At 47.6% G+C, this 60,948-nt stretch overlaps 2 protein-coding genes across 2 annotated transcripts; one reads left to right on the top strand and one right to left on the bottom strand.

The window, feature by feature from the left end:
* Window positions 1-3,332: 3,332 nt before the first annotated feature.
* Window positions 3,333-26,292, top strand: ITM2C (integral membrane protein 2C; the record flags this gene model as incomplete). Its single annotated transcript, XM_082003405.1, has 6 exons — window positions 3,333-3,779; window positions 18,217-18,354; window positions 20,233-20,421; window positions 20,734-20,844; window positions 24,738-24,888; window positions 26,201-26,292. Exons 1-6 carry the CDS (start codon window positions 3,672-3,674, stop codon window positions 26,290-26,292), a joined length of 789 nt encoding a protein of 262 aa, XP_081859531.1. The 5' UTR covers window positions 3,333-3,671.
* An 18,077-nt stretch (window positions 26,293-44,369) lies between these two features.
* LOC309407803 (G-protein coupled receptor 55-like) lies at window positions 44,370-45,284 on the bottom strand (the record flags this gene model as incomplete). The annotated part of the gene is made up of 1 exon (XM_082003447.1): window positions 44,370-45,284. The coding sequence occupies exon 1, from the start codon at window positions 45,276-45,278 to the stop codon at window positions 44,370-44,372; it is 909 nt and encodes a 302-aa protein (XP_081859573.1). The 5' UTR covers window positions 45,279-45,284.
* Between the last annotated feature and the right edge of the window lie 15,664 nt (window positions 45,285-60,948).

Raw genomic sequence — 60,948 nt, 5'->3', positions numbered from 1 at the left:
TTTTAACTTCTTTTTTAGCCCAGTCTGTCTCTTGCTTTCTACCTAGCTAATCAGTGTGGCATACGAAGGGAAAATAAAAGTATACTTTCAGCACATTACTGAGTTCTGCTCATTTTTACAGCATGCTGTCTAGTACAAGCCCTTATTGGAACTGCAGTGGAAAAGCAGAATGATTTAAGGACTCTAAAATTCATATTTTCTTACAGCCTGATATAGTGAGGGACTATTGATACACCAGGCAGACCTCTGAAATAGATGCAGCTCAGTAAACGACAAACACATTTAGGTTGGCTCAGAATATATAAAGGCAGTTATCTTGTGCTCTGTCTTTAACATTTTTTTTTACTACATAAAGTGGTACTTCTTTGAAAGGTGAAAAGTGGCAAGGTAGCGGACAGTTTCTCTAATAACGGTTTATAAAGTTCCCACCAATCCATTACTTGAGAAGTGCTATCATGCTGCTATGCTTAATGAAAGATCAGTCAAGTAAATTGTTCCTGGGATTCAACTTAATTACGTGTAAGAGATGGAAACTTGGTTATCAAAGACTAATAAAATATCAGGTGGCTTTAATGAAGTCAGTAAACTGAAGTCTGCCTGCTTAATAATAGAAAAGACAGTAGATTTGAGCAAGATGTTTTATAAGCAGTGTGTCACTTTTCCACTGCAAGGCAAGAGACACTTTTTTTTTAAGCTGTGTTAGCAAGAAATGTTAAGTTCATTGTCAGAGTTTATCCTCTAAGCCTCAGACTGAAGGGCCAATAGCTGGAGGAAATTTCTTTTTGAAAAATTCTTTTAGTCTGAAACTCAGCATATGGTGGCTAGGGTGATTTTTCTTAATGCTTGCAAAGCCATTTATCCAGGTATGTAATTGAAATTGGGAGATGCCTTGGAATGACATGGCTGTGACTGATACTACATTTTGAAATGTTAAATAAGTAAAGATGCTTAAAGTTTTAGAGCTTTAATGTTGACCCATTTTATAATCATTTGGATGTTTTCCTATAAATTTTTAAAATACCTGTTTTAGGTTCATTGTTACGCTGAGAGTAACTTGCCTTCCTTGCCAGTCGTACAGCAAGAGTATTCCAGTTGCATTCACAAATACTGCAAATTGGTATATTGTTTGAGGCACTTGTGCATATTTCCATTAAAAAAAAAAAATTGAAAAGAGCATTTTTTAAAAGTGCACGTTAACTTTAACAGCATCTTGCAGGGTTCCTGACCTCATGGGGAGCAGCTTTTGCTCCGGAGGTGCTTTTGGGAGCCAGTTCGTGTTTCAGAGAGTGACGTTGAAGCCGTGCCTGGGCAGGAGTGGCAGAGCCCGTGGCCAGGGAGGGCAGTGGGCTGTCAGGTGGGACTTCCTGGCGGAGAATAGCCAGGCTGGTCCAAGCAGGCCGCTTCGGAGCCGCGAACAGGGGCTGCCCTGACATACACGTGCCCGGGTCCGTCTTGCACATTTGATCGATACTACTTTCCACTTAAAACAGGAGGCTGGGTAGTTGTACTCCAGAGGAGACCCAGGTTGAGTCAGTATTTGACAGGCCAACACCTGACTTGCATAGAAAGGGCAGAGCCACTGTCACCGCTGCCTGGCTTGGCGTGGTGTGATGCTGCCTTTCGGTCTGTTTGCCTCTGCGAAAATCTGCAGACAGCTCTGTCAGGAGCTCTGGTAAACATCAGGAGTCTTGTGTTTATTTCTCTTGGTATCTTTCACAAATGACCTAAATATTGGAAGAGGATCCTTTGCTCTCCTGACTGCAGGCTTGTCCCACCAGTCCCGCAGACTGACTGATTGGCGGTGGGGGCTGGAGGCATGTTTGCTGCAAATGGAAAGAACAAAACCCAATTTTCTACAGCTTCCGCCTTTAAACTAAAGATTTTTGTGTTGAGCTTTCGCTCCCATTTATCAGACGTATTGAGAGATTTCATACTGCTTTTCCCCAGCTGGCATCCCAGCTTTAGATTTATTCTCTGTGATGAGAGCTGCCCAGTGGACCATTGGGCTGGAGACAAAGGAGGTAACACAGCGTTTCTCGTACAGAGAGCTGCCTGCAAGGAACAGTGTAGTCAAACGACCTAAAAAAAAAAAAAAAAGCAGGGCCAAATCAGTGCCCGAGAGTGATGAAGGGGGTAGAAGGCAGGATAACCTGGTGGATTGAGTAGACTGGGGCACAGGGATTTCTGCCCCTGTTCTGGATGCTTCCTTGCTCTAAAGGCCCATGTAATTTAGGATAAACATTATGAGTACTTAGCAATTGCTGTATAGCTTATGTCACAGAAGATCCTCATGCTGTCTTTTCGTTTGCATCTTGAGTGTGAGATGTTTGGATCTGGCTGTAAGCGCTCTTGATGCCAGAATCTCAGGACCATCTTGTCTCAGTTTGAGCTTGTAAAATTAGGGGCTGTTTTAGAAATGCTGCCCCTTATGTGATATAAAACTTGCAATCCCGATGGCACTTTTACCCAGCCGGGAGGGCTGAGCAGGTTTAAATAGCGGACAAGGGCAAGTCAGCACTATGAGCAATTGTTGTTGTGAGTCAACGTTGAATCCCTGCCAAAGATGCCTTCTGCAAATAAAATTTAGCACTGATTTATCAATGGGTTGCTTCATAACATGATGTAAAGCACTCAGTACATAATGAATCCTTCTGGATGGAAAAAAAAATGCTCATAACAACTATATTATAAATAAATACTATGTTTAAGTGGACCAAATCAATGTAAGGGTGTTGCTGTGTTTCTCCACAGTTTGCTACTTTCCTTACTACCCACAGCTGGCAGAGGTGGTTTTTTTTCTATTTTGTTACCTTAACAAAACTGTCAAGATGTGTTCTTTACTCCTGCTGTGCAAGTGCTTTGGTGAATCCTGCGTACAGGTAATGCCCCGTTGTTCCTGCCGTATCCGCAGCCCCTCGCAGGCAGCTCTGCGCCTGCTGCTCCCCAGCCAGCATCCCCTGGCACAAGACCAGAATTAGTGGTACAAAAGCAGCCCCCCCCAAATTCTCTTCTGCAGGCCATGCTCTGCTTTTGTCAGGAAGGGCCTTTCCTAGACTGTTGTCCCCATGATGAAGGCAGTCCATCTGTTCTGCTGCCCAGCGCCGATCCTGGGGCAGAGACCACCTGAACACACTCTGTTCCTCCACGGATTCTGGTCTCGGGCCTTGAAATGGACGGCAGCTGGGTTGTCCCCAGAGCAGCCTCCGCTCTCTGCGCATCTGCTCCAGGCTGCTGCGTCTTCACGCTTGGTGGGTTGGTTTTTTTTGTTGTTGTTGTTTTTTCCCCCCGTTTTCTGAGCCGATGTCAGCAGTGCCACTTGCGGTACTGGATGTAGCACCACGCCCCGCCAGGGTTTCCCAGGGGCTGGCGCTGCGCCCTCCTTAGCCTAAACCTGTGGAAGGGCTCGGCAGCCCCTGAAGCAGGCCCTGGGGGGGCGGGGGGGCCCGGTTTACCTCCCGAGTCTCTGCCGGGCCCCGCAGCCCGCCGCCGCTGCCCCGGGCGCAGCCCCGCTGCTCGCACCCCCCCGCCCCGCGTTTGCCTTCGCAGCGCTCGGCGGCGGGCGGGGGAAGAGGGGCGGCGGAGCGCCCCGGGGGTCTGCCGGGGGCGGGGGCGGCGGCGGCCCCTCCCCGGGGCGGTGCCGGCGGCGGCGCGGGCGGTGGCGGCGCGGGGCGATGGTGAAGATCGGCGTCCAGCAGCCGCCGGCGGCCCTCAAGGCGGAGAAGGAGAAGGCGGCGGGGGGCGATGGGGCGGCGGGCGCCGTGCTGCTGCCCCCGGGCGCCGTGAGTGCGGGGCGGGGGCGGGCGGGCGCCGGGCGCCCAATATATTTGCGCCGGGTTTGGGTTTTTTCCCCCCCGTTTCTGCGAAGTTAGAGCTGAGCTGAAAGGGTGTGCGCGGGGCTGGGTGTCTGCCTGGAGCTCGCCCCCGTTGGGAGAGGCGCCCCGGGAGAAGTGGAAGTGTCCGGCTTTATGGCTGTTAGCTCATGTTGGAGAGGGTGCAGAGGCATCTGAGGTTCGGAGAAGTAGGGAAGGGATGGGCCTGGCTAGCTGCGCCATTACGGGAGCGGCCATCCTTGGGCACTGAAGTTTATGGCCAGCGCGGACAAGTGGCATCACAACTCGTCCCTTTGGTCCAGGTGGTTTTGTCTGGGGGAATGTAATTTGGGATTGATCATTCATGGGTGGATTTCAAATTCTAACATCTCTGAAGGCTTAGGGTTGGCATGGAGAAGAGGCGAGGGGAACAAAACGTCTGGTGCTGGAGCAAGATGATGAGAAGCAAGGGGATAACAGCACACGCAGCTCTCTAAGACACTTTGCAGTTTTCAAGATGGGAGCTGACATGCTGAAGTTGAATTGCTCTGCTGGCTTCAGGTGATGGCTATCAGAGGGGAGCGAGCGCTCGTGCCTGCGGAGCTTGGGATCCTGCCAGGCGCGAGGTGAATGAGGGCGTTGGGGCATCCCTACCAGAGGCAGAGCATGGCTGGGGCCCGGGGGTAGAGTTATGTCGAGTCCCGTCCAGGCTGCGTGAGCCACGGGCAGGCACTGGCAGGCAGTGCCGGTACATGTACCGGTGGTGTGGCTGCCCCTCTTGAGGAGGGGAAGGTGAAATGGGTGCTTGTGTTTGGTCGGGAGCAGAGTGTTTCTGAAGTCTCTTGTGCTAGAAAAGCCCCAGCTTGCAAGCTCATCTGTGAGGGTGGACCTGCTGGGGTAAATACTGCACTGCGTAGTGGGAGGGTGTTGTCCGGGGAGGTGGACCTGACCTACAGCATCAAGTCCGCCTTGTTACAGCGCTTCTGTCTTAGAGCAGGAGACTTCAATGACATTTCTGTATTCTTCGTAAATGCCTCAGACTGTGCGTGCAGTGTAATCACTTATCGAACCCTAATATCTTAAAGAACTGTGGGGGTGCTGTGGTTTCACTCTGTTCCTGCAGTAGTGCCGACCACCCCTCCTCACGTGCCTTACCAAGCGAGTGGGAATTACCTGCCCTGGAGAGCTGCTCTGCAGCAGGGGCTTCAGGAGATTGCTCCGTTCTGCAGAGAGTTTGGGGAGTCGCTTGCATCGTAATGATCTCTCACATCGCGCACGGGCGCGCTTGCAGCTCTCGGCTGTGCTGTCAGCGTCTGAATGTGCTCGGTCTGTCCTGATTGCATCTATTCATCTGATGCCTAGGAGCTGTAGAAACCTGTAATGGGGGGATGTGGCCAACTGTGATTTCTCGGTGACTTCCAGACTTCGTCTTTCCTAATTAGGAGCAAAAGAAGGTGGTAGGTTTCTTCCCACCTTTAATGTCCAACCCTGAAAGTTGGCGATTGCACTGGACTTCCAGCTCATGCTGCCATTAAACCAGCTTTCCGCAGCTGGGAAGTCTGTGATTCTGCCGATGCTGCGCGAGCTTTGGCAGGATCTGCCTCCTTCTCAGCAGCACTGTGAGAAAAGGAGTTTAAAAAAATAATAAAACGACAACTGAAAGTAACAGAAGCGTATTTCCATTGTTAGTGCTGCCAGATCCCAGCAATCAAAATTATTCCGATTCAGCTCATGCCAGATGAATGAAATTGGCTTAGGGAGCAAATAATAAATTTTGGATTCTTTATGTTGCCTTGGGCCTTTCCCTGTCTCCTGGGGAGCATGATGTCGTTCTTTTAAGTCCATGTGAACTACAAAGGAACTTAAAAACATGAATTTAGAACAAGGATTCTTCAGCAGTTTCTCAGTTCCAGCAGACAGACATGTAAGAAAATCAGCATAAGACCCATGACAGAAGGGCAGGAGCAGGTTGTGGTGAGTTAGTGCAGCATGAGGCTGTCCAGGAGCCAGCACATCCACTGACAAAAAGGTGGCCTTTTCCTGATGCTGTTTTTCAGGGTATCCATGACACTGGATTCTTTGGGGTAGTTTGTACTTAGCTGGACCAAGGGGGTGTGCTGCTTTGTAAAACACCCAACCTGTGGGGTTGGTCTTTTAGTAGCCAAGCTTTCTTGCCATGCTGTCTCTCCTGCTGCCAATAATTCCTGTCTGTGTGTGTCTTTCTCTAGCTGCCTTGCAGCAAAATGGCATTGGTGACATGCAAACAAGATGCTCTGCATTCCTTTCCTCTTTGATCCTCACAACTTCAATCCCAATGATAGGAGCCAGAGCTGGGAAATGATTCAGCGGCAGCTTCCGCAGCCTGTGAATTTTGGCAGGTGCTCTGTGAGTGCAAAGATGTGGCAGGCAGGAAGATGTCTGATGCTAATGTGTCCTGAAAAGTAGTTGGTGAGGAGTCCTGACAGCAAGCTCGCATGTGCTGAGCCTTGTTTTCCCCCTGTGCAGCTTAGTGTGAATCAGAAAGAATATGCCATTTGAACTCTGTCAGAAAAATCTGCAGAATTTTGAGGCAGTTGCAACATTTTAAGGGCTTACAAAAGAAACAATCTTCTTGTCATTAGTAGGAGCTGGGAGGATGTAGCAGCTTTGAGCAGAAGGCAGTTTGAGGTTATGCAGTCAGTAAAATAATTTGTTGTGATCATTGGAAAATATTTTTCCAGATACAAAATAGTATTCAGTGAGTTTTAATTGGACTCCAGATTTACTGTCTGAAATGTAAATAAATACATACGCTGTGTCTTTAACTGCTCCTTGTGTTTGTGATGGACGTTGAAATCCACAGGGACTGAGTAAAACTGATGGCTGGAGCTCTCCAGTCAAAATTTGGTCTGGGTTTTGTTTTTTGTCTGATTCCTTGTAAACCCTTCTAATACCTGCAGCTCGTTATTCTGCAGAGGCAGCGCAAGAGCCAGAGGAGAAGGGGTTTCATTAACAACTCCTGCTTGACGAGGGGTAAATGACAAGAACGGGACGGAAGAGGCACCTTTCATACCCCTCGCTCTGTACGTAGTGGAGAATGGCTGCTCAGCTGCCCGGGCCAAGGGCTGTGCCAGACGCTCCTCCCTGCTGGCCAGGGGTGAATCGTGCCTTGCGGCAAACCCTGCAGCGCAGGGTGTCCATGGGGAGCCGGATGGTTTGCAGACATGTGTGCGCTGGGGGTTGCTTTCACAGAACCCTTTGGGGAGAGGAAGCAGAAAGCAAACCTTCTTGTCCTGCCTTTGGGAAAGACGGTGCTGAGACAGCACGTGTGATCGTGTTTGTCTTTGGCTTGCTGGAAGGATGAACGTCGAGGGGAGGACGGTGTCTGCTTAAGCCGTGACTGCCAGGCCTGGCTGGTGGGAGAGGAGGACTTCATGGGCGAAGCAGAAGGACTGGGAGAGCTCTCTCCATGCCGCAGGCCTGTCAAGCCCCCTGAAACCCTTGGGGAGCGTGTTGCCTGAGGGGGCGGCTGCCTCCCTGGTGCCGGGGAAACTGTCTTTCCTGTCACTGCCCCTGCGAAACCCCCCAGCGAGGAGCAGGACCACTGTGGATGCAGAGCTCTTAGCAGACAGGTAGTGCCTTGCTGCTGGGGCTGCTGCTGTGCCCCCGCTCCCCTGCGTCTTCCTGTGCTCAGGTGGGCACGGTGAGCTGTGACTGCTCTGCATCTGCCCGAGCAAGCCCAAGAGGACATGTGCTTCATGGGAGGTGGCTGCAGATCAGCAGGACAGGCGGCAATGCCGCTTCAGGCCTTCCTGGACGTACCAGAGCATCGTGAGCAGTGACGCTCCAGAGCTGGGCTCCGGCATGTGGGGCAGGTGGAGGAGCAGTGGCTCTTGCTGGCCGTGGAGGCATCTCTGTAAATGCCCCCACGGCATTTACAGCAATCCCTGTAAAGCGGTGTCATGCCAGCTTGGTGGAAGCTGCTGTGCCAATGCAATGCTGGGTTTTGTGAGCGACTTCCTTGCAGGATGCTGTGAGGTGGAAGACAGATGGCGAGGGAAGGCGATGTGAGGAAAATTCTGTTAAACAGGATTTTTCACAAAGCAAGCTGTAAATCCGGAGAAAGGGAGAAGAACTAGCTGGCAGCAGTGTGGATTGATTATGCTCATTGATGTGCTTGTGGGCTTGAGTCCAGGCTTGATGCCCCTGAGCTGCGGGTATTTTCACCATGTTGAGGTCTTGATTTAGGGATCTAAACATGGTAGATGCTAATTTGAAGAAGCTGCCTCCTGTAACAGAAGGTTATTCCTGGCCTTTGCCCAACCCTCCCATATCCATGTGGGCTGAAGTGATGTCTTCTTTTTGTGTCCTGTATGGAGTCATCAGCTTAAAAAGAAGCATTGTCACTGGTTCTCAGTTCTCCGTGGTTTGGAGATGCCTCGGAAGCAGAGGAAGAGGGCCGAATTGGAAAAAACATCTCCAGACCCTTAAAGGATCCTCTCTAGTGAAATACTAGACTTGAGTACCTTACCAGACTCTGGACATGAACATTTGATATTCCAGCTGAGAATGACAAAGGATCTGGCTAAAGCTGGCAGGAGGATTAGAGAGGGAATGACTATTTCTAGCAGAAATGTTATAGATGCGACTGAATTTGGAAACACAGTGCTTTATTTCACCAAAGACATGTAGACTGAAGAGCTGGAGATGGAGAAACTTGAAATGTCCATGTAGAGGTGTGCATTCTCCCAAAGCTGGAGGAGAGCCAAAGTCAACACAGCTTTGCACATAGGTGCTCTTTACATGGGAAGAATCTATTGCATTTACCCGCTTTGGGCACAGCAATTTCTTTGGCAAAACACAGAAAACCAAGAAATAACTTTAAAAAGAAACAATTTTAAAGGGTACAGGTGAACCAAATGTAAGTGTGAGGCGGAAGCTTTGCTGCTTACGCTGCATGTGTTAATACACCCGTGGGACAGGAGCCCTCCTTGCTCTGCTGTGAGAAGCCCTGTGCGGTGCAGCGATGAGCAGAACGCTGGCTGTCGCCCTGTCGCTGCGCCGTGCTGCTCGCGTGGCTGTTCGGGGAGGGGTGGCCTGGCAGGTGCCGCGTACGGCTGCTCAGGGGAGGGGAGCTCCCGCGCAGCAGAGCGCTGCTTCCAGGTCTGGAGAGGTGGAGGATGAGTTGCCCTTGTGCGGTTTTGCAATTCCTGCTTTTGCGCTACCAGATCTTTGCTCATTAGTGGGTTTACAGGAGATGGAAAAGGCATTTTCATTTCTGGATGGGTATTTTCTTCCCAGGTGATGTGTGGGAACCTAGGCATGTTTTGTATTGTTTTTTTTTTTTTAAGGCCAGTGTTACTGTTTGAGGGAGGACAATGTGAGGGGTTTTGATTTTTTTTAATTCATCCCTCTGCACTAGCTTTGCAGAGTTGTCTTCCTTGCTGCCATGCCATACTGTTGAAGTCAGTTTGAACAATAAAGCTGAGAAGGGTAAATTTGCCTCCTCTCCATTGCTGTTGCTAAACTAGTCACTGTTTCTTTGTGGTGGATTTTCGAGTGTAGCACTGACTGTCAGGGTTTTCCTAAGCGGCTGCTGGGAGTAGAGATAATTGCTGTTAGTGTTCTGAAAGAGAGCAGTGACTTCATTTTATGGTGTGACCCTATAAGTCCTGATTTTCAGGGAAGAGGCAAGTGTTATAACCTGAAATTTGGTTCTTTCTTAAGATGCTTCAGCTTGAATTCCGGGAAGTGCTGGACCCTGACCCCTCTGCTCGGAGCAAATAGTATGGGTTTACAGCTCTAATGCCTCCTCCCATCTGCAGAGCCAGCAGAAGGCAGTATCTTGGCTGTTCCAGCTCCTAAGCGTCTTGGGCATGGCAGTGTTTCCTTTCTGACAGCTTTTTGGGAATCAGTCGCCTCTAGTGGAAGAGTGAGGTGGGACAGCGATGGCTTCTTTGGCCACAACCAGATCAAGCAGTGCCAGGCTTGCCTTTGGTGACTTCCAAAATGGCCAATTTGCTCTTGACCATCTCCATGTGCCTGACTGTAGCAGCTCAGAGGTGGGTGCTGTAGTTTTAAATTGTACATGTGGTTGGACCCCAGAACTATCTGGACATGGAGCTTCCTGGGGGGAAACAGTGGTTAGAGCCCAGTGGCGGTGTTCAGGTGAGTCCTCTGCCCAACTGTTGCTCTGCTCTGGTGCTTCATTAGGATCCAAAGCCATCACTGGTGGTGAACAGCTTCAGGGGAAAGAGTGTGAAACCTTTCGATGTGTGTGGAGGTCTTTAACCTGTCGTGTTTTTTGCTTTCAGATGTGTTGAGACAGTACCCAATCCTGCATACCTTTTGCAAAATCAGTCGCTATCTCTCTTGGCTTGTGCTCAGGACTCCCTGGGCCTATCGCACAGGTTGGTAGGTGTGTTTGTTTTATATCGGAGCAATTGTACAATTTTAGTTTGGGAAAAGGTGAGTGTGTGGCTGTTGGAAGGGAAGTCTGTCCAGCTCCTCCCCAAGCGTGCGGTCCCACTGTCCTGCCGCAGGACAGCTCGTCGTTTTGGTGGACAGCCAGGCTTGTGGCTTGCTTCTTCCCAAGCCACGCATGAAGGTGGAAGCAAGCAGACTGGTTTTGTGGGCAGCTGGTAACAGCTTCGCTGCAGCTGGGAGGAGAAGGAGGACTCGGCTACACCAAGAACAAGCTGAAAGCTGTTGATATTTCCTTGCCTCAGCTTCTCAATGTTCTTGAATATTTTTAGCATTGGCCAAAGGTCTTTTAAGGAGTCCGGTGTCTGCCCACCACATATGTCTTTACCTTTGAATCAAGTCTCTCTCTAACTTTGTCAACGCCTTGATTTAAGAGCTTGCCCTATTCCCAGAGCAGCTGCTGTGCTTCACTCTTGCTTGAGCTGCCTTTTGTCTTTAGTTGTTCTAGGTAGGTTTTGAGACCCAATGCCAAAGCTTAACCTTCGTTCTTCTCCTGAGGAAAATTCCCATCCTTTTAATGCCACCTCCCACTTCAGGGTTGCAAAAAAAAACAAACACCCCTGGCCTTCACTTGACTGTGCTTGCTCCTTCCCTCTCCCAGGTGTGGTCTGCCCAGGTGCTCCAGAGCCTTTTAGCTGTGGTGGTGGAGCCGCCCCGGGGCAGGGACTGATTTTTTTCCCCAGGATCACAGTGAGTGGCTGCAGCTCCTGTTGATTTCTGGAAGTTGGGCCGTGTTTATCAGACTCTGTATTTTGGCGGTCAGGCTGTTAAATACCCAGGTTGGGACATTTTTTTGCCTCTTTATTACAGCGGTTTATTTTCTCTCTCTTGGCCTGTCCGTTCAGTGTGACGCTCTGGGCTTTAGCGATGTGCCTGGTAAGAACAGTCTTATTTTTACAAAGGGCTTTGTTGGCTCTGCTAGTGCTCTGGATGGTTTTACTCCTGGGAAAGAGAAGAAGGAGGCTGGAAAAACTCCAGCTGGAAGTTGTTGTGCCTCTGCCAAAAAATAAAATAAAAAAATATATGGAAACTCATTCCTCACCCCTGTGCAAAGAGGGAGGAGAAACAGCCCCTTAGTTCCAGAAGGGAATGGAAAAAAGAGGAAAAAGGGGGTGTTTATATCTCTCTTGCTGATGAGGGAGAAGGAGAATATGAGCACTGAGCGCATAGGAGCTCCTACATGCTAAGGCTGTATTTTTAACATCCTGCTGTCTTTGTCGTGTAGCAACAAAGCTGGGGGTTTTAATTAGCCAGTGGTTGTTTTTGATATTCTAATTTCCAGTGCTGTGAAGTGACTCCTGAGGCAGGTGGCTTTGTTGCTAGTCATGTGCTGTGGTGTCGTTTAAAGATGTGATTAGATTCATTTATTGCAACCTTTTTGCCTTCGGCTGTGATAGTCTCTTAATTACAGGGCTTTTTTTTTTTTTTTTGCTTCCAGGCATCTTTGAGTCCAAAAGCCATCGGTTGTGTTCTCTGTGGAAATGCTGCTGCGTGCCCTGCACAAGCGCTGCTCGAGTACTGCGTGCAGAGAGTTTGGTTGCCTTGGAAACTGTGTGCCATATATATACACGTGTGTGTGTATCTCTCTTCCCCCTCGTCATGCATGCACACATTATTTTCTTTTCTGACCTAAAACGCTAGAAATGCTCTTCAGCCTGGGAAGACTCTGCTTCCAGGTAACAGGCTCGTTCAGCGGCCCCTCATTGCTAGAGCTGAGAGCTGACCCCTGCGACTCGCCGCCGGGGCGGTGGCCCTGGCACTGTTGTCTGCTTGGGATCACCTGGTATTTCTCCTCCTTTCACTCCCTCTCCTCCCTCCAGGCATAGCTGCTCTTGAGGACAGGACTATTTTTTTGTTCATCTGGCAGAGGAGCTTTTTTTGGAGCGTGGGAGATGCTCTGGCGGGTGCAAGGATGAACTGCTTTGGCTGCGACGGTTTATCTCTCTCCGTTCCTCTCCTCCTCCTTGTCTTCCTCCGTCTGCCTTTGCCCTGTGCGTAGTCTCTCATGTTCCTTCTCCAGAACTGTAGCTTGGCGAGTGCTCCAGTCTCGAACCCTGGCTGGCCACCCCTGCTTGCTGTGGCTGTCCCTGGGGGCTCTTCACCACCGAGCTGTCCTGGGTCTGAATGCCGAAATACGGGAGTGGTAGTCTTTGGGAGGCAGGTCTGCATCTCCTTGCCCTACAATTTATCCTGCAAACTTTCCGGAGCTTTTTATCATACAGAGCAGCAGCAGTAAGTGCCAGCAGTGCCCAGCACCTGGAGGCAGTAGGGATGCTGGCTGTGGGGTGGATGGATGAGAGGGCTTTGCTTTGCATGCAGGAAGATCAGGCTGCGTCGGTGTGGACATGGGAGTCGGTTTCCTGAGAAGTGACACACAAAGCTGAGCCTGGCACGTCAGAGGAGAGGTCAGTCCGTACCAGCTTACACCCGCTGCAGCAGCACTACAATTTTCCAGCAGTCACCTGTGGGGTTCCTTCCATCTGAAGTCAATGGAGGTGCCGCTATTGCGAGTCCTTACATTTTGTAAAGCATTAACTGATTTTGACTGTGAATATGGGACTTGATGTGCTGGAAGTAGAGACTTCAAACTAATTTTTTTCCTTTCCTGTAGTCCACATTGGCCTCTGGTTACCAAAAATGAGTAAACGGCGAGATCAATTAGATTTTCTCATGTGGGTTTCTTAGGTTTCGAGCATGCGTCCTTTGAGGAAGCCATGGCTGCCTGTGGCAGTGTCTGTAGTTACGTCAGTACCTCTACGTTGAGCCTTCAGGCTGCTGCTCCCTTGAAACAAGCAACCTGCCGAAGAGGGATGACATATTTTGCTGCCTTTCAGACAGCACTCCTCTCCAAACCGTGTCCCTTTGAGTATTTACGCTGCATCGCATTTCTCTCCTTACTTGTCAGTCGTCAAAATCACATCTACTATTTTTAGCCACCCCAAGCCTCTTTGCCTGTTGGGGGTGTATATTTAGACACTTGCCAAGCTGTGTCCCTTGTTTGTCAGGGCCTGCTACACCTAAAATGAAAGACTGCAAACCTCTCTGTTTCAGAAGTGCAGGAAAAATGGTTTGTGGAGAACTCAGAGCTGTTTCCAAAGCTGAAAAAGCAGGAAAAGGGCATGAGCTGAGCCCACCTCTGCTGAGGCGGTGTGCGACTCAGGAGGGACCAAGGCATGACACGACACCTTTAATTTCCTCAATTGTGTCCTCTTCAGCAAGACACTGGTGGTGAAGGAGTGATAGAATCAAATACCTATTTTTCATAACCCTACACTGTATTCATGAGAGGCAACACCACCTCACTGGGTATGGTTATTGCTAGCAGCTCTTGCTGGTGTTGTGTGTCCGAAGGCTCAGTGCCGTGAAGCCAGGAGAGTTTGCTCAGCAGTAGGTGCCCTTGGCAGTGCCTGGCAGGCGTTGATGGTTTCCCTGCTCTGTGTTACTCTGGCTTTTGGACTCGATTTCCATGCTGTGGACCGGACATCGCACCTGGAAAGCACAGCCAGGCTTCTGTCCCCTTGTAGGAGAGACGTTCCTTAGCCGTTCAGTAACGAATAGGGCTAACAGGACACCAGCCATTTTCATCATGTCCTCAGCAAGACCTGAAATTCTGACAAAAATCCGCAAAGACTGAATTAGGACTTGTTCCCCCCTCAGGCTAATTTCAAGCCTCCTCTACCAAATGGTCTGTATCATAACTTCATCCTCTCCCATCTGGGTATCTGCCACCTGTGCTCTGTTCTGTGCCATCCCCATGACCAGGCAGGGCACTGAAGCAGAGTGAAGAGCCTGTTTTATCCAAGGAAAGGAATTCCTTTTTATATTCCAGCACCCTGTCTGCTGCTGGCTGCTGGGTTGAGTGTCTGCGAAGCAATTGCTCCTGCAAACTGGAGCCGAGTCAGCATGTCTGGTTAGGCAGGCTTGCGTGCTGGAGCTGCTTCTGTCTCTCGCCCCGTGGGATAAGTATTAGCAGGACAATGCCTGGCAGAAAATCAAGATGCGCAGGCGCTCTCCTTGAGGGCGGGATGCTTTCCCCCGTCGCCCATGCGAGGAAGAGCGAGTTGTGCCTTCCCCTCGAGTTGCGCAGGGGAAGGAGCTCTGCCCGTGACCTCTTCCAGTTTTCCCGTTGGAAAGGGAGCCGGCCTGGCCCTTTACGTAGGGTCAGCAAAGCGGCGGCTTCCGCTGCCTGTGCTGGAGCATGTGGTGGTGCCAAGAAATGCGGAGCAAAGAAAGGATCGTTGCATGGAGTGGCAGGGTTTTCCTGCCCTGAAATCGCGGTGGGACACTCTGCAGAGCTGTGGATCTGCCTGTGTATCCTCCTGGCGTGCACATCTGTAGTGCCTGGACTGTGGACGTTGTGTCCTTCTTCCACTACTGTTGCTTTTCCACCTGTTTGTTCATGGAAAAACAAATTATTTTTTGTCCTCTGCACAGCCCAGAGAGGGGAGGAAGGGCCTTATGTTGATTTTTGTGTAAAATACGCCCATCTGTTGGAATTCTGTGTTTAAAATGATGAAAAAAGAAAAGGAAAGCTCATTTGCTGCAGTGAAATACCTGTCCCTTCCTCTGTCCAGGGATGGTTTTGACCCCAAGCTTTCCCATTTCTCTTGGCCAAGAAAACCCAAATAGTCGTTTGAGGCAGAAAATTAGTAGGATGGCTTGATGCAAGAAGAGTGTCTGGTTAATGAATTCTTGTGGAATATTGTTAAACATCTGGTGAATGTACGGCATTTCTGTGTGTTAATATTTTGATTTTTGTCCTCAGTGGAAACGCATGTCTTGAAGGTGTCATCTGCTCTTCAGGAGAACCCTGCTGCCAAGTTTAATTCTTTTCCCCACCACCGAAATTCATGGAGGACCGGCAATGCTGACAGATCCGCAAAGTCTGCTATGCGGCGTGAGCGCGGCGCATGATTTGGTTTGCCGGTTCGTCCTGGGCATCTTTCTGGTGGGGATCGCTTTCCTGCAGCTTGCTGCTGGGACCACCTGGTTCTCTTAAGATAAGATTAACTTAAGGGAAAGCTGCTCCCTGGGGAGCCAGGTGTTCCTATGGCAAGAACAGAAGGAAATCAGCTGCGATGGATTTCCCGTGTTTTTTAAAATACTCCCATTAGAAGTGCAAGGAGTGGTGGTCCTGTGGGAAGGAGGTATATTGTGGCATGAGCAGGGCAGCAGCCTGTGGAAGAAGTTTCTCAGGTTTTTCCAACCTGGTGGATTTGTTATCCTGAGTGAAATGCTGTTAAAGCTGTTGTGCACTGCTCCATCCACAGGCTGTCAGCGCTGGGAACGCCTCCAGCCTGAAGCCGAGGTGCTGACTGACGTGTAGTTACTTTGAAATTGTAATTCATTTGTAGAGACAAAGGCTGGTGGCCTTTTAATCTGCTGGGCTGGGGGATGGAGATGCATATTTTAGTGAAGGTTAGTGCAGGTGATTTTTTTAATGCAATATTTTGCAGGACTGTGGTTAATTGTTCCCCTTGGCCTGCCTGGCAGCATTTTTAACCTCATTGCATTAATTGCCGCTCCATCAGAATGGTTGCTGTTGAGTTTTTCTTTCCTTTCTTAGAATTTGAGGGTTTCTTTTCATTTTTCCTGGCGTTTGGTAACTTTGTCCAGGGCAAAGCTCTGCTTCCCTTGTCCCACCTCCTCCCAAAATGCAAAATGCAGGCATTTTTCCCAAAGCCAGGAATGCTTTGTAGGGAGCTGAACTCATCTCCTTTGGCAGTGAGAGGTGGGATGTCTCACTGTGTCTTTGGCTGTGCAAAGAGCACAGAGCTGCTCTAGCAAATAGTAAACCAGCAAGGGCTTGTTTGCCCCTCCCTACCATTCTTTAATCAGTTTTTCTTTTTGGTGGGAGTATTTTTTTTTTTTCCTCCCTGAGTTGCTGTGTCCTTCTGAACCCTCTCCTCAAGCTCTCCATGGAGTTAGCACTTGCAGCTCACCAAGGAGGCGAGCAATGTATTATCCATCACGGGAATCTGGCACCTTTTGGATGTAATTCACTTGCAGAGTTAAACATTTTCTTAGCCATGCTTCAGTGTCAGTAGCAGGAGATCTTTTTGCTCCTCTTCACCTCCACTGTCTGTTCTTTCTCTGATGACAAGTATCTCGGGAAATCTGTTTTTGTGAAACACTTGACATTCAGCATGACTGTGGTGTCCAAGCAGTTCATGTCAGAGAGCCTTTAAACTTCTTCTAGTAATGGGATTTTTTTTTTTCCTTTTTTCTTTTCTTTGTGGCTTGTCAGTTGCTGCCCCTCGGCTGCAGAAAGAGAGGAAGGGAAAGATTGGAAGTGAACTTAAAATGTGGTATTTTTCAGTTTGCTCATCCCTTTCTTTGCTGGAGGAGCAGCGACAAACTGATTACACTGATCCTTCAGTGTAGGGAGCTGGCGGTGAATAGAGGTGTTGCAGGTCTTCAACAGCTGGGATGAAGGAGAAATAAATACAGATTAATTTCTCCTGGAGGTGTACTGGAATTGTAGCTCTCCCAAAGCAATTTGGTCTTTGCAATTATCAGTCTGAATGTGGCTAGAAAAAAAAGTCGATAGCTGGAGCAGTCTGCGTTGGCTGGGAGGGGAGCAGGTAGCAGAGGGGTTGCAGGATGCTGGCTCTGCCCCTGTTCTGCACCACGATGGAGCTCAGGCGCTGGGGAGGTGGGGGCATCCCTGCGGGGCGCGACCTGATGCCTCCGAGCCTGGGACCGAACTGCTGCTCTCCTGAGGGCGGCTCCATGGCAGGGAAAGGGCAGAAAAGTGTTTGCTGCTGGCTCCGCCGGGCAGAGCTGGTCTCATGCCGCTGGAGGGTGGCAGGGACCCAGGAGCATCTCCCCTCGGTGCTCCAGCACCTGCACTGCCCCGCAGGTTTTAGCAATGTTACCTTGGAGAAACATCTCTTCCTTTAAAAAGTGATGCATCTTAGAAATGAGAGGCTGCTGTTGGCTTTTAAATCTGTTCCTCCAGTTCCAACCTGTCGCTGGCTAGCCATGGAGAGTGCCTTTCTAATCAAACACCCCAGATCACGTACTGTGCAGAGGGAGTTGATCTGCAGCAGCCCTGCCTGGCGCCTCTCCCCTGCCTGCCTGCTCGGCTGAGGGCAGCTTTCAGCTCTTCTGTGCGGAAACTGGGGCATCTCTGAACTGCCTTCTTTCATCTGCTTCTGAAAGGCCTTACATCCTCCTGCTTGAGATTTTGGAGGGTTATTTTTGGTGGTAAAACCAAGAGCATCGTAGGCTGGGATGTGTGGTCCCCAGGAGGTAACCCTGCCTTTGCACTGCCCTCCTTTTCGAGTGCTGTAATGAGGTGAGCTGGCTACTGTCTATATAGATAGGGCAGCACTCTAAAAATGGTTTTCTTTTGATGCTCTGACCATATTCCTGGAAGGCGCACAGGAATCTGCTTGAAAATGAAGTTGAGATCAACACAGCTGTTTGGGTAGGTTCACCCTGGCAGGGGTGAGAGAGGTACCTCTCTGGGAACAGTAATCTACATCTCAAAAATTTCCCCTGAAAAATCCTGCAAGAGTGGCAGCATTTCAACAAAGAATTTTGGGTATAAATACATAAATGCTGTTACGTTCAGTAGCCAAGAACTTTTTTCTCTTTTGGTCAATCCTTATCACCCACTGAAACAAAGCTTGACTTTGTTCTGAGCAGTTGGTGGGAAGCAGAGTATACATGCATGTGTGTATGTTCACACATGCACACACACTTTTTTTTTAAATATATATGGAAATATATATATATGGGGAGGTGGGAGAGCAAAATGCACAAGAGTTGTTTTACTCTTGCCAGAATGCTGTCAAGATGTGAAGTCACTTTGCAGGACGGTGCCTGCCTTCCTCAGTCACGCATCACAAACGCATGCGCGGCCTTCGCATAAAATATGGTTTATTTTTCTGATCCTTTGCAGCGGCAGCTGACCGATGCTCTTGTTTTCATCTTGCAGGAGGAGTCATCTCCCACGGTGCAGGGCCGGAGGTCATCGCTCAGCGGGGTGTGCTACCTGACCATGGGTCTCCTCGTACTGCTCCTGGGCTTGGTCTTTGCATCGATGTATGTGTACAGATACTTCTTCATCACCCAGGTAGGGGTGAGTCGGGGAGGACTGCTGGCTTTGCAGCTGGAGCAGCCAGACAAGCTGCTTCAACCTTTGAAAGAGGTGATGCTGTTACTTATTGCTTTGTGCTGCAGTAACTCAGGAGCCAGTCCTCTGGGCACTGCAGACGAGGCATATCTTAAGCGGTAGGCTCAGGCTCACCTCCATCCTGACTGCCAGGAAGGGCCTTCCAGAAACCCTGCTCTTCCTCTCCCTTGTGGCTTTGTTTTGCTTTTCTTTTTTTTTATCTCCATGAAAATATCCTGCCAGTTCTACCTTTGAAACCCAGCGTTGCTGCTGTCAGGGGTAAGGCAGTCTGAAAGCATGGCTTGTTGTGAGGGGAGAGCAAGCCCTGGGGAGAGCAGGGAGGTACAGGCCAGGAAACAGCTTTTTGCGGTAGGTTTTTTAGGCAAAATTCTGTACGTGTAACAGAAATAGGTGCTGCTATTAATAAAGCAAATGAAGAAGTGAAAAGTAAGTGGGAGATGGTACGGAAGGTGAACCCTCGACCTCCATTAAATTCAGCGCTTTTCTTCCACGTAGTCTTTGCAAAGCCTGGCCTAGTGGAGGCACTGGGCTAGCAGCCTTGTGGTGGGTCAGAGCATAGGGAATGAGACAGGGCAGAGCTGCTTTTTAAGGAGGAAACTGCTCAGCTCTGTGGCTTGCTGAGTGTTTAGCCAAGAAACCCCAGGGCAGCGATTTGCACTGAAGTCCTCATTCTGCTGCGGAGCAGCTATTAGTGAATGACTTCTCCCAGGACCACCGGCTGCCTTTGTCTCTGCAGCCAGCACTTATCCACTCAGCAATATAGTCTTTTTATACACTCTCTTGCTCCTTAAATTTTCTTGCTGTCAAACTAATTTGCAATCTTTGTTTTAAGATATGTCAGGGTTTTATTACCCATGCTCATTTATACCTGATCTGGAAACGCTGTGACAGCCGTAGGCCTGCTCAACCCTCCCACACACTGCTATGTTAGTGTGATGGCGCCCTGTTGCAGGTCTTTTGGTGTAGACATTTCCTTATGAGAAGCCTCCAGGCACTGAGGGAAGGCTGTCGACCAGGTTATGGACAGCGTTCAGTCCATCACTCAGTAATACACCCTTGGCGCATGCTGAATGGCACTGGGAAATGCCAGCCAGTCCATTTGGGGCCGCTTGTTGTCACCCCAACTGCCTGTGATCTCCAATGACAGCTCATACTCAATGGCACAGCAAAGCCTCTTCAACACAGTCAGAGATGCTTTGGAGACCAAGGCAATGGGGCAGTTATGTCTCTGTCTCCAACGGCTGCAGTCTGTCCCTGTGATCCTCGTGCTCAAAACTGGATTGCTCGCCCTGCGTTAGCTCTCGTGCCCATACCTTGTGCTTCTGCAGTCCTGGTGAGCAGCAGCTCCTGTTTTGCAGTGAGGCGAAGCTGCTTGGTTTTGCTGCGTTTGCCATACCCAAGCTACTAGTGCCTTCAGAAATGATGCTGTGCTCACCTCAAGCTTATCTGCCTTATGTAGAAAAATGGAAGCCATGTGTATGGAGGGATGTGAACAGCCTGGCAGTGAAATTTAAGAGCCTACAGGCAGGAAGTCTGCCTTTCTGAATTACTCCTCATGAAATCCCGCGGAGAATCCTTTGTTCCCTTTGGACCTGGCTAGCAGGAAAGGAGGCATAGTCATTTTACAAGGGTGTTTTGCGCTATCTTCATCAAGAACATTTTCTGGTAAAAAGACTGACCTTGAAATACCTTCAGGCATCTGTTTGAAAAGAGTGTTTTTACGCAGTATGGTTACATTTCTTCCCGCGTTTGCTGTAGCTGTTAATGGGGTGTGGGGTGTATGAGTGTTGTACCTCTTCCTGGATCTCATCCCCACAGCTGCCTCGCGAGAGTGTGTTTCACTGCAGCGTCCTTTACGAAGACTCGCTGTATTCGCCGTTCAAAGGGCAACTGGAGTTGCACGAAGACGTCAGGATTTACATTGAGGAGAACTATGAGCAAATCAACGTCCCGGTGCCCCAGTTTGGAGGGAGCGACCCTGCGGATATCATCCATGATTTCCAGCGAGTAAGGAGCTCTTGGGGCCTTTAGGGGCGTAGCACTGAGCTGAGCTGGGGTGCACCAGCACGGTGCTTGTGGCCTAGCGCTATTACTGTTGTCACATATGTCTCCGATGATCTTGTTACTGAGCTGTCCTCCTTCCTAAGGCCCTCTCAGATTTTCCAACCTGCTCGTCTTGCTTGGTAGAGAGGTCCTTGGATGGGTTTGTCGTTTAAAGCAATTTCTTCTCTTCCCTGAATTCCCTCTTTTCACCCATTTTTCACAGCCACATTTCATTGCGAAGGGCTCAATTCCTTAATTTCTGTGCTTGGAATGCAGGGTCTGACAGCTTATCATGACATAACGCTGGATAAATGCTACGTCATCGAGCTGAACACCACTATCGTGATGCCTCCTCGCAACCTGTGGGAGCTGCTGGTTAACGTGAAGGTACAGCTGAAATCCTGCTTATTTTGCATGCTTTTCTTGAGTTGGCTTATGGGTGCTAGTGGAAGCTCATGGGAAATCAAAACTGTTGTGTCTGTGAAAGTAAGCCTTGGCCCTGACAGAGCTGAGCCTTCATGTAGAGTGAAGGCTTCAGTGGGTTTAGCTGAAATACTAATTTTGCAGATAGCACAGTAACACTGGCATGACGGATCAACCTGACCAGGGTGACAGAGAAGCAGCAGATTCCTTCCCTCTGGTGTTTACTGATTATAGGAAGCAAGGGGGAAAAAAAAAAAAAATTCCCTCCTTTCACTCTTGCCATGGTTACCGCTGCGGTTTGCCATTTGGAGAGCTGTGTGTCCCTTAGGGAGTGCCAGGCGTTCAGCTTTCACCGTTTTGTGGGGAGAATCTGTGCTGCCCTCCCCGCTGTGTGGTGGGCTGCAACACCGGACCTGGACTCAATCAGTTTTGTTCCAAGCCAGCATTAATTGGGTTTAGTACCAGTGGTTTTGTTCCGTTCAGAAGCCCGTCCCGCTATTGCAGTGACTGAAAGCAGTCTTCTTAAAATAGAATACTATTTAGTCTTTAACAGCAGGGAAAAAACCCAGGATTTTTAAGGCTGCAGAAGGTGCATATCTATCTCGGTCTTTTGTAGGTAAAGGAAAACACTGAGCCTCGGTCTTTTAGTCCCTTCTGTGAGGGTCTATTTAAAAGAAAACATTAACCACCAACAATCTACCTCTCACTCTTTCTTAAATTCCCTTTGCTCACTTGCTGCAGTGTGGTGAACTTTGCAGGGCTTAAGCTCAGAGGCAAAATGTTGTGCCTTGAGAGATGCCCGCTCCCCAGTCCTTGTCAAACTCGCGGTTTGTTTCCTAGCAGTCCTCACAGTTTTATGCACTGTGACCATCTGGTGAATGTGCTGGGAACTCTGCTGGGGTACAACACGCATTTATTTACAACGCGCTCCAAACCAGCCACAGCTTCTGACCGTGGTGAGTGACCAGTCCCTGGGGCAGAGGGAAATGGAAAAGGCAGGATTGTACAAGCTGACAGCAAAGCCCCAGAAAAAAACAGGAGAGGTTGGGAGTGCTGGTCACATCCTAAAATAACAGATATAAACTCAGAGTCAACGAAAATGATTCTTTGTTTTTATCAGAAATTGAATTTTAAAAGGGGATAAAAATAGAATTAAAATGGTCTTATGTGTTTGATTCTTTAAAGAGAGTACAAAGCAGATGTGGATTTAAATAACTTCCTGATTACTGGGATGGGTAGGTGTTCAATCTGTCTGTGGAGGTTTTAACAGGCACCTTAGAGGCATTGTTTTTAAGTGTTTATCTTGATCTTGAGCTCAGAAAAAGTTTTCCACCATGAGGAGAGTGAAGCAGTGGAACAGGTTGCCCAGGGAGGTTGTGCTGCCTCCTTGAAATCCTTGAAGGTTTTCAAGACCAGACTGGGTAAAGCCCTGAGGTCCCTCCCCAGCGGAATTACCCTGTGAGCCTGTGATCTTCCTGTCCGCAGGCAGAGCCTTGCTGGTGGCCTGTGTCAGGCAGAGGGGGCACATTTCTTCTGGCTGCAGGGATCTTCATCACCTGATGACTTGCCCCCCTGCTCAGAAGTGTTCCTGTTTGGATGCTGGACAAGCTGTGCTGGTCCCTGTGCTTGGGGACTTTTGCCTTCCGTGCACCTCTGAATCCAGTCAAGTCCATAATGAACGAGACTAATTTCCAGCTGAAAGTTTAGTTTTGAAGATGTTCAGTGGCTTCAGTCCTGTTTCTAGAACCAAAACCTCAGTCCAGCAAATAACGTTAGTGGTTTGCTCCAGCAGGCTGTGGCCACGCGGGGAGTCACTGAACCTCCTTTCCCCTTTGCTCCCCGCCCGGCCTGGTGCCGGGGTGCCCCTTTGCAGCGTGGCCGCTGCGTGCCTGTGCGTGCTCTGCCATCCTCGCTGTGTGCCCGCGCGGCTGTGCCAGAGCCCGCTCGGGCCCTGGCCCTGCTGTCGCCATGTATGCATTACCAGGCCTCTTGTGTCTGACTTGTTGCCCGTAAATGGCAGCTCTGCGGCTTCTTGCGGGCTTTATTCTGTGTAGGTGTGACGGTTCAGTGAACAGGGCTGCATAAGTATCTGAGCGAAACGGCGTGAGGGATGCTCCCCCCGTGCAGCAGCAGGAGGTTGGAGGTGACCCAGTGAAATGATGGACGATTCACACCTTTTGCAGAACGCAAGATGCTCAAAGCTTTAGTTTTCTTAAAGCTCTTGATGGAGAGTTGAAGGTATGATCCTTGTTGCACAGTCCTGCGATGGAGGAGCGACGATTCCCGACTGCTTCAGCTGCCACAGCTATGTAAATCTAAAACAATGAAGAAACTGGGTGATGTGCATGTGTCTTTCTCTCTAAGCCCTCCTGCCAGGTCAAGGAGGCAAATCCTGAGCCCCAGCCCCAGGTATTAACATGACAGCTCCAGCCAGTAACTGCACAGATCACATGCCCTCTCCTGCACTCTCCCACTGAGAATCAATAATTGAATTTCTTGCAGAACTGTTGTGTTAGCGTAGTACAAACTTCCACTAATAGTCTAGTGCTCCAGCGTTAGAGGAGAGCTTTATCGATCCAGTTGGCCATGCCAGCCCAACAGCACGGCACTAAGTTAAGACAGCGTGTTTCCAGGTACATCTCTATGGAGATAACCAGTCCTGTGGTGGAAACTGAAGAGGTGGTATTTGAAATTGTGCTGTCATTGCTTGCTTTTCCCCTTGATTGTATTTATACTGGCCCCAGGATCTGCCAGTTCTTTTATTTCTTTGACTCTTCTTAAGCAAAAGGGGCCAGAAGTGAGTCTTTGCTTCATGGCCTAGTTAGCATCTAGTCTGCTCAGAAGTGCCCCTCAGCCCAAGCTGTACCTGTAACACAGCTGCTTATTGCTGCAGTGGTGCCCAGGCAGCTGCAAGGTGCTCTGAGCACTGGGGAATGACTGCTTGCAGATTAGTCTCCAGTGCCAAGCAGATCTCTTTCCTGCAGGGAAAAAGGCAGCCTCCATCCCCGGGATGCTCCCAGGTACCCCATTTTCTCTCTCCCCATTTTTTCCAGCCCCTACGTGGCTTTCTGCCATGTCCCCCCACCAGGCACCCCACTCATCACCTGGGTCTTCACGGTGACCTCCACCCCAACAGTGGGGAGCTCGTGTGCTGCTTTGCCTTGGCGCGGTCCCTGGCATGAGCCGCCTTCCCGTGCTGCGCGGAGGAGCTGAACGATGCCCCTGGGGTGATGGAAGCGTGCCGAGAGCTCACTTTCCCCTGAGCGCCTGGCGCTACCACGCAGGGTGGTGGTTCTAAATGTGGTGCCCATCTCCAGTCCCTGTTCCTGTGGGCTGTAAGGGCTGGAGGTCATCATGGCTGTGCTGAATGGACCAAGGAGGAGGGGGAAATGTGGAAAAGTCGGGAAACTGTTGGAATCTGGGCAGGACTGGTGTGTGTCCCTTTTTGAAGTAAATGTAAAATGCACATTTTCAGTGGAGTTCCTGGCATTTTGGTTGAGCCTTGATCCCTCTCCAGATGGGTTCGTTGTGCTCGCAGAGTTACAGCTTTGTGCATCCTGCTTTCAAACTGGGGTTAGTTTATAACAGGGTTGATCCTACAGTGGCTTCATCCCCTACATGAACATTAATTTTTTTGGATCTACTCCTGTGTGTGTGCCCTGTGCTAGTAGCATGGGACAGTTTACTGCAAGGACAGGCAAGCATGTTAACCAGCCTCGGTAAGTGGAGTCTGAGCATTCAAACAGTGAAATTTCCACAGTTTGGCGGTCCTTTGGTGTTCTGTGTGAGACACTTGTGTTCGAGGAAGAGATCGTGGCACCGTTTGTGCTTTATTTTGGTGGAAACTGTCGTTTCAGAAAGGGACATACCTGCCTCAGACATACATAATCCAGGAGGAGATGATCGCGACTGAGCATGTCAATGACATGGAGCAGCTCGGCTCCTTCATCTACCACCTCTGCAGTGGCAAGGAGACCTACAGGCTGAAGCGGAGGAGCGTGAGGAGACGTAAGAGCCTTGCCGCGTGTGGCTGTCCTAATTTGTTTCCCCCCACATCACAGTCGTCATTTCTGCTGTTACAGCCATTCTGGCCTCTTCATGGTGAGAGGAGAGGTTTACCTGTGGGCGTAAGCGCACAGGAGATCTTTTGAGGTGTTTCTCATCCAATTCATCTAAACTCAAATCTGGGATGCTGCTGCTGCAAATGGGTGCTGGCTGCTGTGCTTCTAGCGCTGCGTCTATCAGCCTAATAGAAACATTGAGAAAATGGTTGCAGGAGCCAGCAATTCGTTTACCTGTGGGCTCCTGGGGCTCAGCTAACAGCAGTGCTGTTGGGAACTGTTTGGAAAACTTCTCTAATGGAGACACCCGCTTCAGTGGCAGCTATTCAGAGCTGATTAGATCTGCAAATTGCCTTTAATTAAGTTCCTAATAATATGGAAAAAGTTGTGAAGAGAGAACACTGGACTACCTTAGAATGATTTCGTGAAAATCAGCAATATGTATCTTACATACAAATGGTAATATTGATGCAAAAAAAAGCTTAATTTCAGTATTTGTATTTATTTGTTTTTAGATACTGGTATACCTAAAGGCTTACCTGAAACGTCAACCTATAGTCAGTTTGGCTTTGGATTTCTGGGGGAGCTGCAGGGTGCAGAGAGCGTTTGGGTGCAGAAGTCACCATGGCTGTAGCTCGTGGTTGCTTTCCCAACAGAAGCTGCACAAGTGTGCACGGGGCTGCCGACACAGCTGGCTGCGGCTCTCGTGGAGCCCTGGCATGGTCCTGCTTGTCAGCAGGGCACCGCTGGGGTTGCCATAAGAGGGGAGCAGCTGCCTGGCAGAGCTGCCCAGAGCTGAGGTCTTACAGTCTGAGGGCATGGGGGAGCATTACTTGTTTCCCGGAGAGGCTGAGGCCATAGCAGGGTCAGTGCATGTGGGGATACAAACAGCCAGAGGGGTGGCGATTTTAAGCCCTCCTTGGCTGCATTCAGAGCTGTTCTCTGTACCAGCCTGTGACTCCTGCTGGTTTTGTGAGGTTTTCTGGTCTCTGAGATAACACTGAGATGGTGTCAGCTGAACCTAGCTGTTTCCATGCGGCTCCCCCAGCTCATGGCAGCTCTTACTGCAGGACCGTTGCCTAGAGAATATGGCTGTTCTTCCAAAGACCAGGTTATGCCGCTTTTCATATGGGCTGTGTTGTTCCTGCATTTCAGTGTTCAGTGGTTGCATCTCACCAGCTTTCCTTCCCCCATTTGCTGCTGCTCTTGTAGATTATCGTTTGCTGAATTTCCCTCTCCTCTCTTTCAATCACTTCTAGGTATCAGTCGACGCGAGGCTGGAAACTGTCATCGTATTCGTCACTTTGAAAACACTTTTGTGGTCGAAACTGTTATCTGCAAAAAGTTATGAAGCCAGTCTTCAGATAAAACCTTCCCTGGCTTTGCTTGCACACACATGCACACGCATGCTTTCAGCCCTCTCTTTAGACATAGTAATGTGTCTTACTTTTTTTACTCCCTCCCTTGCTTGATGCAGCTCTAAGCTCTTGGGTCCATTGTGGCCTCACAGTGGATTCTCTTCTCTCCCTGCTACCTACCCGAGACTTTTGCTGGGCTTAAATTTACACAGTGGTAAAAGATATCCTGGAAGCAGATGCAGCTTCTTCCATACCACAGGATGGGAATCTCTTTTGGGAGAGGTTTGTGGTAGAAGGGGTGGCTGAGAAAGAGGAGTGCTGGAAGTAGGTGCCCTTTTCCTGGCTGAGCGATTTCAGGCTGGTATAGTGCTTTGAGGCTGCCTTGGCACCGGGACGGAAGGTGTATGTACAGGAGGACCACCAGTTTGATGCTGATGTAATGACCAGAAATACGTAACCGGATGCACTTAGGAAAAGAATAGTTGTGAGGCTACAGACAGGGTGAATCAGAAAGCTCAGCAGAGGGTGGGTTTCTGCCCAAACCATGCGGTGGTGGTCCCAGCTTGCTGTGTGCTGTCCCCCTGAAGACCAGATTTGCAAACGCTGAAAGCAAACACTATGCGTTGTTTTTATGACTGGCTCCTGAACTCACCCCTCACCACGCCTCCTCCTGAATGCGGCGTGGCTCAGCGTCACCCCCTGAGCCATGCAGGGTATCAGGTGTTCAGGGTGGGCAGGAGGCCAGGGCGGTGAGGTGGGCTGCGAATGAGACAGCATGTCCCTGCGCCCTGGCCGTAAAGCAGAGCGTGAAGTGCAAGGCTGTGTAGCCGTTTCTGTAACACACAGTTGCATCTGCTGTGGATCCTGGGCAGATCTGCTCTCCCTTTGCCCAAGTAAATAAAGAGGTGAATCTTTGATGCAAGGAGCCAAAGCTCTGCTGATGTCCCATCTATAGGCCATGGCTGTGGGTTGAGCTGGGTGGCTTACTCCAACTCCAGCTCTGCTTGCCTGGAAAGGTGAGTTATGTTCACAGGGGTCTCTCTTCCTGAGTTGTTGAGATCCCATCTGTGTGAGGATGGCATGCCATGCCTTCATACAAAGTGCTGTCAGCAGCAGAACTGGTAGTTACTGGCAAGTGCAGAAGCAGCGTTTTTAAATGTTGTAGTTTTGGTTTGTTGTTTTTTGTTGGTCTTTTTTTTTTTAACAGAGTATAAGTCCTCTGATGAAAGCTGTTTTGATAGTAATGACTGCAGTCCAGCCATGTATCACATTATCTGCAGGCACCATTGTAGTACAGATACTGATACAAGGCAAGATTCAGCTGATAAATATACTGCAGAGAAATTGTGTGAACAAAACTGCATTTCTATTGATCATCAGACAGAGGAATTGCAGAGTAATTAAATATTCTTCCCTCTGTTCCATAAATATAGTTAAAACTAATTAGGTTCGTGAAATGCAGGCAGTTTTTTGGCTTGAAAGAATGGGGTGAGTTTCAACTTGGCACATTCTTGTTAATTAGTTTCCAACAAATCTGGACTTCTTCACCATCTGTTGAAATGAGCTTGTTGTTTTAGAAGAGGAAGGATAAAGTAAATGCAAGTACAATCATTAACTCAGCAGAACAAAAGAAGTTAATATATTTTAGAATAAAACTTTCAAGTAATAACACTATGAGTTAATTACGTGAAAACAAAACAGGATCTCAAAGCGGTCATGTAATGCCGTAGGAATTAGTATGTCCTTAGAGGCTGAGAATATATTTTTTTGTATAAACATAGCTATAAACATCAAGTTTTAAGAGGTAGAGGAGGACACTTTGGTCTTATTCTGCTTTAAGCATGATGTAAAATGAAGAATTATGTGCACTTCATGCAGGTTGGTAAGGAAAGTTTCCCACTGCCAGAGGGGTGTTTGCTTTTCTAGCGTCGTGTTTTTCCAGTGATAACTTGCTACTAGCCCTAGCCTGTCATTGCAGCATGGATGACGAGAAGGGTCAGAGAATTGGTTTGCTTAATGGAAGTACTGCAAACTGGTAAATTTAAGCCCTGCATTTCTCTTTCATTTCTAGGAACCTAAGCCTGCACTCAGGTGAGCATACAGACCTTTTTCCCCTTCCTTCTGATTCTGCATGAATTAACTGGTCATTGAATACGCTAACTCTGTGCAATCCCCCAGCTGTAAGGGTAAACCTTGGTTCTCTAGGGTGAACTAACGTGCTCACTGTTTCATAGGATGAGAATGCAGTTGTCTAGGAAGAAAACGTAAGATGCTTTGTATATTTTGTCTGGTAGGACTCTTACTTCTTAGGAAAAATCCATGGGATAATAAAATCTTTTACCTCTGATACGTAAAGTGTGTGTTTGTTCGGAATGAAGAGCATATGCCCTCCGCGAAGCTGTCTCTCATGGGAGGCAGCAGCCAGATGACGCTGGAGGGGCCAGCGCAGCAGCATCGTGGAGCTGGGCAGCGGGAGGATGCCGCAGTGTGGAGGCCCTTCCCTGTGGTGATGGGAGAGCTGCGTGGGGACGTGGCTGAGCCCCCAATGTCGAAGCCTGCCTGTGCCTGCAGGCTCTGAGGGGCCTTTCCCCTCTCCCCGTGCTTCTCTGAGACCCAAGGGTAGCCCATGGTGGAGAAGTCACTGCCGAACTGAGGTCTGCGAAGCAGCAAGATACCTCTGCGTCCTGGGTGACATATGGGTGTCTGATCTTCACACTCAGCTTTGCTGCTCCAGACTTCTACGTAGAAAGACTTCTGCACGCACACTCCTGCGTGTGGCCTAAACCTGATGTTGCCTCTGGCCAAGGCTTTCAGCGGGCTGCCCTCCTCTCCTCGCCGCACACAGCGATGTGGGTCTGTTAGTGGTGTTCTGAGCTCGCTCTCCCCCTCTTTCATCCTTCTGGTAGGGAAGTGTCAGATACTGTTCCTGAATTTGACTCTTCCTCTTTCCAAAATTAGTCAATTGGTGAGGAAGTTGACATTTTGCTTGTTACAGTCATTTTTGCTGCATTTTCCGTTTACCTCTTCAGTATCTGGATGCTTTTTCCGTTATTGGGGTTCTGCAGAAGAAATCTGCATCTTACAGTAATTGTGTTTGCCAAAGCCTCTTCTCCCAGGCTGGCCCAGCCAGCTCTGCTTGCTGGCCCTCTCCCTCCGTCGGCATTTGGCTGAGGAAGCAGCTCTGCATCATCCCATGGGGAACCTGCCTCCTTTAGATGTTTGTACCTTTTGAAGGCTGAAATGCTGATACTGAGAACATGCCTGATGCATTTCAGTAAAGCTAGTTACCTTTAAACGTAGCCACCTTGAGACTTGTCCACTGCGAAGAAAACCAGCTTGTATTGTGAAATTTTGCATTTTCTTTTGAACATTCACTCTTTGCTCAGTTTTTAATTTCTTGAGGTCGTGTTAATTGCCCGTTGCTCTTGGGAGACTTGAAATAAGTCAGTTCTGCTTCCTGATCTCGCTCACACTCTCTGGGAGAAGGCTGCTTTATTGGACTGAACAGTGGCACATAAAAAAGCTTGGCAATAAAGCCTGCTTTAGGAGGGCTGTGTGGCAGAGATGCAGTTGAAACCCTGAGATATGGCTCACTGTGATAGCAGCTAGCACCCAAGATAATTTACCTTTTATTTTTAGTACTTGTATGTTGCAGTACAACTCAAGGGTTGTTATTTAGCTTTCCAGGCAGTGCTAAGTAAAAGTTTTGGTTTAACTGCAGGAGCATCTGCTTCCAGACTCTGGTGGATTTAAAAAAAAAAAAAAATAGTACTGGAAACATATTAAATTAGCAGTTGAGGGGAGGAACCTCAGTATCTCTTCTAAAACGTAAATGAGCTTTTGATTTGCCGCAAATCTCTTACAGCCACATCCCCAGCCCAGTCTCATCCTGTGAAATGCAGCACTTTGGGGTTTCTGCAGGCTGGGGACGAGGAATGTTTTGGCCACGATGGACCACATAGGCTCCAGCAAGGAAGCTGAAGGACCTGTTTTTTCACCAGCATGATGGGGAGCCCATTTTTGGTGGGGGGAATGGCTGCATCTTGTTGATGTGTCATGCATGCTTCTGGGCAGTGGCAGGAGGGCTGCTAGGTCCCTCGGGAAGGGACAGCCAAGCATGGGTAGTGGGCACGCTGGTCCACTGCCAGCCTGCTGATGCCACGGGGCACAGGAAGCTCTGTGCTCGCAGGCATCCCGTGCAGTGCCTCTGCCAGGGCTTGGCTGCCTGCTGGCAGCGTGGATGTGGGGCGGCTGCTCCACAGGATGTGCTGGGTGTCTGAAGGGCCGTGCTGCCCGTGCTGGCTTGGTACAGGCAGCAGGAAGCTGCTCTCTGCAAACTGCCTTTTGGTTTTGGGGATGAAGGGGGTTTGCTGGGCGACTTTTATGCTGTGAAAAATGAAAATACCTGTGAAGTGTTACCCTGTGAAATGGCTCCCTGATGCACGTATCTGAAAATTGAACAGTCCCCGTTTTATTATGCTTTATAAGACTTTCAGTTGTCCTTACTGGGAATTGACCACCTTACCGTTTAGCTCAACATGAACAGCTGTCATATATTATGTTGATGCCAAGCTAATGAAAGCCTGTTCTCAGCCTTACCTACTTAATGTATGTGCCTTAGGATGTACAAGTTGTTCCTGAGCATTTTGCTGCTGTCGTTCTGATTTCGGCCCAGAACATTATAAAAAGTAAGTATTGTGGATGCTGTCGCAGCTCCCCAGAGAAAAAATGCTATGTGACCTACTGCAAATAGCTTCCCAAGTTATTGTCCAGGGTCTCAGGAAAATGCCAGTTTCTCGTTCTTTTGGTAAGTACAATTCCTGGTGGTGGCATTCATGTCCCAGTGAAATCAATGAGGTGCTGCAGGTCCGTTGGAGGCAATGTTTTCTGGATTAAATGAACAGAAAACAGAGTTTGAGCGGAGAGAGTCACTAACAAATATGCGTTGAGCTTATTCAGTTTTCAGCTGAAAAAAAAAATAAATCATCGCGTAAAAAGGTAGGTGGAAGCACCTAAACTTCCTGATGTTAAGCTGAAGCATATTAAGTTACCGTTTCTTGTTTTGAAACAATTTTTATCTAAAAATGCAGAATTAAAATGGTCAAGTAACAGGGGAAAAAAACCAAACACTGTTCATTTTGTGTTAAAAGGAACATTTATGTTGACCAAAATGTCAACAAAACATTACTTTTTTGTGTGTGTGCTGGAAAAACCTGAGATCAAGAACCTAATTTTGGTTTGATCTGAATTTTTTTTTTTTCCTATTTTTTAAATTTGCTTCATACCCTAACAGGAAAAGTCCCTTATTTTCTATCCAGTATCCAGCCTTACTGCCAGCAGGGACAATGTGATTGAAAAGATAACGGGAGCTTGGAGTGACATTTGGACCATCCAACTTATACTGAAATCAGGAGCCTTTCCTTCTGAGGGAGTAAGGACATCTCTAGAGGCTGACCTTAGTCTCTCCTAAGTTAGACAATATGAACACCATTGTGTGTCACATATTTTTAATGATTGGTATTTTGTAGAACAAGACTGATTTTAGGATGGGGTTGATAATGGCCATTGCTTTTCCTGGCTGCTGCATGCATGGCCCCTTGTACATAGGACACTTGTGCTCCTCTGCGTGAGGACTAGACCTGCTTGCACTGAAATGCAGCTGGCTCTGACTTGCTGTGTCTGCAGATAAGGAGGTGAGTGCTGAGCAGAAATACCAGCTGCGTGTCCCTGTGTGCTGGCTCGGGGCTGCTGCTTTCACAGCTTCTGTTACATTAAAGGAAAATCTCTCGGTTCAGATTGGAGCTGCCTCCACAGCAGCTTCAGTGACCTTCCCCATCCCCATAGTCTCCTTTTGGTAGAGCCCCTTTTCCATGGGGTCCTCCCAGCTCCCAGGTGGATCTTGTGGGGCAGAGCTCGGCCCTTGCCCTCCGCCTCCCATTGACTAATGGGCTGCTGGAGGCAATGGGAGGATGCCTCCGAGACGCCGGAACGTCAGGCAGGGCAGCCTCGCAGCTGGGACCGCTCCCATATGCTTACACACCTCTTCCATGGGCAGGTCACATCGGAGGACGGGCTGGAGTGGGGTGCGTGAGGCATGAAGAGCGCATGGTGCGGTGACCACTCGACGACTCCCAGCGCTTCGACTCCTTCGCTCTTGCTAAAATCTTAAAAGAAATGGGTGGGTTGAAGTATCAAGAATCAGATGTTTCTTTAAGTTTGCTGAGAATATTTGCTCTGGGAATATTATTATTCACAGTGAGTGTGGAACGCGTTTGTGCCAGCTCTAATCAACCGTTCTCGCTAGCAACAAAGATGTTCTGCAGTGGAAGCCAGTACATTATTCTGTTCATTTGGATCAATTAATTTGAAAAGGCCAAGTATGTAATTTCATACTTGAACTTTTAGATCTGTATTTGAGTTGAAGTGAAATCACATTATGCAATGATTGAAATATTCTCATGGTCTGACCAGGGAAAGAAGTTTCAAAAAAGAAGACTGCTTAATGTTGGAGAAAACCTCTCAAATTAAAATTTGTCGTCTTTTAAAGGGATTTCTCTAGGATGTCACTCTGTTCCCTTAATTTGTTACTCATGGCGCAACTCGTTCTCAGTGAAGTGACAGTAAAGGCTTTGGATCAGGCCCCAACTCATTGCTCACTCTTTTCAGCCAGTGATTTTGAGGTTGCCCTCTCTGAAGCCTGCGGAGGTTTTGGGGGTGCAGCCTGCCGCTGGCCCCCGGGCACCTTCTCCTGCAGGCATGGCTGGGTCCGACGGTAGCGAGGAGGCCTGGAGAGCACCTGTGGGCATGCGGGCAGTGACTTAGCGATGCACATCGTGAAGAAATTTGGCAAGCTGGATTTGAGAAATGAAAGAAAATTACAGCTCAGTGTTTTTGAACATATAGTGGCCTTTGTGGTAATTGAACCAGTAGCACTGTGCTAATGGTGTCTGTGGGGGAGTGCTGGAAAATACAGACAATGGAGTTGCTCTTCAGAGAAAGGTTTGGACCTGACACAGCCGTGGTTTTGGTTTTGAGTGCTGAAAGTAGCAACTTTAGGCAGGATTTTACATGACTTGGCTGAGCTCGGTTCGCTCTCTAAATGGACTGATATTTTGTAATGATAACTGATTTGTTATTGTTACACACGCTAAGAATAAACACTGGAGGTCGCTACAAAAACGTCCAAAAAATAAAATTCTCAGGAATAAAGCATGCACAGACACCTACATCTACAGGCTGGCTCTAAAATGAGCTGTGACTGGCTTTGCATGGCCGCCTGCAGCCCCAGCTCCTAGCGAGGGAAGCAGGGGAGGCTGCGGAGGGTGGCAGCCCCGTGCTGCCGGCCTGCTCGTGCCGCAGGTTGCCCAGCTGATTGCTTTTTCAAATGCCCCTTGGGATGTGGCATGGTATGCGTGCTGCTTGCTGGGGCTCACATCCCTTGGTGGGGCCGCAAAGGGCTTGCAGCACGCTGCCTTCGAGGCTGCCCGCTGGGGGCCGAGGTGCTAACGCAGCCTCCTCCTTAAAAACTAACAGCACAGCCAGTTATTGCGCAACGCTGGAAAAACCCCAGGGCGCCGCGCGGCACCGGTCTGCGCGCAGCTCGCTGCGGTGTAAATGAGGCGTACGCGGAGCGGGAGGGTTCACCTGCTCCTCCCTGGGGCGATGAACGTGGCTGGGAACAGCAAACGGGTGATTTCCCACTCCACTGCTGCCGGTGGCTCTGTTTAAATGTGTTGTGCTTCCCGTTGTGGGCAAGGTCGTTGCGAAACTGTCCCCTAAGTCAGGGTAAATGCGTTTAGCCCTGGGACCGGCTTGGATGGCCGGGGTGAAATGGCAGTGTTTCGGGGCAGACTGTCACGTTGGCCTCTGTCATTCGGATGGCAACTGCTGGGAACGAGCGCTGAGCCTTACCCAAAGCCCCGCACCTTGGCTGGCTGTGTGCTGCCTCCCCGGCCCGCCAGCCGCGGAGGCAGCCCGTAAGTAGGTCTTTCTTTTTATCAGGCGCTTAGTTGTATTTTGGGGACCACTGCGTGTTCGAGGGGTCACGGCTGTCAGTCTCGCCTCTGCTTGAGCCCAGGGTGGAGAAGGAAACGAGGACGAATGAAGCATATTCTGTCTCCTGCCCTATTTCGGTCACTTTTCTCCGTTCGGTTGAAGACATCCAGGTCCCCGGCACGGCCGGGAGCGGCTCCTCTCTTGGCAGCAGCAGGCTGCGTTGCTAAGCAGTGGAAAAAAAATTACCTGACAAAAGTGCTTCAAGGAGCATTTTGCAGTATTCGGAGAAGAGGTATTTAAAGCTGATGCTCATCCACCTCTCCAAGGAAAATGAGTGCTGCAAAAGTACGGACAGTTGCAACATCGCTTGGGCCGCTCTGAGACACGAGGCAGGCTTGCAGTAAGCATGTTGGACCATCTCTGAGCTTCGTAACAGCTTTAAAAAAAGGCTCAGTTAAAGCTTTTCTACCCATGACACCTTCTCTTTCTCCCCGCCCCAGCAGTTTAGTGTGAGCCCGGGAGACGCGTGAGCAAACAACAAACCAGCTCAAACCTAGTTGCCTTCGTAACAGCAGGTACCAAATACCGGCTTGGCTGGTCGAAATCGTTAAGGGGGGAGAAGAAGGCATGTCAGCTCTGTAACGAGGTTTGCAAAGGAAATGCACTTTGCTTTCATTGAGTGCTTTTGAAGAAGTTGTTTAATTGCACTAAAGGTAAATATTTGGTATCAATCTCCTTGACAATTTAAATCCGCCCAGCGTAGCTGTTGCTGAAACACCGCCTCAGCCAGAGCAGCGCTTGCCCGGGGGCACTTGGTGGGTCTTTACGTTTTGGCTTCACTTCTTCCCCCAAATTTTTCATCAACAGGAAGTGCTGGGCTATTTTTATGCTATGGCTGCTGGAAGGGCAGCCTCCGGGTGGCACTGTTTGCAGAAGCTGTAGAATCAATTAATGCCTTCTCGTATTTGCACCGCTCGGCACGTTCAGCTCGTTTGCTGTGAAACCTGTGGGCAGCGTAACCTTAGCCCCGTGCAGCTGTAACGGGGCAGGGTGGCTGGGCCTGCGTCCACCAGTTTGGCCAAAAATTGACTTTTTCGAGCAAGGAGAAGGCTCTCCGCGTCTGACACCCGCCTCTGGCTCGGCGGCCACTGCCATCACGGCTCCTGTCCCAGGCAGCAAGCTGCTCGGCACCTGTGCCATAGCACGTGGGGCTGCTTGCGTAAATTAGCACGCAATTAGCTCATCAAACGAGCCCCGTCGTTCAACAGGTTTCCTGGCCGTGCTGGCCACCGCTGGCCTCAGCCGGCTGCTGGGCTGCTGGCTCATGGCGGCGGCGCTGAGGGAACCAGGAGCTGCCGGCTTGGGCCTGCGTGCCCCGCGCCTCGATGCTCCTCACGTTTGGTTTTATAGTTGCTTGTGTTAATGTCCTGGCGCTCACCCAAACGCGAAGTAAGCGGGGGAAGCTTAAACGAACAGCTTAATGTCAAAAACCGCGTTGTTTCCTCACAGAAACGTGGCCCTGTGAGCAGCGTTTTGTCACTGGAGCTCTAGGCGTTTCTGTGCAGAATCCTCCCTGGGTACAGGACACTTTTAAAAGTAATACTGCTTTTCTGACCGAAACTGTTTTTTGAATTGGCAAATGGCTTTGAGGAGAAAGAAGTTAAATGCTTTGCTCTCCGTATTTAAAAGAAACCCTCGGGCTGCCATGTCGAGGCGCGGTCTGCCCGAGGCGGGGCTTGTCAGGGGCCATCGCAAAACCAGCGTCCCCAGGTCATCCCGTGGAGATGAAATCCCAGATGTGGTGGTGCGTTTAGGAAAGTATTTGAAGGTGGATGGGGTTTTTGTTTTGTTTTGTTTTGTTCTTTTTAAACAAAGCCGTGGCGGAGGGGGCGGGAGGAGAAAGGGCTGGCACTGCAGCCTTCGGGGAGGGGATGTGTGGCACCGCGAGGGGTGGCATTTCTTTGTCATTTGTTGTTGCTTTGTCATTTAAAAAAAAATGTGGTAAAAGAGGTAGCTGGTGTGGTCGGAGACGAATGCTGGGTGGCAGCGAGCCCCTCCCGATGTGGGTGTTGGATCTGACTTGCTCTTGCTGGGCTCTGATGTCAATGGTGTACTTTGCAAGGGGAAAAAAAAAAGGAGGAAAAAGCTGTCTTGTGTCACCAGGGCTTAACATGGAAAAAACTGCAAAGCCATGGAGAGAAATACCTGCAAAATACATAATTTATCCAAAGAGCTGTCGCTGTATATACATCTTTTCTTGGCATTTTCCCTCTGTGGCGGTTTGAGGCTGGAGTGTTCCCCACGGATGCAGCAGTGCTTTGCAAAAGACCTTGAATGCTTTTTGCCTTCTGCCGCAGGCGCTGCTGGCCGCTGCACCGTCGCCCGTGAGCTCGCCGCACCTGCTCCGAGATGCTCCCTCAGCCCTCCGTCGTCTCCCACCACCAGCCTTCGCCAGCTCTCGCTCGCCTTGGGTTGAGGGTGCTGTTGCCGAGATCTTCCAAAGGAGCTCTTCACAGCTGCCACTTGCCGAGGAGCTCTCTTCTCACTGCATGAGCCGCTGTCGTTTGCCACCACTCTTTTTTAGTGCCTTTTTCTTTCCTTCTTTTTTTTTTTTTACTCTTTCTTTCTTAAAGGTTTCTTTCTCCTTTAAAAGTTTGGTAACAGATGTTGAAAGTTGTTCCTGTCTAACGGTGTGAAAAGGAGCTAAGTGACAAAAAGAATGTTAAAGTAAATTGGACACTAACTTTCTGTTGCATCTACCAACTAGGGATGCAAAAGCAAATCTAAAAATGCTCTGAAACTTTGTTTATGGTTTAAAGAGCAGCTGGTGCCTCTTGAAAAACCTTCAGCGCAGAAGGAATCTGCTGCTTTGTCTCTGACTTTTCTTTATTTCTCTTTCATCGTTCTTCCTAACGAATGATATTTATGTGAAAACTTTTCTTTCTCAAGAGCTGATACATCCCTATTACTTATTCCTCATTTGGACATTGATCATTGGAGTCTTGAGTCTGTCCAGGGAGTGCAATTAAATCAGATCCTCCGGAGTCTAATCCTCTGGGATACTGGGCTCATTTCCACAGCAACCGATTGTGACATAAAAAAGGATTTCCAACTTAAGGTGGATTAAATATGCGGAAGAAGTGGAGCGAACGTGGTTCTAATGGAGAGTGGGCCGCAGTAATACAGAAAATGTAAGTTACATCAGTGAACTACCTTTCTGACAGAGATGCTTCCCTGAAGTCCTCCAAGGGGCAAATATAGGTGTTAAAGAACTGAAATTTGCTTGTGCTCTTTCTGGCTACGTTTGAAACCCCACTTCTTCCCCGGAGGCTGTGAATCCTGAAGCCGCAGGTGCCAGATCGGCTGCCCCTTTGCTCCAGTGGGCCGCCTGCGACAGGGCTCTGCTCCACGGCTGGTTTCTCACCTGCCGTAGGCTTGTGGTGCCACTCCTTCACCTTGCTGAATTTGGGAAACTTGCCTAATGGTACTTTGTGCTGTCTTCGTTAATACTCAAAATGTCGCAAGACTTTTCTAGGTGTTCTCGAACTGACCAGAGAAGTGCTTCCTTCCTCTTGGCTCCCTGTCAGGATGACCGTCAAGCTTTGCTGCTTTGACATTTTGTATTTATCCAAGAAAATAATAATTTGTACTCTGGAGAGTTTTGCCAAAACTTTGTTAAGAGAGATTGTGGCCTATGTGGTTCTGTTTACATCTGTGTTTAAAGGACATGTAAACATGAGGTAAGAGCTGGGTTGTAAACCTAATGTGACTAGGAAGAATGTTGAAAGTAAGATTCTCAGACGTATGCAGTGGAGTTCTGGAAAAACAAACACTTCATCTGATGCAAACAAAATAGTTTTCAGTATGGGAGTGTGGCTGCTGTGTTGTGCAAGTTAGACAACCTGAAAGCCTGGAAGTTAGAATGGGTACATTTACCCACAGGATCAGATTTTTGATGGCCAAAAAGTGGGAGAGAAATTTGGGATGTCTTTAAAATATGTTTTGTGGTAGGTGTGCAGTACGTGGGCATCGCAAGGCAAGTGACACAGGCTAATTTGAGAGAGCAGTAACCTATACTAGCATGAAGTATAATAACGATGTGAACAGCGTGATTATGTCCAGAAATGAAATCTAGGATAAGACTCAGTGACACTGCTTGATTTCTACCCTGTTCCAAAACTAGGGAAATATTACTCTTGCCTCTCTACTTTGTGTGGCCAAGGCAGGGGGCATTAAAGGTCTCACTGTTGCTACTGAGTGTAGGGTTAAGTTTTGTTTTGCCATTACAGTGTGGAGTTGGTTACAAATGCAAATGTGTCCAGCCCATTGCTTTACCTCCTCCCACTCCTAGTAGCCTAAATGTGGTTTTCTGATGAATCTTAAGGCAAGGTGTGTCAGGCTGTGGGTTTGCTTAAGCGTGATCTGGCTCCTTTCATACGATTTTTGTAATGGGAGACAGGTAGAGGTGAGAAGGCATTGGAGGTGGTGTGGGGTGCCCTGGGGCATCTCGGATGGGAGCAAACATGCCTTGTCACACAGCAGGGTCCTGCCCCGAGGTCCCAAAAGGTCTCTGTGCAGCTGCAGGCAGGAGGGGCAGCCAGAGCCGGAGCTCAGAGTGAGATGAAGAGCTCGGGCTTTCTTTTCTCTTCTCACTACTTGTATAAAATGGTCTCCAGAAACATATTTATTACTCATACCAAGTTATTTTACTCTACACGAGGGAAACAAATCTATCTGCTGAGTTTTTGCAGCCATACCAACCTTGGTCTGTCGAAAGTCCCATTTCTTTATTGCTGCCCCCTTCCAGCTGCGACATTTTTGAGCCACTGCATTTCCTGTTAACGTGAGCGAAGTCAGACTGGTCTCTGCCGTCTGCAGCTTCTCCTGCTTTCCTAAGCTCCTCATTAAACAGAATAAAGCTATTTCAAATAATGCCCTTCGTTGTCTCAGATACTATGGCTGGCCGAGTGGGACCAGGTTAGATGCTGGCCTCTGGGAGATGGCTTTACTTGTAGTTGCAAAGTTAATACTTAACAGGGAACGGTCAGGATTGTGGTGGTGGACTCTGAAGTGTAATCTAAACTGGATTTCCTGGGTTTGTAATGCTTAGTTTTGGATTAACAATTGCCTGGCAGCGTTTATGACTGAACTGCTGATACTTGCTCTCAAGTATAATCCCAGTTTAATGCTTTTTTTTGTCTTGGAATAGAGAGAAGGATTAATAGGACTCTGCAGCATACAGCAGATATGAAGTTTTGCATCCCTTGGTGTCTGCAAATGGCTCTGATTCAGCTTTTCTTCCTGGGAAACATTTCTGATTCCTCGCAGATTTTTGTTTGTATCACTATCCCACAGCAACTTTTTTTATCATATTAGATTAAATGTCATTCTTATGGAGTGGCAGTGTATAAAAATCACAATAAGAAGAATAAATGAGATAAAATGAAGGATAAACGGAGGAGTTGTAGGTATCCTCTGCCTTTCACAGCAGCTAAAGACACTGATTCATTACAGTTTGTCGCTTTGGCAGAAGTTTCTCAGTGAGCAAGAAACCTGATGGAGAGAAAAGTCTCAGCTTTTCTAGAGAATTCAGTGCCTCCAAAAAGCTGAAGACAGAGTCAAGTGAAATGGAAGGAAGGATGAAGACAGGGCTGAGTGTAAGGCGGGCTGGAGCACTTGCCTGAATTGTAGTTTTGCACTGGCCAGTTGCAAATCTAGGAACAATCTGCACAGATCGAGCTTGAGAGAGTATCCTTCCACCGAAACCAGAGACGTCCAGGACTCTGCGTGTCTCTGTCACACCAAGGTCAGTAATGGGCATACTCCGTCACTATATTGTGTCACTTTTAGGACATCTTTGCTTCTTTATAAGACTTCCATCTTAGTAGAATGATGCTCTAGATGAAAAGAGTACACAAACAGCTTTGCAGTGTGGGGAAATAATTGTGAAGTGAGCTGGGGTGCAATTTCTGCATGTGCCTATCTGTAGTATTCCACTTTCACAGCAAAATTAACTATTTCATGCTTATTGTCTGTGACAGTTTTCTCAGAGGGCTCCTCCCTAGCATCTAAAGTGCTACAAATTCATCTTTAGCTCATGGTGCTGTCTTTCTGCAGAGAAAACAAAGGACAATTTTAACCCTCTCTAGTGGCAATAGAAATGTTAAAACCACTTTGAGGAGCGTATGCGTATGAAAATTTCTATAAAAGCCTATGCATTTCTCTTGAGACTTGCTTTCCTGAGGCTTTTCTCATTATCGCTGACCACAGATGTGGCATTGCTCATGGTAAATGTTTTGCTCCATTCATTGTATGTGGGCATCTTTCATAAAATGTAAAAGGCAATAATGAAATCTGTAGGGGATACTGCATGCCTGATATCTGGGCTGATTCTTTCTTTTTGGGAGATGAATGCTGTGGCTGGGATTTCTGTGGTTATATGCAAATATCATCAGTGACATTTTCTTTTAAACCTTTTTCTTTCTCAATTCAAACAGGTACTTCCCAAGCCTGAAACACAAGATAATAGCTGTACTAGAAGAAAAGAAATTTGGAAAGCAAACGACAGATGGGCAGAGCTAGTGGACACCTAAGTTTGAGCTTCACTGCTTTCCCAGGTGAGTCTGCAGGCAATAGGACATTTGGCTTGTTTAAGTGTGAAATATCAAAGCTGCTGAAATACTTGCACAGTCTTTCAGTGAAACCTGCAAATGAGTGAGTAGGGAAGTTACTTATGTGAATCTGGGACATGCATGAATGTCTGCGAGACAGGTCTCTCAGCAAGAAAACTGACAGCCTCAGGGTGCATTTTGTGAAAGGCCTCTCAAATGAAATAGGTTAGTTGGCCTAAAGGGTGAAGCTCCCCAGCAGAGCAGCTTTACCACCTCCCATGACCCGCTATGCTTTCAGTGCTGGTTTAAACCCTCTCTCTTTCTCTTTCTCTGTCCAAACAGAAAAACAAGTGCAAGTGGAAAAAGCGTTCCATTCTAGCCCCCGTTCTTATTGTTTCAGAATAAACTAATGATTTTTACGTGCTAGGAATGAGTCTTCAGTTCTTAGGAGTGAGTCATTTCCAAACAAATCCTGGGCTTGCTTTCTTTTTTTCTACAGATGAATCATTACCTGTATTCTGGAAAGCCTGTGGTAGCTTTAGATTGCAGATTTTGGGATTTTTTTCCCTTTTATTTCTTATCACTCTGTGTCTTTAAAATTCTCTTGGTGCAAACAGGAGTCTTTGTAGTCTCACTAGGTACCTAGTGTCATGATTCGGATATAAAGACCTACAAATGAAAAAGCTGTTACAGCTACCCACCTGAGCAAAGAGAATGGATCAGACCACACCAGATTTGACCTGGAAAGTGAATGTTCAGAGGCCTAGAAGCAAAAAGATCCAACAGAAAACTTTTGAGTAGAAAATGTTGCCTTTGCAAAATTATAATTTCCCCCAGAAATCTAGAATGAAAGTTATTACCCTGCCCTGGTAATTAGTGCTCTCTTAGGGCTGGCAGAGGCACTGTGAGCCATGCGTAGAAGCAGGGAGCTCAGACAGTGGCTGGCTGTACCCTGTCTGTGGGGACGTAGTAGCTTTTCCACACCTCAGCCTGTCTGTTTCTAGGAAAAAAATCAATGAGCAGAAATGCTGGAGAAACCTAGTGGAGAGCCTTGGGAGAAGAAGAAATGCCTCAGGTGCTTTTAACTTGTCCTTCATACAGTTTTAACTATGGTTAATTTGGTCAACATCCCTGCCTCTCCCAAGCAGCGTGTTATTGCTGAGGGAGGTAACCAAGCCGAAAGTTCCTAAATTTGGTATTCATCTCGCTACTGTCTACCAGCACTCTAAATGAATTTACAGTGCAAGTTACTTTATGATCTGTGGGACCAAGGACAGCAGGATAACAAACAAATAACCATAAAACTACAGGTGAGCTTCTAGTCTCAGTTATAGCAGCGTAAGACCAAAGTCATGTCAGTAAAATGAATGGAACTTCCTCAGGCTATAGAAATGCAGCTGATATCAGTTTCCTCATATACTTTAGCATTTTCTGCTTCCTGAGGTACTGACAAAATCCCTGTTCCCTATGTTCAGGCATTATCAGTTAAAGTGGAGGCCCTCTTGGCATGGCCCACTGCTGTGAAATGTAAAATGAATCTTCTCCATCAGCACTGTTTTCTTCTACTATTTGTTAACTGTGCTTCCAAAAGGAGTCTGAAATCCCAGTGGTAAAACCTTTGTGTCTATTGAAGTGCAGTTAGTTCAGGGATATGTTATGAACAAGGGGATGATGAGGATTCAGTGTCTGCTGGCAACGAAGCTAGCCAGGTATTCTGAATTTACTGAGGGAGTCAATGGAAATGGCACCGGGCAGGGAGAGGGAATTCTTTCTGGAATATCCTGGTGGGTTTTCTTTTCATGCACTTGGGCATAACCAGGACATGGCTAATGTAAATGCACAGCCCTTGTATCCTCAGAAGCACAGTTCAGCGGCTGAACACCGAAAGGACTCTGTAACACCATCACGCACTTATGTCTATGTTGGGTCAGTGTTTCCCGCCTCAGCAACTGGATGTCTTTGGTACAATCTCATACATAGATACAGAAACTTCAAAAAATGTCACTTTTCCAGACTAGAGTCTCCATAGGCAATGTCACTAGCTCAGGGAAGACATCAATACACAGTTTGTGCGTTATTCTTCTTGAAAGCGTACAGAGAAATGACAGTTCAAAGGCTGGGATTAATATCTCTGCCTAGAAGATATACTGCAAGGATCTAACTCAACATGAATATGAAAACTAATTGCTTTGGTTGTCATCATCCTCATGGCTCAGGAAAGTGGCAGCTATGGGGGTCCTCCAGAGCAGTGGGCTGCCTCTCTCCAGGCTGGGAGCATGTTCTCATCTGGTTTATTTAGATGCCTGTAAGCACTGATAAGAAGTAACTGACTGGCATGTTAGGCTCCTGCCAGTGGATTATTTTTTATTGCCTTGTTTGTTTGGGAAGCGGTAGTGCTCAGCTTGCTCCAAGGTCCGAAAGGTTGCGTTCCCCCTGGGATCCTATGTTGCTGGCTGCTGCTGCTTTAGGGATCAGGGCTGCTCTTATCTTATCCCCCAGTAAGGTGGGGGTTGTTCCTTCTGATTCATGTGTTCGCCGCTATGTTGGACTCAGGCTTTTTATTTCATGCTTTTGCTTGGTTTGGCTCTGTTCATGAAACCAGCTTTGTAACCAAGCAGGATGGAACAGGTATGTGAAAAGCCTGCGAGCAGGAGAGGAGCTAGTGAGGAAGCCTAGAACTGGGATGGTCAATTAATCTGAGCTATCCAGGGTCTTGAGCTAGTGGCAATAATAATATTAATTTAATATTAATAATAATATTAATTTAATATTATTAAATTATTAGAAGTGCTATGTGCTAGGCACAAGACCTGTAGCTAAAACAAGCACTGCACCTTGCAGAGCAAGTCAGCCCATGGAGGAATGGCATAGAGATCTTGTCAGACCCATTTTAACCCAAAGCTGCCTTTGGATTTAGAGTTAGAATTTTATTTTTTTAAATAGCATGTGGAAATCTAAATCTGACAGGTGGGCATGTATGTGAGCACAAGCATACATGATCAGGGCAGGAGAGGCAACAGAACTTAGTCTGAAGCTTTTTACCGTAAACGCTAAGTCTCTGTTTCTCGCCAGCCTGAGCCTGTAGTGACTGAAGGCCTGGGGAGGTCTGCAGGTGTGATATAGGCAGGGAGTCTGAATGATGTACCACATAGAAATGAACAATATTTTTTTTTTCAAAGTAAAGAGAAATCGCATCCAAAGTGATATGCATCACCATTTATAGGAAATAATTCCATTTCTTTTTATCCATAAATGCTAACACAAAACATTATGGAAGGAAACAAAAGAAGTCAGGAGCAGTCTCCTGGGAGTGGACTTAGTTTTGGTTTTTACAGAATATTTTCAGATCTTGAATATTTAAAGTAAATTGCGCAGCTAAGTAGTTCAGGACCCTGCAGTTTCCGTGAAAGCATTTCCACACAATCATCCCAAGTAACGAACACACAGCATGTGGATCAATGCTTTCAGGTGGCTGTTCTTTCACTGTTTTTTAACGGGTCTTCCAAGGACTCCTTTAAAACAAAATAATAACACACCCCATCAAGACAGCAGTTCAGGTTTGCCCAGCAAAGGGTGACCTGAACGATGTCTCGTAGCACTTGCTGAAAACTGGTATGAATGATGTTATTCTTCACCAGAAAGTACATGAAGTATGCCACATGGTAAGGTGTGAAACACACCAAAAATGCCACAAGGTTTGTCACCACAATCTTCTCTGCTCTGGTGGTGTGTGTTTGGGGGTTGCCTGGTTTTCTGCGCTTTCTCAAACACCTGATGGTCTGAACAGTGCAGAAGGTCATGACTGCCATGCTGCCGACGAAGGTAGTCTCCAAGGCGCTGAACAGGCCTGCGTTTTCCCACGTGCTCTTGGAGAAGTTATGGAAGCAGGACGATATGTTGCGGCCCTCTCCGTGCAGTTGGAAAGTAGAGACTGTTCCGACTGAGGTGCCCAGGCAGATGACAGCACAGACCATAGCAGCTTTCTTGGTGGATCGCATGGTGAAAGCCGTGAAAGGGTGCCGGATAGCGATGTACCGGTCTACACAGATGCAGAGGGAGATGAGGATGCTGCCGTACATGTTTACAAAATAAAGACTCTCCAAGGTGGAACAAAACACAGACCCCAAGTTCCAGTTGTCCTGAAGGTGATAGGAAATTATTTTAAAAGGAAGAGTAAACAGCAGCAAAGTATCCAGGAAAATAAGGGCTATCATGTAGACTGTAGATTCTGAAAGTTTTTTAACCTTACAAAACAGAAATGACAGAGCCATCACATTGAACAGCAATCCCAGGGTAAACGTGGGGGTGTACATGATGAGCTGGAACAGTTCCACAGTAGCGCTGATGTTGCTCTTGGCACGGGTGTCATTCATATCTCCAGGTATGCTGGAAGAGAAGAAAATCACCTTCACCACAAGGACGGATACAGATCTCCTTGAGATCTGGTACAAAGGCCATGAGGTCTCTGTGTGTCCACAGACCTGGAGACGCTTTTTCCTCTCAGGCTGCTGTGTGCTGAATTACAGCTCCCAGTAACATGGAGCTGCTCAGTGCCAAGGGATCTTGGGGCAAGGTTGTGCCTCAAGGAGGAGCTTTCTGGGGTCCAAACCTCACTTGCACCGTTACCTGTTACCCCAAACTGTGCTGCCCTATAATTTAGCCTAGGCAGAGTATAGATGTGACTGCACCATCCCCTTGGAGGGATGTGATCTCTTTGCAGAGCCAGGGTAGCAGCCCCTGATTTTAGGGTTACTTGGATTTGTGAGGACGGAGGCCTTGGATCAGATTTCCTGAATCAAGCTATCATAAGAGACCTTGGGGAGCCAAGAGCGCAAGGGCCCCCCATATTTATTTATTAATATGAAGATCCCAAACACATGTTGTCATCCTGCACCCTCTCCCACCACCACTGGGCAAAGAGGGGCTGTGATTACCTCTGGCCCTTCTGACAAGCTTGCTAAAAGGAGGCAGGCAGGAAGTTTCAAACAGGCTATTTCTAGCAGAGGTTAAGTCTTTAAAAGAAGAATGAGATTTAAGAACCCAGCCTTTTGCCTAAACCAGCCAGACTTACCACAGCGGATACGTTTGTATCTGCAGAGACTGGAGTTGCAGAAAACATGCAGCTGTTTCTCCTCCGCAAAGAGGGGACTGAAAATGTCGAGGTAGGCACCCTCTCAGCGGGGGTCATGAAGTAATTCTCTTCTTTAGAGGAAGTGTGCTGGTTTGATCCTGCCCTCATACTCTCCTGATAAGGACCGGGAAGGCTCTCATTGGTTTCTGCAATGCTGGTCTCAACTGGAATCGCTTACAAATGCAAATGCACAGGAATACCTGGTCCTTGCTTCCAGCCAGTTCTGTCACAGCAAATGTAACCTGTAAATAAAGCCGTTCAAAGATCTTGATGTCAGCGCCCAGAAATTACTTTCATCTGCTGTTCTGTAATTGTTACTACTTCAACCTAGTGCCTTTCCTACATAAGTTGCTGAGCTTGATGCCGTTTTGTTTCAGATTTGTCAACCGCTTGTCAACTGTGCAGTAAAAGTTCCTGTTCTGCAGACCGAGTCGCTCCCCCGGTGTTTCAGAGGTAAGCTCCCTGGCGCTGTGCTTCGAGAGAGATAAGGATCAGCAAAAGGGAAATCTATTCTTAATTAAATACTAGCAATTATTGTTAGGAAGCAAAAGCAGGTTGGCTGCTTGCTCCTTAAGGACACGCTGATGCCAGGTAAATGAGTCTGTAAGTTACCAGTTATAGAAGTGGAAAAAACCCCCTCCAGAAACCCAGCCTTGATGAGGACGGGGTGCTGGCAGGACCGTGGGCGCAGGAGAGCGTACCTCTGGCAGGGTCAGGTGCAGGCATCCGTCTGCAGCTTTTGTCCTGCTGTAGCAGGTACAGGTTTTATTCAGGTCCCCGCAGTCACCAGTGCTGCTGGCTGCGTAACACACTCAACAGCCTCCTTCCTTGCAGCGCGGCGCTGCCTGCAAGACGTGGGGGCCAGGGCTCCGCGGGGCAGCAGCCCTCTTGGCAGTGCCCGCTTCGCTGCTGCCTGCGAGGGACTGAGGGCAGTTTGAGGGGAAATAATGGAATTCCCACACCCAAATAAAGACAGACAGGAAAGCCTGAGTTTGGAAAGCACTTGGGGATCTGCGTGACAGGAGGGGAGAAGCACCTCTGGTTATGCCGCAGGTTGTTCACTGCCTGGGATTTAAACCGCAGCCACAGGGAGTTTGTTGGGAGCTGGGTTGGGTCCCTGAACCTCCAAATTCAGGTAGCCCATGGCAGATGAGGGGATACTGCCTGGTACACGAGGGTGGCCTAGGCTCGGCAACCCAATGTGCTGCTCCCCTGCTGAGTCCCCTTCATCCAGTGAAGCCCTGTGAGTCTAACACTGGGAGGGAACCCATTACTGAGAGCCAAAGGGATGAAAAGTTAATTAAGGAATTACTGAAAAGTAATAAATATTGACAAAGTTTACTTCATTGCCTTTGTAGGAGATTTCATTAGTCTTTTTTTTTCCTTCAGTCCTTTTTGTTTGTTTGTTTTTGTTTGGGGTTTTTTTGTTTGATAGCATTGTCTAGGAAATTCTGGGTCTAGAGAAATAAAATTTCAGCTTCTTACCAGTATTTTTACCTGAGAAAAATCTAGTTATGATACAAAGGCATTTTAGACTAGAATCTGTTGTGTAGATTTGTAAACAAAAGAGAAAAAATGTTTTAAAGCATAAATGCAAAGGGTAGTTCTGTTCATTCTTAAAAAAACTAATACATAGATAGGCTATAAGCAGAACAAGTTATGTAAAATATACTTAGTTTTCAGGCCTTGTAGCAAGAAGAAAGGTTTCGCTAGAATGAAATATCCTCTCTTGTCATCTTACCTTTGGGCTGTCTCTAGCTCTGGTGGTTGACTTTTTCTCCTCCTCAGCTTGTAGAATTCTCGAGTGTTGAGCTTTCTTTTAAGGTGGTGGAGTGAGCTGCATGCAAAGGAACTACTGCTGGTCAGGATGTCAGAAAGCATGAAGTGCTGCTGCTTTTCGTTTCATCACGTATTTCCGCTACAACATCGGTGTCCCCACGCTGTGCCTGCACACACGCACTATGTACATAGTATGTCATACACAGCTCATTTAAGGTTGTAAATAGATGGCTTTGTGGGACTAGCGTCTCTCTGAGTCACCCATTCAAAATAGTCTCCAGTAACAGAGAAGGAAATTCTGGCCCTACAGACCTTTCTCTGATTTTTTTTCTACAAGACAGGATTTTATTCCTTGTATGTAACATCGGTGGGTAGAGTGTTAGCTGTCAAAATGTGCTTTAAGCTAAATCCTGAGCTATCACTGTTACTGTTTCCCTTACTTTGCCTGATACCAGGATTTTCAGTGGTGATCTGATATGTTCACTTCAAGTTGGTATTTTAAAAAAAAAGACAAGGTTACTCTTAAATCTCTCTATACTTCTAGGGAGCCGGGAATGTACCCATGCAGAGTCTCAGGTGCTGATTTTTGTTCAGGGGGCAAGGGGAAAAAAAAGATTCCTCCCCCCCCCCGCCATTGTATGCATGTTTGTAATCTTCTTACCAAAGGGGGAAAGAAAGGCCAGAGGGGTAGTTTTGCTTGGTCCTCTGCATACCCCTTAAATATAAAACCTGAGGATTATATTGGCTGAATTGAAACTGCATCTGTGAAAGAGATGGAGGATAGGAGATGAGAGAAGAAATAGTACTTGGGGTTTCCTCATGGTATTTTATTTGAAATGACTCTACTTAAGAAAAAAAAAGAAATACCACCAAGGGGGAAAAAACACGATAAAAGGTCTGAGTGAACAATACCTCATCACATTCCTCAGCGAGATTTCACTTCTGTGTATCCAGTGGTGGTCTTGTGACCATGACTGCATTTTGGATATTAACAACAAACCCCACAGAACACAGGCAGGCATCACTACCATGAGGAGGCACTTGGGGCCTGAGCCAGCCTGTGTGGTGGGAACTGAGGCTGCCGTGAGCAGGGGATGTAAGCCCAGCTGCAGGGTGCTCTCTGTGCCCCTGCCCTGGTCCGGGGTTTGCACATATCAGTTCTGATACTGCCACCAGTGCTCGGAGCGGATGCTCTCTCTTCCCCATTCAGTGTTTTCCCCTCACGCACTTGGAACTTTCTCTTCTCTCTCATTTTCTCTTTGATACCCATACGCTCGTGCCACGTAAGTGCTGCTCACCTCGCCAGAGGCTGCCCAGAAGCATGTCTCCCTGGGCATGCTTGCTGCACAAAGCCCTGTGTGGCTACATGCCTGGAGAAAGATGCTTTGGCAAGGGGAGGAGGAGAAAGCAGCAAAGCCAGGGTTGGCATGTCATAGTCTAGCCACCACCAGTGGTTGGTCTGCTTTTTTTTCAGCAAAGATCCTTGTGAGTTTTTTTGGGGAGGGATCTGAGGAAAAATGGCCAGAAAGGCATGCAAAGGGTACAAATGCACTTGGGGCAAGGTGTGAAGCCTCCTCTCCCTTCAAAATCCAAAGGGTGAAAGAGGATGATGCTGAGGGGAAAATGAAACCGGGTGAGCAGTGTAATGGAAAGGCTGGGATAGTCCATGAAGGGCTCTCAGACTGCTGATTAATAGCTTAACTTGTGATGCAGGGGTGAGAAAGCTGTGGGCAGCTAAGGTACCTTTCTTTTCTCGCTGCAGGCCCTACTCTGTGCTAATGGGATGTGACTCTTCATGAAGTCCTCAAGACCAAGTGTGCTGTCCCTTTTCTTGCAGACTGGGGAGAAGAGAGCCACACCCTGCAAACTCTGCTCTGTCCTGGCACCTCTGTGCATGTCACCAATGCCACCAGCGTGCGAAGCACCTGCTGCTTCGTGCAATTTCAGGTGCTGAATGCATCAGCTTGTTCCTTTTTCCTGACAAAGGTGCTGTTTCACGTGCGTTTTTTTGCTGGTATTGAGGACTTTGCCATATCGCCACTGCCACACAGACCTCCTCTTCAGGCCATCACACGTCCCTGGGTGGGAACCGGTGATCCCCTGTGCTTGTTCTTAGGACTGACCTTCTCCTTGCAGTGTCGGGCTGTACCAGCTATCCCAAGGCACTGCAGACAACAGTGCCATGGTCCTGGCTCTTCACCTGTTGGTCCTGGCTCTCAGGAAGAGTGTCAGTACAGGGCTGGTGCTGCTGACATCTGTCCGGTTTAGGAGCTAAATCAGTAACCATTGCAGCACGCAGGGTTGTGCAGTGGAGACATAGTGGTTTTTTCTTGATCTAAATCAGAGTCTACCCAGTGAGAATAGTATTTGCTCTGCTTGAGAAGAGAGAACATCCACTGCCGTAGCCCCTTGCTTTCTTCCTTGTTTTCTACCAGGTGCCCTTCAAGTCTTCTCCACTTTTCCGTTTCATTTACCTCCCCCCTGCCTTCCCATATCCCCAGGCCCCTAGATTTTCTCTTTTTTGAAGGGCTGCTCTAGCTCTGTGCTGGGGAGGAGGATTTAGAAGCCAGCCAGAAGGAAAGAGCAGGAGGTTGGGCAACAGAGGCCACAACAGAACAATGTGTGGAGCCTTGGGATGGTCCCAGAGAAGCTTTTACTGCTAAGGCATGCTTGGTTGCGGTTGCCATAGGGGGCTGAGAGCGTGTTTGGGCTCCTCAAGTCCTGCTATGAGGCCTTGCTGTGTGGCACCCAGGAACACAAACCTCTCCCTGTGTCCCAGCTGGGACATGGATCAGGAGGCTATTGGAGCTTACTCTTGCCCGCCATGGGACATGTAATTGCCTTGAGCCATTGCAGCATCCCACCAGGGCTGCCTGCAGCCTCTAGGTGAGCCAGAACTGGGATGAAATGTCCCATCACCTAAATCCGGTGGCTCTGCAGAGCTGTTTGTTACCGAGTTGCCCCATCTCGTGGCTGCAGGGGAAATGAGAAACACGGCTTCAGCCCTGTGATGTCGCTGTCTCTATCTGTGGTTGACCACCAGGAGGAACAGCTTATCCTGTAGCTCAGACAGCTTATCCCGCAACTTGCCTCCGCCAACTGAGCACTAGACTCCTTGTCTTCACTGGCCTCTGTGTTTGCTCCACCATCCACATCATGGACAGCCCGGGACTGATGAGAAAATGGAGACCCAAAAGCTCTGATGGTGATGAGTGGAGAGGCCGAAGCACAGAAACAGCTGAAATGGAGCTTTTCTGTAGAGGAAGTGACCATAAGTACTGCCTGTGGGTTGCTGCTGAGGCCAAGAGGCCGGGGCCAGGAAGCTGCTGTGCCGGTACAGAGGTCTGACCCCAGGTGATGGCCTTCTCACTGGCGTTCAGTGTCCTCTGGAAGGACCCTGCAGCTTGAGGGAGGCACTAGCAAACCTTGGCTGTGTACCAGAGCCAAGAGTGTCCTGGTGGATAAGGATACTTTCAGTGCTGGGAGAGCTAAATCTCCTGCTTGGGAGGGCAGGTGAGTTGATTGCTCTCTTGGAGCCCTGACGTGTTTAGTTTTGAAGTGATGTAGTATTTGTTGAGCGACAGGTCTCAGTTTCCACAGAGAAATCAGCTGGGGATGCTCCTGTGGGAGTCCTGAGGCCAGGTCAGCAGGGTGGGTATTTTCTGTGGCAGACCTCTGAGGCTGGTGAAATTTGAAATTGGTGAAATGTGAATAAACCCAGAGGAAAAAACCCTCTTTTTCCCTGATCTTCTACTACATTCTGATCTAAGGCCCGAACAGGCATCCATTCCCCTACGTCCTTATTCTGCTGATTCTCAAGCTGCAGCACCAACCGCAACAACTTGGTGGAGATCTGTCTCTTGTGCTGCAGCTTTGGTGCTTCTAGTTATTCTCTGACCCTGCAGAGCAGGCGTTCAAGTGGGGCTCATGCACCCCGACTGAGGGCCCTACCTACCATATCACAGCGTATGCTTCTTTCCAGCCTAGTGACTGAGTAATTTTGTCTCTTTTAAGGTTTGTTGGTTTTTTTTTTCCTACTGAAACCATTAGCTACACTGCTCTTCAACTCAATTACCTTTGACAGACTTGAGACAGCGTTTTCGTAATTTAACTGTTTCCCAATAGATCCTACAAACCTCCAAACCATAAAACACCACCCTGCCCTGGCATGAGGAGACAGGCTCTTCAGCTGTAATTTTGCAAGGTGAGGAAAAAATCAGTTACTGAAGATGATCAAGGAGATCTCATTTTATTTTTCACAGTGCTGAAGCGTGTGTACAACTCTAGGAAAGCAGCTGCATAACTGGACCTCCTTTCCAAAGGGCAGTCATACATGTTTCGAGCCAGCTGGGCTGCTCCTATGGCCCAGGAACTGCATCGTGCTGGGGTGCACCCCATGGTGAGCGGGAGAGTCTCGATCGGACCCCACATGGCTCACAGCTGCGTTTCTTCTTAATGGGTAAAGGTCAGTTTTCCTTGCCTCGTTCCTGGGGCCTGTGTAATGGCACAGCGTATGTCTGTGAGAAATTGTTAGGAATATTTACAGCAGCCCTCATGACAAGGGGGAAGTTCGTTGACTGTCATTATGAGAAAATAATGAACTGAAGAACATAAGAGTCATTTTAGGCAAGAGAAAAAGTACACCTAATGCGGCGTCCTGCCTTTGACTGAAGCCAGCAGTGGATGCTTAGGGGGAAGGGCATAAGAAACTGCGTTCCTGTTGCTGACAGTGCTTCCAGCAATAAGCGGTTTAAAAAGTAAGGAAAGCTTGATCATAAAGGCTCCCTTACGTTCCAGACTTTCCTCCTCCTATATCCCACAGTGATTTTCTACCGAGGCTTTACAGATACATGCCGTATTTTGAACATGATGTGCATGTGTCTATTTAGCGGATACTTCTGGCATCTTTTTGCTGAAAAAAAAAAAATGTTTTATCCATGTATCATCAGTATTTTAGGGAACTAGTTGGATATTGATGAACTACCTAACAACTGCTGCTTCAGGAACAGTTCTTAAAAAAACCCAAAAAAACCAAAACCAAACAAACAAACCCGCCCCCCAGAACCCAAACAAATTGTATCATACTACAACTTAAATTTTCCAGGGTTTAGCTGATGTAGTTTGTTAGAATTGCTTAACAGAAAATGCAGGTAGGTTGGCAGCTGAATCATGGTTTCTACTCTTCCTAAGGTAGCAGAAATTGAAAGACAGCAAACCTCCAAGTTTAGATAATTAGTGTGAATAGATGAATTATTTAGAATTGCAGTGACAGCAGTCAGAATTTGGTAATGCTACTTTTCCCTGAATTTATGTTGATAACACATTGGGGGAGGGAAGGAAACTTTAAAAAAAATATTTTTTATTAAAATTAATTTTGCTTTCTCTGTGTTCTGCTCTATTACTTCATTATGTAAACTGTGTGTATCATTATTGTGCCAAATGTTAACTCATGGTCGTCTATAATGTTAACAGGCCAGCAGCAATGCATATGTTTATTATATCATGACGTAGGAAGATTTAACTTTGCTATCACCAGAGGTAGAGTGCATAGAGGATTTGGCTGTTAATGAAAATCCCTCTCTTCTTGTTGTATGCATAGTTGGACATGTCAGTTTGGTGCTTCACTAACCTTACTACCTGTTTATCAACAGTTAGCTCTGCTGAGCATTGTGCTGATGAGGTGTGATGCTTGGAGTGCCTAACCACACCACTTTTAGGGTGATTTGGGTGCCTACGCAGGACATCGCAATGCACCATGGCAGGCTTGCCTGCTGGACACTGTCAAGTTTGGGATTTTCCATCTTCTCCTAAACATAACTGTTCTGGTGTCATCCTGGTGCCGTAGGTAGGGACTGTTATCTTTTCCATTTTACATGTGGGGAATCGAGGCAGAGAGAAGCAGAAGGACTTTCCAAAGGTGATACAAGGCACCCGCAGTGGAATGCTGTTTCCCAAATCCAGATACCTTCCTTCCAGTGCCAACACACTATTTTTAACCTGTTCCTTCCTGGGGCCCAGCTCCCATTCTGCAGCCCAGGAGAGACATTGTTGCATCACTCATGTCTGGATTTTCACGCCCCTTCTAGAAGTCCTACATTCTTCAGAAATAATTTGTAAGTCTGCCTTTTCATATTCAGAATTAACTGTTCTCAGTTGGTCAGTGTTGAAACTGTGTTGAAACTATGTAGTAACATGCAGAGGGAAAATGAAGAATATGACAACATATATTTCATGTCATTTTCTGTAAATGTGTGATAACTTAATTTGAATCTTTCAGTCCTTCTATTTAATTTTGATAACATTTTAGTTAGGATGAGGCTGTGCATATGTGATAAAAGCATAGTATCTCTGCAGTTATACTCTGTGCAGATTTCAGCAAGGATTAAGAGAAGAATATCTTTCTCTCCCTCCTTTTTTTCTGTACCAGAACTCAGGAAGTGGTGGCCTTCAAGCAGATCTTGCACTGTTGCAAGTGGGTTGATGGTATGGTGTTTGTGCAGAAGCACTTACGATTTAGTCACCTGTATTATGGAAATTTGCTGAGCAGTCATAACTCCTCATTTATTTTTCCATTATTTTTCCTTTTAAGACAATACAGCTTAGAGAAAGAATCTGTACTTCTAAATATTTGGTTTCTTTGGCCAAATGCCTCTTGTGCTTTTAGCAGAAGACTTTCTTCTTTTTGTGCCTTGCCTTGCCAGCACAATTTTTCTCACAACAGTCACAGGTGCTGAAACACCAGTTTTGTTGCGCTAAAGCCTGTTGCAGTGCTGCTGATGGTTTTTAGACTACCGTTAGGCAGTTGTGTTAAGCATTTGCTTTCTCCTATGTGAAACACGCATGTGAGATCCCACATGTCGCCGAATCATAGAAAATAGTCTGCATATTTTTGTTTCCTTTTCACACATTTGTAATTTGCTTACCTTTGATACAGTATTTTTTTAAGTTTGGTGTTTTTTTTTCTGAGGCGCTGATTTTTATAGCTTTGGTTGCTAACAACGAGAAGTTTATGCAGACGGAAGTCCATTCCCTCATTCCTTTCATGTTCAGATGAAAGGAAGAGGAAGACTTCTGATAGCTTTGTGTCCCTTGTCATTGTTACCATTTGGCATTAGGTACCTTTGCAAGAGCTAACTTCTGAGCTGCTCTCTTCTCAGAAGAGCTACTGTGCAATGACTACATTTGGGTGCAGAAAGGGGACTTTGAGTTTCCAGCCCTATTTTTAACACTAATCCCTTTAAAACCATTGACTGTCAGAATAGAATAGACTGTTCCAGTTGGAAGGAACCTACAATGATCAGGTAGTCCAACTGCCTGACCAGTTCAGAGCTGACCAAGTTAAAGCATGTTGTTAAGGCCATTGTCTAAACACCTCTTAAATACTGACAGGCTTGGGGCATCAACCACCTCTCTAGGAAGCCTGTTGCAGTATTTGACCACCCTCTTGGTAAAGAAATGCTTCCTAACCGCCAGTCTCAGGCACCTTTGCACCATTCCCACAGGTCCTCTCACTGGATACCAGGGAGAAGAGATCAGCACCTCCCCCTCTGCTTCCTCTCCTCAGGAAGCTGTAGAGAGCAATGAGGTTACCTCCTTTTCTCCAAACTAGACAAGCCCAAAGTCCTTATCTGCTCCTCATAGGACATTCCTCCCAGCCCTTTCACCAGCTTCGTTTCCCTTCTCTGGACACATTTAAGGACCTTCACACCCTTCTTAAACTGTGGGGCCCAGAACTGCACACAGTATTCAAGGGGAGGCTGCACCACCGCTGAATACAACGAGATAATCGCCCCTTTTGACCGGCTGGTTATACTGCGTTTGATGCACCCCAGGATGCAGTTTGCCCTCCTTGGCTGCCGATGACCTCATGGACACCTTCCCATTGCCTGGCATCAAGGCGGATGGAAGAAGAGCTCCTTATGGGGTGGAGCAGAGAGGGGCTCTTCTGGGGGACGGTCAGGACAGTCCGCACACACGTCGGACTTCGCAAGGCACTTTGAGGTCGCTGGCTTGTTCCTGTCCTGCAGGCTGGCACCGGTGCTTGTTGTAAACCAAAGCAGAGGATCAAAGTGCCTGAAGAAGCTGGTCAACAGTGTGAGTAATCCCCTCAGTGTTGGTTTACCTATAAAATGAGGAATGTGCGAGGTGTAATGTTTGTGGGGCAATACGTACCAGAATAGTTTTGCTGTCACATTGTCCTTAGAAAAGCATTTGTTAAACCACACTCAGGACATAACTGACAGACTTAAAAGTATGTTCAGAAAAGCACTCAGCGAGTGGCAGGTTTAATCCTCTGAGCCCCTCATACTGCAGAATCTGGGGAGAGAAAAGTTCAAGCATCGTCTCAAGCAGTAACCTGTAAAATAACCGGATTTAAGGGAAGCGGTTCTTCCTAATACCTATTGTTTTGCATCTTTGTATTGTTCCATTAACCCTAAGTTCTTGCTTTGAGACAAGAAGAAATGCAACTGAATAGAATTTGGGTTATTTGGGGTTTTGTGTGTGTTTATTTGTTGGTTTTTTTGTTTGTTTTTGTTTTTTTTACATTATGGACTTGGTGGTTTTCGATCACATTTGCAAGTAAAGGCATTCCATGTTATTGCTTATGCTGATATTTCCATTATGCTTTCTTGCACCCCTAATTGTTCAGTAAGGCTAAACTTAGGGTCTCGTGGAGAGAGACAGGACACAATGAGAAAGAGAGGAAAGGTGGAGGAAAGGGGTCTGATGACCTTTTCACAGGGATTCAGCTGAAACTGAGAAGGATTTTTTCTCCTTATGTGCTTTCTTTACGTTTTTCCATCTGTCCTCGCTGCAGATGCGTGCAGAGTGTTCCTGCCCTGCAGAACTAGGGCTGGGAGAGGTTCATGCCACCTGTACTCCAAGGTAGCCTTCGTATCTGTATGTAACTATATGCTATAGTACGTATGCATAGTTAGATATGTAGTCCCTATAGAAAGGGGCCCACATGGCACCACAGCCTGGGTTTCAACCAAATGAAGGGAGAGCCCCTGCTGCTGCTCTCTCCTTCGTGTCTTCTCCTCCCTCCTTTTTCCACTGGCCATCGCTTGCTTTCCTCAGAGGGTAGGTATGCAGGGGCTGAGGCTGCACCACCCTGTGCCTTTTTTTTTTCCTGTGCCTTCCGTGAAAAGTTTAAAGGGCTTTTAGTGGACAACATTTCCTGTGAGTTTAAAAATGTCTGTCTTCCTGCCTGAAAATGGAGCTTATTTAACTGCTGATTTTGTACTGTGAAATGTGTACACTTCAGACTTCTCACACGTATTAATTCTTAGTGAAATCAAATTCATATGAATAAATCTAATACTGATGAAGTTGTTACAAGCATTTATCAGGCCACATCCTTTTCCTGTTGTTTTCCTGGTGAAGCAGTTCTAAAGTCAAGTATTTAAACATTTTAGCATAAAATTTCTCTGGTCTCGAGCATTTCTTTGTAAATAACCACAACCACTGAAGCAAAACTAACTAGAGCTATAGCTTTGATGCTGATTTAGCAGTCAGGCTTGTGATCTGAATTAAGGGGGGAGGGGGAGAAAGTGTTAGAATATCTTTTTCTTTAACTACAGGATTTTTTTTTTTTTTTAACTATTCCTACCATAGTTAAATTTTTGAAGAGTTGACTCTTGGTTCATGTTTTGCAGTCTTGACACCTTGTTCTTCTGAGTAAATTATTCCAGAATCCAGAATATTGTTTCTTCCATTCCTTCTGTATCTCATAAACTTGTGAAAAGTTAGATAAAATTTGAGATCAAGATGAGTCCAAGCTTCTAAAACTGCACCTTAGTAGCATATACATAGCCTGCCACATTTCAGCCAAATCTCTTCCTGGAACTAGTGGTTTAAAATTTGTTCCTCTTGAGTATGTAAAAAGAGTATCAATCCTAAAGTAACTATTTGTTGTGCTTGCTTACTTCTTCTTTTAACCTGACCTAGTTTACCAAACTAAGAAATATTGACCATTTTTGTTTAGGAGTTGCTTGTGATTCTGGATTGAGAAGAAGATACATGTTTGGAGGAAAACTCATGCATGCTAATTTAATTGTAATTCCCCCAGGAACAAATGGACGCACTATATAATTGTGGCTTACCACTTTTCTGCTCAATAGCACCTTCCACACCAATGCCCAAGTACCCTCCCTGGTAGAGGGAGCTGCTACTCAGCAGGACAGACATTTACAGCCTGGTCCTAACAACAGGTAAGCAACAGGCTAGGAAAAAAATAAAGGTCTACATGATGCTGTTGTAAAACCATTTGTATTTGTTAACTTGATGCTAGTTACACCATGACACTTCTTCTTGTACTTACTGGAACCACAGAGCAAATGTGAGTGCTGGGTTTTGTCTTGCATTCAGCTGAGTTTTCACAGCCAGGTCATGCATTGCCGTGGCACGTGGGCGTGGAGGAAGCCCAGCTTGCCTTTAGCCCCCCTCCAGCCTGCCAGGGGTCCGAGGGCCAGTTGCTGCCCAGCTGAAGGGCAGGAAAAGCAGGCAGACCCCCAGCGCTGGCTCTGCAGGAGCCTAAATATTGACACCTGACACCTTCCTCCTGGTGGGCCGTGCTCAGAGATGGGTGATCTCCTCGTGAGAAATCTCTCTGCCTCTGGTAAAGGGCTGTGTTTTAAGATGTTTTCATTATTTAAAGGTGTTTCATTTCATTTACGCCTGTCTCCTATACCAAGGTACAGGAGACACCTGGGCTGCGTCGTGCTGCTGAAGGTGAATCTGGGCGAGTGATTGAGAAGGGTCTGAGTGTTGTGCAGCAAACCTCCCAGCAAGAAGGAAACCCAGGCAGGGTTTTCATGTTCATGTTGTTTTCATGTTGCACACCAGTCATTTCATTACTTGCAGTTCTTCACTTTTTACTTAGCACCATGTTCTCCACCCCCAGGTCGTACACAAGATCTTCAGGTCTCCCAGCTCACAGAAGTAAGACGAAAGGTGACTCAATCCCATGCATTTCAATGGACAGGGAAAAGCAGCCTTTTCCCGTTGCTGAGGGAAACCGGTGGCAAATTGTCTCATAAGTCCCAGCTGTGGCTTTCTAGCAAGTGTCAAGGCTGGGAAAAGATCCTTGTGGACAGGCAATTCCCTGCATGGGCAGCACTAGGTGGCAGAAGGCAGAGGATGCCTGTGGGGCAGGAGGAGGGGGATGGCTGCTCGGGATGACCACCGTGGGTGCTGGAGGGACAGCTCTCCTTTTCCCTGGCCCAGGGGATAACTTCCTACCTTAGATGGAGGTTAGAGGACAAACAAAATGGGAAGGTTTTGTAAGGAACCTTATTCAACTTAAGCAACTGAGCCACAAACCAGTTTTGAGAACTGAAATGTAAGGTTTAAGGAGCCAAATGTTAGGTGCAAGGCTCAGGAATGGAAGAGGGTTTGCATTTCAGCCGAGGCTGTGCTCAGGGACAGAAACATGTTGCCCACAATGTTAAAATTTGGCGTAATTCATATTACCTTAGGTCCTGGAGGAGGATTGTGATGTATTTGGTACTCTAGATGGTACAGCCACTTCACAAACGAAAGAAATTTTGGTTGAACAGCATAGCTAGCCCAGCATTTGTCCCATAGGAAACTCTGCACTTGCTGAGAGACTGAAAGTGTTCCTGGGATCACTCTGCCGGTGTGTGCAGGTAGCTTGGCTCCTTGTGGTGATGGGGCACAGACAGTGGTTTATTTATATTGTTTTATTATATATGGTTTTGTTTACTTACTGACCTCTGCAAAAAAATTGGTTTGAAGCTGTGTGCCAGGTCTTGTCAATGCAGCACATGTGTTATGCACTCTGTCCTTTAGGGACTGGCTTTTGACATGCCTCAACTTCAGTGCTGCTCTCCAGGCTGTGCTTGTGTTAGAGAAGTATGCAAACACATCACAGAAAAAGAGTGGAGTTGGGACCTTTAATCATTTGAAAAAAATTCAATACCTTATACTTCTTTAACAACAGGCTATCATGAAGTTTCTGGCCATAGAGGTGAGTCACGGATGACATCATCTGTATGTGATGCACTAGTGGGCAAGTTTAAAAGGACCATGCCTCAGCTGTGAGCGTCACTGTCATGGCCTTGAGTGCACCAAGGGGCTCTGTGACCTCTTCCTCTTTGCCAAACTTCTTCAGTCAGGGCTTGGCAGCGGGTGCCTGAGACAAGCTGTAACCCCGGATCATTGGGGGTTGGCTGCTGTGGAGCAGCAACATGAGGCAGAGTTGGGGGACACTTGTACTCGGCTTCCTGGTGCTATCCTGCCTGCTGGGCACAGCCCCAGCCTGGCTGTATCCCTGCAGACCTGCCGGGGCACTGGGGCTCAGCCTGCGCCCGGCTCCCCACGGCTGCCCACTCTGCTCACCTTCCACAGACGCAGCGGGATGCACCCTGTGGGGAGGGTATGGCCACTTGATGCTCCCAGGTGCTGCCCCGCTGCTTCTGACAGCCTGCCAGAAAGGAAACAACCTGCCCATTTAATGATGCCTAAAATTTGGCTGTGACTTCATGTCCAGCGAGGTTAAAAAAACTGAGTGACACCTTTGGTCTTGGTAGGTGATGTCTGTACATCTTTGGGCTAGTCTTTTGGTTCCTGAGTTCTAGATACAGTAAGGAAAAAGCAAAAAGCCCAACCCTGTAGACACCCACTCTTTAAAAAAAACCAAAACAACAAACCTACTAATTTTAAAAGACTTTAGAAATTACAATAGTCTGAAATTATTTTGAAGCTCAGGTGCCTCCTGCTAATGTATCTCTGATCTTTAGGCATTTACAGATCTCACGGAAGCTCATGGGTGCTTTCTCCACCTTCCAGTCATATGAATTGAGAGAACAGCTGACTCATTTTTCAGTGATGACTGAGAAAACAAGGACCTGAAGACTAGCCTAATGATGATGAGTGCCTGGTACAGATGCTAACTGTGGCATTGGCAGAGATTGGTGATGGTATCAGCCACACTGAGCTCTAATTCATTTTAAAAAACATTTGGTGTTGGCACGGAAAAGGGTTTCCATCAGTGGGTGGACTGGGTGCAAACAGGATGAAAAATGTATCTGGTCACACCTGTGAATTCTGTCCTAAGCATCAACCTGAACACCTTTTTTAGATTATAGACCTGTTACTTGGTGCAGTTA

The sequence above is a fragment of the Phaethon aethereus genome (assembly GCF_964289735.1).
Source record: "Phaethon aethereus genome assembly, chromosome: 9".
Classification (NCBI taxonomy): domain Eukaryota; kingdom Metazoa; phylum Chordata; class Aves; order Phaethontiformes; family Phaethontidae; genus Phaethon; species Phaethon aethereus.
Note: the sequence above shows the minus strand (reverse complement) of the source record. Positions and strands in the feature narration are given on the sequence as shown.